Below are 72,089 nucleotides of genomic sequence, written 5' to 3'. Positions count from 1 at the left end.
GAGCTATCAACCCTGAATATATATTCATTCATTCATTCATTCATTCATTCATTCATTCATTCATTCATTCATTCATTCATTCATTTCTATGCCACCTATCTCACCAAAAGCAGCCAAGGTGGCTTACGTCATTAAAACAGTACAGTATTTGATAGCTAAAACAGTAAGTATACAAATATTTTAAAAAGAATTAAACAAGTATTATATTAAAATGGTACCTAAGATCAATATTCAAGCACATTTAAAGCTGCAGAGTAGAACAGTCCATTTAAAATAACCTGTCCTCTGAATGTTTTCAAAGTACCTGCTGAATGTACTTGGGGACACAGTTATGCTGCCAAGTCTACCATTCAGTGTCATTTCTTGGAGAATTTATGGTCTTTTTTTTAAAATGGTTGCAATAATGAAGACATTAATATCTCTGAAAATCAGATCATTCTTTTGTTGAAATGATTAAGTACTCTAAAAATAAAAGCTCCTTCTGTCTCCTTTAGATACACCTCCTGCTTCTTTCTTTTTCTCCATAGCTCAGCTTCACAGCACTGACCAGATCACTACAATCAGGCAGGTCAGTCGCAGCTCAATGATCACTTTCCTCTCAGGAGACAGGGAAGCAACTGTGTCATGTAAGCCACAGAACAGCTTGGAGGAGGAGACTACAGTGGTGCCTCACTTAACGATGATAATCCGTTCCAGGAAAATCGCCATTAAGCGAAAACATCGTAAAGCGAAATTAAAAAAAACCCATTGAAATGCATTGAAACCCGTTCAATGTATTCTAATGGGGTAAAAACTCACCGTCCAGCGAAGATCCCCCATACAGCGGCCATTTTCGCTGCCTGTATAGCGAAGAATCCGTCCCTAAACACAGCGGGGAGCCATTTTAATTACCCAGTGGCCATTTTGAAACTGCCAATCAGCTGTTAGAAAAACATTGTTTTGCGAAGAATCGGTTCCCGAAGCAGGGAACCGATCATCGCAAAGTGAAATTCCCCCATTTAGACCATCGTTTTGCGATCGCAAAAAGATCATCGTAAAGCGGATTCGTCATAATGTGGGGCAATCATTAAGCGAGGCAACACTGTACTTGGTCCTCTATGCTTGTGTTTGTTTAGGGGCAGAAGCAGAAGACTTTGGAAAGCAGGAAGACTAAAGAGTCTTGAAGTGTATTTCTTGGGCAGAGAGGAAGATAAATACCCTGATAAATACCTACCTGGAAGTACATTCCCCTGAAATTAGTGAGAAATTACCACTATCACTATTTAGAACTAAACCTAAGAGACAATTCATCACTTAGATGGTGTTCTTTTCTTTGAGTTGCCATGAAAAGCAATTTCCTGTTATCCAGGGTTTCTCTGTTACCACTTTCAATGTACATTCTCTGCCTCTGTACTTAGCAAGCTTTCGCTTTCACACTAGAGGGGTGTCATTTATAAACAGTGCCCTCTAACTAGAGGGATGTCATTTATAAATGGAACCCTTCTGCTGCTCAGAATCTTTAGCCAACACCAGTAGGTATTCTCACCCAAGACAGGTTGTTTTTCTGCAGCCTGGTTGCATCACATATTAAATGTTTTATGGCTGCATGCAAAATCTTTTAAGTATGTATGTAAAACAGACTTGCAGGTGAAGACACAATAGCCTGTACTTTTCACATATTTATTGCTAATCTACTATAACTTCTTGTGTCAGAATAATAGTACAGATTATTGCATGAATCGATGGGTTTGTTATCAAATTTGTCCTAAAGGAGAGGCAATGTAATTAAAAAGTGTTTTTAATATTCATCTACAATAAATGAATGGTCTTTTCATTTATTTCAGCAATAGGTGACAAACTAGAACATCCTACTACATTTACAGAGAGATACAGAGAGAGAGAGGGACGGAGGGAGAGAAAGAGAGAAGTACATGTTGCTTCCAGACAGCTTTTAGCACTACCAATCTAAGGGTGTTGTACATCTATTCCATCTTTTCCTCTATAACAGATGTTTTTTATGCAAGGAGGTGCAGGAAGAGAAGCAAGGGAAAAACATGGGAGATTTACAAACTTGATCATGTTTGCGCTCCTGTAAAACTGAATGATGAGGATTCTCTTGAAGCTTTATGACCATTTGTACCTTTTTGTGACTTCATCTAAGCAGGCATCTGCTATCTCCTTATACACGCAATCCACTGTTTCACAAGGCACAGCTCTATCCTCTTCCTCCCTGGAGCGACAAGGATCACAGATTGACTGGTGAGTGTGGAAGGATCCAAGCTGACTGTCCAAACATCTCAAGATGTAAATGGTCTTCCAGCCACCATTAAACCCTCCATTGTCTCTCTCCTTTGGAATGTCCATATCAGCACAATGGTGGGGAGCTTTCTACTCAGTCAGTGTAATATAGAATTGTAGCCAGGATTGTAGAACAGAAGCCTCCTATGAAACTATACACACATATGTCATACCATGAATCATGATGGCATAGACTGCACCTAAAGTCAGACAGATGTCCAAAAGCCTCTTAAGAAATTTTAAGAGATCTCTTAGGAAATCTGTTTCGGTTCAATTGCTGGAAAAGTGTCACAAAGCACCCACACACTCATTCAAATGGGTTTATGAGTTCATGGTTGTACTTAAACAAGTAGGACTTGTGACAAAGTTTGGCAAATGTGTAATCCGCTATTTTAAGGATACTGTCAACATTAAAGAAAAAAAGAAAGAAAAATGTGAGAAACCAAAACACAAAATTTTATGGAATATTGAAGATTTACAGATCTGCTTCAGTGTGAGGTTTGGGGGAAGTGGATTTTTGATCCACAAAAGATGACACTGGAACAAATATGTTAGTCTTTGAGGTACCACAACATTTTGTGCTTCAGGTTTGTTTGTTTTTTTCTCAACAGACTAATAGGGCTACCTGAAACAGACTAATATGGCTACCTGTTAAGGATATAATGAATACTCATAAATTATCTTGGTCTTAATGAAAAAGAGTACCTTGATATGTCCCATTAAAAAATGGCATATCACTCTGAGATTTTTGGCTGCTGAATAAGAGTGCCCACACACACACACAAAGCAGGGCTTTTTTTTTTCTCAGCGGCAGCAACACCATGTTTGTGCAAAACTGCATGCATTTTGAGCAAAGTTTTTAAAACATTTGTAAATATATTTTTGTGCAAAATACAAGTGCTTTGCGCAAGAGCTACTTCCATGAAATTTTCCCCAAAAGACTCTAAATACAAAAATACTCAGTGGGTAGAAAACTTCTGAAATATTTATTTCTCAACTACTCTTGTTCATGGATCCAGTTCCATGCCATCTCCCAAAATGTTGCACTCCTCTCCACTCCGCCAGTCTTTGGTTCTTCCCCTCAACAAAGACTCATTGTTTCTTGGTTACTGGAAATTTTCAGTCTTCATTGGGCTGGATTGGGGATGGGAAATTATTACGTTTTTCAAAAGATTTTTTTTAACCTCCCTAAATCTTGGGGTTCCCCTGAGCATGTCGATGCTCTTCCAGTGACTCTATTCCACTCTGTCCTGTCAGCAGTAAGGAAATCCTAATAGTTCTCCTTACAGTGTAGTACTCTGTGGCTGATTCTTTCCTGAACTTCATGCACCCATTTTGCTTCCTTGCATAACTGGAATTCAAACAGACACTCCCTTCCTCTAAACAAGAAATGTAAAAGGAAAGGAAAGGTGGATATCTGAGCACTACAGAGTGAAGGGATATGTCCCTCCCTTCTGCAAGTCAGCCTCTGCCATTCTGCTACATAACAAGAAAGACAAGATGCTACACAAAGGGTGCCATACTTCTTAGCTACAAGTCTCAGCACTTTTCAACTAGCACAGAAAAAAACCCTCTTCCTCTTGGAACATGGTCAATGTTATGCTACATTAATGTATATATCATGTAGATGTCCACAGCCTAGCCATACATTCTGTCTTTATACACAAGCTGGATATGTGGTAAAGCCCCCATCTCATTTCCCTCCATGACTGATACCTGATAGTTACAATGCTCCATTATATCGTAAGAGCAAGTTATTCTGACACTGATGCACAAGGCATTCTCAACAGCAGAAAATGTTAAAATATGTTAATGGCAATTGAGGGAACCCAAAGAACTGAACAATATCATGAGTTTCATGTTTCCAATACCTGAGGTCACTGTCTTCAAGAAGAGTGGTGGCAATCTGAGACAAGAAAAGAAAAAAAACAGACTGTTCCCCAACTAAATTTGTCAGGTTTCAGGGTGCTAGCTAAAGATTCAGGGAATTGCTGTGCTCTCCTAGGTCTCCATGTGGGAAAACAAATCTCAGGGAAAGCAGTTCTGGAGAAGAAAGTTTGAAATTTTTTTGTATGAGATGGATTTGACATCTGGGACCCATCTCTCTTTGTTCTAGGTTGGTGCCAAGACTCCCTGGCACATTGTGAAGATGTCTGCAATGTGTGTTTTATTTGTGCAACCTCAGCACACCATGAAGCCAAGGGTGAGGATGAAAGACTATGTAGAGAGCTATTGAGTGTCTGCACTTGCATGCCTCATGTAAAGAGAGGAACACCAGCACTGGGATACAGTATATGAAGCATGAGCTCTAGTAGTAGTAGTGCAGCCCCAGGGAAGGGAGGGACCAACCATCAGCTAGTGGTGAGCCTTCCACATGCCCCAACTACTACGTAAATAAAGAACTCCCCAAATATCACGTGTGCTCTAGGTGAGGGCATACAGGACGCAAGCCATAGAAGGAAAGGTGGCAATAACTGCAGCAGCTGGATACCATAAATTGTTGCTTTTCTTTTGCTTAACTCTGGCTTTGCTGTATTACCTGTTTATTCAGGTTTTATCTGGCTCTGGGGGCCATTGACCTGGATTCTCTCTGTTTGCCTTCCCACAGTCAATTGTACAAAAGCAGTTCCAAAGCCCACCACCCAATTCTTGCCTTTGTGCCTTTATCGGATTTGTTGGTTGTGCATTGGCCTTTGTGCATCGTGTATAACTATGTGGATAGCAATTCATTAGAGGCATCTACATTCTTTTTTTGACCCTGTGCTTCAGTGCATGCCATAGTCAAGCAATAAGTAGGAACCCACCCTTAGCTGGCATCCTTTGCTGCTGATGGAAGCTCCCATCACCACAGCAGTGAAGTAGGGCTTAGCAGTGGTGGTACCCACATGGAACCGCCAGGGATGGAGGAACTGGAGAGGGGAGCTGAGGGCCCCTCCTTGCTGGCCACAAAGCCGGGTGTGTTTCTTGGCCAGCTGCCCATTGGCCAGCCAGGGAGACCGAGGAGGAACACTGCCAGGCAAGCAGACAGCAGGAGTGCCGTTTCCAATCTGGTCTACTCACCTGGCATAAAGCAGGGGCAGTCCTGGGGCCAGCCTTGGATGCCCAAGTCAGTAAGAAATGCCTGTATACAGGGAGGAATAGGGACAGAGCTATGGTCTGGCCCAGTCAGGGGGGCTTGTAGACCTGGGCACACTCTCAGGTGAAGACAGACAAGTAATAGCACATGTCCAGGTGGTCTTCAGAGTCTTGGTGGTCCTGGTGGAGCCTTCAGCACCTCCCAATGCAATGGAGCCAGATCATCACTGCTAGGTCAGTGATTGCTGCTATAACCAATAAGGTTGTGGTGGTCTTCTCCCTCCAGCAGACTCTGTACTGTGTATACATGGGTTTTAAAGAATTGCCAGTGAGGGGGAGGGCTACTCAGCAATAGGGCAGCAATCCTTTAGCAGTGTGCCACTGTCTCTCCTTTTCTTAATTTAGAAAATAGTATCTACTTTTGGAATCCCATGTTAATTTCCTGAATGTGCAAGCTATACACGCTCTCTGCTATAGCCCTGTTAATGTGTTTTTTTTTCTTTACAAGCCACAGATCGAATGTGCATCCCACTTCACACATAAACAATTTGAGAACAGCATGTTACGCCACTATCTTTTTACTAATAGAGCTATTACCATGCAGCTGCAAGAGCAAACTCTATAGGAAAATAAAGGCTGGGCTTGAGGTGTTGAAGATTTATGGAAGTCATGGTCAGATGCAACATGCAAATAAATTTCCTCTCTATTGCATATATGTCATCAAGGCTGATAAAGGAGAATAATTTAAAAGACAACACTTCCTCAGTTTTATGGCCTTGTTATACCACACTCAAGGCAAAAATATTAGGTTTTTTAAATCTTCTTCTACATGGTCTAGTGTTTGTTGTTGTTTTAATAATATTCCTCCTCCATCTGGAGTCTGTATCCTTCATGACTCTGCAGTGAACTGAAGTGAATAATGAACAGGACGGTATTCTTATTGTGTTGGTATAGTGAGTGCAGCCACCACATTTGGCAGACTTGCAAGCTGTGCCTGGCCAAACGCCAAACCAAAGATGCTGACTGAAGAGTCCGGAAAGACATCACAAAACAGCCTTGTCTGCTGATTACCGTATATCTGGGTAGACAAATTCTGTGGGATGAAGGACCACTTTTCATATTTTTCTAGTACCCCAAGCGCCACACTCCTGTGTGATTCTGTGTCTTGTCATTCAATTTCCACCTGTCGTGATTGTTGTTGCAAGTTGCTTGGTGGAATGGCAGGTGAGAAATATCACAAAGAAGGAAACGAGGAGGAGAGAGAAATTACCATATAACTTATTACAACATTCAAAACTTCTTGTCGTTTCTGTATGGAAAAAAAAACACTACATTGTATGAAATGCAAGAAGTATTGGTAAGGAGATTAAAGTACTACACCTCATCTACAGAAAGAGGAGAGACAAATAGGATCGTCACCCACATAGAAGACCTCAAAAGCACAATGCGTACAACAGTGGTTGCTAATTGGACCAAGAGAGAAATAACATCTCCCACTGTGCAGGCAGGTGGAACTACTTAAAGGAAAAACTGGGTGCCAGCGCCCACGCAGGGTTTAGAGGACAAAGCAGTATATTTCAGATTAAGATCAACAAGTGTAGCTTTCATGTAAATCCCATTCATCCCAACAGGACTTGAGCAGCAGTAATGCATAACCGATGGCATGAGCTGTCGCATTTGGAACAGCTAGAAGTCTCCCATGAGAAGAATTTTCTCTCCCCACCCCACCCCCCGAATCTAAGGCAGGAGTTTGTCTGACTCTCTTAACTGCGTTTTGGATCAGTGAGGATTTCTAGTAAACCTGTTTTGTATGTTGATTTGCAGAAATCATTACAACATGCAGCTTTCTCTCCGGGTTGTACTTGAAGCCACTTAATAGCTTGTTATGTGGGCCCATGAGGGCTGAGAGGAAGGTTTACAAAGGCAAAGTACAAATAACGCCTCCAACTTTTAATAAATAATTGAGCAGCTGCGCTGGAGGTAGCGAGAGTTCATTTTTTAATAATAAAGCTCAGCCCTTCTGATTCTTTCACAGTCTCTACCTATAATTGTGCTTGCTGTGCCAAAGTCCACAATGAGTGGGGGGTTGGGAGAATTCTGCGCAGGCAAGGATGAGAAGCTGTTTAGAAAAAAAAAAAATGAAAAGCACTCCAAGCTATCTTTAAAAATTATCAAAATGAGGGTGAAATGTAAACATGCTCCAAAAATCTGGTGTCTTGTGAGCTTAACAGTATCCCCATGCAGCAATTGCATTTAGGGTGATTAATGTCAAAATTAAAAGACCATAATGGCAACTATGAAGTAAATCTAGCAATTAGCTATCATTTATTTTGACCATCTCACAGTAAGTGTGATATAGTGCACTTCAAGGGCTTCTTAATTCGTTGCCTTCTCACGCTGGCCTTTAAGCAGGCAGGCATACTATGTACATAATAGGCAAAAACAATATAAATACTGTACTGTAATAAGCTGCTAGAGCCAAATGCTCTGAATCAGCACCACCTTGTGGCCATTTCTGGCACCTTCCTCTCAATGGCCTGGAAAAAGTTAGCACACACAGCAGTACAGCTTGGGAAGGTTAGCATTTTGGACTGCAGCGCCGCAAATCCTTTACTGAGTATGGCTGCCATCCATGCTGCCTGGAGGAATCTTGGAATGGTAATCCAAAAAAGTAACTTTGCCAACTTTTGCTCAGTGGGCAAATGTTCAAGTGCAGTAATATCAAAAAAATGAGTTTCACCATAGCTGCTGAAGCTGCAGCCTTTGTATCAGTGCTAGCTGCTTAAGTTTGACAAGCAAGGAAATCTTCCTTGACCTCTTGCTATGGTAACTGGATACAAGATTTTACTGGCTTTATTTAAGATGCCACATACAAGAAGAGCTCATCTCCTGTCAGGTTTCTTTCTTCTTCTTCTCTCAGCTCCAGTGCCTGAGAAAATTGTGTGCACAAAATGTTCAATGTCCACCAGTTCTTGCCCTTAGTACAATGACAGCCTCTGAAACAGCAGAGGAGACGGGCTTCTAAACCTATAGGTCAACGGCAAACCTATCACTAAGCAGTCTGAAGCAGCAGGAAAAGCAGCTCGTTGATCATTTAATTATTTAGTATAGAGTGGTGCCTCCCTAGACGATGATAATCCGTTCCACTGAAATTGCTGTTTAGCAAAATCATTGTCTAGCGAAAAGCATTTCCCTATTGGAATGCATTGAAACCTGTTTAATGTGTTCCGATGGGGAAGAATCGTCATTGTCTAGCGAAGATCGGCCATAGGAAAGCTGCTTTGTGAACCTCCGATCAGCTGTTTAAATTGCTGTCTTGCGAAGCTTAGGTCCCAAAAACACCTTTTTTGTGAGCGTGGAGGGAGCTGTCAAAATTGTCATCTAGCGAAAATCGATTTGTGGAGCAGGGACCAAACATTGTCCAGCGAAATTCCCCCATAGGAATCACTGTTTTGCGAATCACTATAGCGATTGCAAAAAGTCAATGTCTAGCGAAAAAACTGTCATGCAGGGTAACTGTCTAGTGAGGCGCCACTGTATTGTCTAATGTTCACTGCTAAGGATGAGAAGAGGCTTTGGTGGTTTTTCTGTCTCAGGCACCAAGTTAATTGGACTGACTGGTTTTGGATACAGTCCACTTTGACTCGGGTGGGTAGTTGAGTTGGTGCCATTTCCTGGTATGTCTTGGGCAGGAAAAAGCTTTGGTCTGGATTTGCTTTGCACTACTATGATGATCCGATATGATTCTGCTGTTAAACAGACCCAAAGCCAGTGTAGTCAGCCACAGGAGATTCACAAGACTAGGGGGGAAGGTATATAGTGTATAACTGACTGGACAACTTCTTACTTCTAGTAAATAAAAGGGAAGTGGAAAATAGAGGCATGACTAAGGAAGATTAGAGCCAAAGCATTTTTCACATGAAGCCACTGACTCACCATATCAATTAGAAGATTTTGTCCAACAATCGGCACCCTGCTGTGATGAGATTGCTATCACACAGGGATTTCAAGCAGCATCCCTGCAGCTGCTATTTCACGCATACAGGCCACTAGTAAATTCTGACAAGCCATTAAAGCCCTTGAAAGTCTCAAGAAAGCTCTGGCATGCTAAGCAAACAATTTCAGACTACAGCAGAGAAAAGTCTGTCCCTGAGCAGTTCCTCATAGTGCTATTACACATAGGCTTTAGGGTGGAAGTCTGAAGTTTGACAGCCTTTGGTCTCCAAAACAATGTCACTGAAAAAGTAAAAGATGGAGTGGTAGTATAGCTAGGGCAAAACACCCTGCAGTTTTCCACTACATTCAGCACTGTACTGGATGAGGCTCACTTCATTTCTTTCATTCTGGGGAAATGAAGACGGTGGATATATGGAAGAACTCATGGGTGTATTTTATTCCACAATGAAACTAAGCACACCAGTCACCCAAAAAAGGATTTTCAGTTCTAGGTTTTGGAAAAAATATACGGCAGGAAAAAATAAATGAGATTTAAATAGGGAACATAGAAAATGTTTTTTAAAGCATGTAATTGACATTCAAATGTATTACAGTGGGGTCTTGACTTGAGAACTTAATCCGTATTGGAAGGCGGTTCTCAAGTCAAAAAGTTCTCAGGTCAAATCTGCATTTCCCATAGGAATGCATTGAAAACCATTTGATCCGTATCTGCTCTTTTCCGTCCATAGAAACTAATGGGAAGCTGCTATTCTGCCTTCGACCACTAGAGGGGGATATTTTGTTTCTTTTTTTCTTAGGTCAAGAAAGGTTCAGGGAAGGCAGGGAAAAGACAGTCCAGGCAGTACAGTACCAGGCAGTTTTTTTCCAGTTCGTAACTCAAATCTAAGTACGTAAGTCAAGTCAATATTTTCCTGTGAGAGTGGTTCGTAAGTCAAAATGTTCGTAACTCGGGCCGTTCGTAAGTCAAGACCCCACTGCATACTGCCCAAATATGGTGCTAAGGAAGTTACCCCAAAGGTGGGGGTCACGTACAGCTCGGCTGGATTAGCTGGTCAATATCCCAGCATTTGTCCACAGGAAAGCTGAAGTTCTACATTACAGTGTTTTGACTAAACCAAAACATCAAAAGTATATAAACAGAGATTTCTGTCATGTTTACAGACATCTCCCAAGTGATACGGACACATAATTTTTGCAAACAGGGTAGAAATCTCTGCTGGAAATTGGGTGAGAATTATCTTAATGAGATGTAAATTATTTACTATGCTTATCCTATGCTCAAATTGTTTTTAATATTATTATGTATTGCCATGGAGATTTTTAAGTGACTATCTGAGAGTTTTAGCTTATTGATAGCTTTTTGCTAAGAAAAATAACCTTTTACTAAAAGGAAATAGTTTTTCTTGTATCCTTTGAATCACTAAACTTAAGTTTTATGCTCTTCAAACAGAGGCTTATATTTTATTAGAACCAGCATTTTTCTTTTATATAGAAGAAATACTATGTGCATACATGAATGAGAAAGTTTTGTGTTAGAGAACTGTGATTTTTGCAGTATATACTTATGTAGTTTATATATATATTCCAAGCATATTTTACATTTTTTGCTCTTATTTACTTAAATAATTAATTAAATAGTATTTACTTTAAATAAATATTTTAAAGAAGACAAGGATTCATGTTTTGAACTTTCAAGTCAAAATACAAAAGGGTATCCAGGAATGAAGAATTAATTAAATATAAACATGGTACAATATGTATTCTCGAATGCTTTCATGGACAAGATCCGATGGTTGTTGTAGGTTTCTGTGCTCTGGTTCAGTTTTGTGGGGTAGTTATTTATAGCTGTGCGATCAGCTTTTGTCCTTTCCAGGAGATTGGGTGATTATGGTGATCAGCGTGGTTTTTTACACCCACAACAAATAAAAAAAAAACGCTGATCACCATAATCACACAATCTCCTGAAAAGGACAAAAGCTGATTCCACAGCTATAAATACTCAGCTATCCCACAAAACTGCACCAGAGCACAGACAGAGTTCTGACTCCTGTCCTCTGAAGATGCCAGCCACAGAGACTGGCAAAACATTAGGAAGAACAATCTTCAGAACACGACCAAAGAGCCCGAAAAACCTACAACAACCATGGTACCAAAAATAAATTCCTTGTCAGGTGTGTAATCGCCACAAATCTATATGTCTCTTATAAATAATCTGTAGATCAGGGGCCCTATAAGGACATTCAGATATTCCCCCATGGAATCTGACAGGGATAGTGAAGCAGAAGTAGAAATAGGACAAAATTGGGGTGAACATTGTATAGGAGTCCCCCAGGAGATAATTTGCCCAGTTTTATTGAAACAGAACTAATGAAGACAATTTAGAGAGCCAGAATGCCTGACACTTATTCATTTAAAATATTTTACCCTGCCTTTCTCCTTGAAAGGACATAGCTTTGGGATGGCTCAATTCAAAGTCACATTGCCTCACACAGCTGCGATGAGAGTTAAAGAGAAATTAGAAGTTATTTGTAGAGGAAAGACAGGGGGAAATCTGATAAAATACATCATCCAAAAAACAGTAATAATTAGAGATGTGATCAGTACCCAGAGGCACACAAGCTTGGGGGTCATAAAGCTTCACAGAGCTTGTTCGTAAGGCAGTGAAGGCAGCACCTGTTTGGAAGACATTGCCGCTATGCATGAACTTCTGACCTCACCAGGTCCATTTTGGCTTATTTTTACTTCTCTAAATCTGTGGCATACGTATCAGATGAAACCCCCTTGTTTCCCTCTTGTGTTTTCTACCTCCCCACCATCATCCCATCACCACATATACCAAGCAATAAAAGCAATAAAATATCCATTTTCTTACTACTAGATTTGGAAGCAAATGCCTTTCATTTCTTTTCTGCAGAGGAAATTTATTCAAAGAATCTCCTCCTTTACTATGTTACCCTCAGATGTCAAGATGCCTTTTTAGCAGATACACGTGCAGATTGACTCCTACAAAACCACACAAGTCTAGCCTTTGCTCAATCATAATAATAACTGAACTAGCATGTCAGAGGAGTTTTACTGTCTCTTGTGGTAGAGACTGTCTCATGCCGCCCAGAGTAGACCTGTAAATCCAAATAAATAAATAAATAAATAAACAAACAAACAAAAAGGGAGGCTGGAAACAGGAATCAAAGGTGAATAGGAGGAAAGATCAAACCAAAGTCAAAACTAGAAGGTGGTGTCAGAAGGTCTGCACATCTTGAAATCTCCGAGGTAGCTCTTGTGCTTTTTGGAAATTCATTTTCAAAAAGGGAAATCAAGAAGGGTTCGATAACGTTTGAAGTCAGAGCACTTTTCTTTTGCTTGTTATGAAGTTTGATTAATCTTCTTTGATCTACTGCATAATCCACAATCTTATTGAGCTTTGATCGAGGTCATAATGGATTTGTTGTCTTCCTCCAACAGGCAAAAGCAGGCCTCAAAACAGTCTAGTTAGTGTGGCTGTTAATGACCAAACACTGAAGTTTTGTCTCATACAATGGCAAGGTTGTAAGACACAAAATGGAGATAGTCCATTATCACAGTGAGAGTGCGCCTGAAAAGCAGTTGCTTACAACATGCAACAACCTTATGCGCAAGCCCAGAAGCATGCTTTCAGAAGGTGCAAATCTGCCTTTGTGTATGTATTAGTATATCTGTACATTATTAGTATAACAAATACAATCTGTATTTCATCTAGAGCTGTGAGGACTTCTGGTCGGCCATCCTCCTATGATACCCTGTAGTCGAAGATTTAACTGTGGCAGCTAGAAACCACTTTAGGTTGCATAGGTTATAAATTCTCTCTTTAAAATCCCATTTGTGCAAATTTTGATTATGGATAAAGAAACTTCAGTGTAAATCATGCCACATAGCAGCAGACCCAACAGTAGCCATCTCTGGAACTGCAAGATCTCTTTTTTTTTCAGTTACTGCAATCCTGGAAAGAGCTGCTTCAAACTCAATGAAGTACCTGAGGCATCCATACACTCAGTGGCACAAGAGCAGGAAGGGGGAACTGTTGTTGTTGTTGTTGTTTAGTCATTGAGTTGTGTCCGACTCTTTGTGACCCCATGGGCCAGACCACGCCATGACCTCCTATCTTCCACTGCCTCCCGGAGTTGGGTCAAATTCATGTTGGTAGCTTCGATGACACTGTCCAACCATCTCATCTTCCGTTGTCCCCTTCTCCTCTTGCCTTCACACTTTCCTAACACCAGGTTCTTTTCCAGGCAGTCTTCTCTTCTCATGAGATGGCCAAAGTATTGGAGCCTCAGCTTCTGGATCTTTCCTTCCAGTGAGCACTCAGGCTTGATTTCCTTCAGAACGGATAGGTTTGATCTCCTTGCAGTCCAGGGGACTCTCAAGGGGGAACTGTAGCAACTGCCAAAAGCCCTCTAAAGGTGCAACTACACTGGCAAACCAAATTTTATTTGCAGCCTGTAATGCATTGAAATCGCAGCCAGTGCTCACATAGGGGCTGCAGATTGATTCAGGAGGTCACCATTCATACTGAATATGAAGGGATTCACATTCTAGAGCAAAGCCCTCTTCTTTTCTCTGGCCCTGCCTTTGCCAATCCTTTTATGTGGTGCAAATGTAGGAAATAATAAAGAAGATCCAGTAATGTGATTTAGTGTTAACCACATATATGTAAGAATTTTCAAATATATATATTAAAAATTCAGGGGGTAGTTGGGGGAAAGGACAGAATGCAGGAGCATGTTGCCTCTGTCCTGAACTTCATGCCCCAGCCACCTACATCATCAAAACACCACCTAAAGAGATGCCTCTCACTCTCATCTTTACAACAACATCTCACAGCAAACCACATGGGGAAAAGCCTGTTGGAATCATTTTGGCTTGAAAATGCAAAAGCCCCCTGCCCCAGCAGCAGAGCGGGAAAAGCCACTTTGGGAGTAAAAACAGCTGGACCAATTCGAATCAGCCTTTGTGTCATGCGGTCAGTTAAAAATGTTTTGAATTCATCCATTTTATAATCAGAAAAATTCCCCACAGTATTTGACTATGTTGTCTCAGTCTAATTCACAGCAACTGTGAAAAAGGGCTACATAATTAGGATCCATTTCACAATTACGCTAAGCAGCATAGCAGTACATTCTGAAGTTACTCACAGGGATTTAAAGAGTTACAATTAGACCCAGAATCTACCAGCAGCCATGCTGATTCCAGAGAGCTGGAGTCCAAGAAAGTAACTTTTCCAAGCTCAATGTGACAGTTCCCATAGCCATGTCTCCAGGGTGAGGCCAAAAATGCAAGACATGTTGACATTCTGGTCTGGGGTTAACATCAAGCACCCACAAATGCCATCACCTGACCTAGTCTCCTTGTGCACAGCAACAGGCAGCCATATCCCACTGGTGCAGATTTTCAGTAAAGCTCCATTTGATATTATGAGCCAAGCAGCTTATAGCTGCCAAAGGCAAGTCCAGAAAGGTAACTCTTCCAGTGAGGTCCCAACAAAGCAGGATGGTCCATAGAGGAAATATTCCTTCTGGAGCCTCCCAAGCTGGAATTATCCTTGCATCTCCATTGTGTCTAGCTTGGTGCTCTGACACTATGCCAGGGCTATGCTGAGGAAAACTTTGAAGGCTCCAAGGAAAGAAAGCAAGGGTGTGCATCTACTGCAGTTGTAGCTCTGTGCAGTTCCTGCCTTAGCACAGTGCCATATTTAGCACCATTTCTACTAGACATGAATACAGGAATCATTCTTGCTAGTCTGAAACTTAATGAAACAAGTACAATTAAGACTAAAACATTTTAAATCAATAAATAGTTACAGGACTAGTTTGTGTTATGCTTGTCAAGACATTATAATGGTGGAAATTCTAATATTTTTAAGAGGGTTTCTTGAGGAGATGTGGAGTTCGTTTTAACACTGAAGATTAAAACCATACGCTCTGCACTTCCTCTGACATCTGGACACATAATCTATATCTGTCACTAGGACAATGCTTCACTGAATTACATTTAACTCCTGGTCATTAGATATCTCTTCAGTTCAAGCCTAAGGGTTTAAAGTCATAAGAATGTCTGCAAAAACAACTCTGAAGGACATTTCACTAATATGGCATAGTTCTGGGCACTGATTAAAACTTCTCCAAATATAATGGACAGGCTCATGTCAGGCAAAGGGAGCAAAAGTCATGTCAACTAACCATTAAAAGGCAAAGCTGTCACAGATATGGCAGCCTGAGATTGAGAAAGCCATTGTAAACAATGCCGAATAGACATTCCAGTTTCTCAGCTTGAAATCCATACTTTATGACAGCTCTTCCCCTCCCCCCCCCCCAGTATTTAAAACAAGAGAGAGATTTCCTCCTTCCCCACCCCACTACACCCCCCAGAAGTGCAGAAAAAGACAAATGACCTGTGGAAGCACAGACTAGATGTTAAAATCCTATGATAATGTGCAAATGTATATAGACAGGACCGAAAGAAACATTGCTTTATAAAACAAATAGTTAGCAGCTTGGAACCATGGAGTCCTAGTTTTCCATAATTAATCAGATGTCTTGAAACAATTGGCTCCAAAGAATTAACTCGTTCCAGCTGAGTGAGAAAGGAGAGAGAAAAGTTAAAGGGAATTTTTTAACTGAGAATATTTTTAGTGTCATATAGACTGTTTATCTGTCTGCTGCATGGGCTGTGCCCCATGGGATTCATGCCAGTCACATTACAATGTAATGTTGCTGCTATGATGGCTTGTACATTGCAGTTTGCATTTTTATTGCCATCACCCTGGCATCTTGTCGAACATTTCATGGGTTTCAGGAAAGGTGGAGAAGTAAGGGGTTGATGGCAAGAAGGACCAAAGGAAGCCTGGTGATGCCATGCTTAAACTCCCTACATTTATTGTCATTGCACATTTCCTGAAAACTCTGAATAGCTGTAAATTACCAAGTCATCATCCCATTCAATGAACTTAAGTCTTAAAAGCCTAAGGGCCTTCTTCTTTGAGATAGGTGATGCAACATAGGGACTACTGACCTCCTGTGGGCTTTTCAGGAAGCTGTGCCTTGCAGTAAAGCAAAGTGGCAGGACTACATTGATTTGTTGACTTGAAAAAAATACAGTGGCTTATTCCCCACATAGGAAAGCTAAGATTCAGTAGAGTGCTTTTATGGATTTTATGAAATGTTTATGCAAACACCTTCAGTGCTTTGGCTGGAATCCTGTTGCCAAACTCTGTGTGTAAAAGCTGGTGATGTAATCATCTGTACTTTAAGCTTTCTTATCCCCTTCTTGCAGGATCCAAAACTCCCCTTTTAACTTCGGGAAGCCTTTAAGAGACTCAGAATGGGTGTGAACCTTTAACATCAGAAAATCATCACCCTTACTCCTGATTTCAGTGGTGAGAGTAGTGGCAGCAACTTCTAGACTTCCCTGCCTCCTATCCAAGGTTTCCAAAGACTTCCCTAGATCTAAAGAGATCCATGGAAGCCATTGTAATTTGTGGGGTGATATGGAAAACTTTAAATTAAAGATTAAAGTGTAGTTGATGATGTTATGCAACAGGATTCTGGCCATCAAACAATAGGCTGAAAAGCAGCATGGATTGTTGCCCTGTCGTGGTGAAGGGGTTTGAGTAATTCAGAGAAGCTATGGGCTATGCCGTGAAGGGACATCCAAGACGGACAGGTCATAGTGGAGAGTAATGACTAAACACAATCCACCTGGAGCAGGAACTGGCAAGCCACTCCAGTATCTTTGCCAAGAAAACTCCATGGACAAAAACAAAAGGCTAAAAGATATGACAGTGGAAGATGAGCCCCTCAGGTCAGAAGGCATCCAATATGCTACGGAGGAAGAGCGGAGGACAAGTACAAGTAGCTCCAGAGCTAATGAAGTGGTTGGGCCAAAGCCGAAAGGACGCTCAGCTGCAGACATGCCTGGAAGTGAAAGGAAAGTCTGATGCTGCAAAGAAAAATACTGCATAGGAACCTGGAATGTAAGATCTATGAACCTTGATAAGCTGGCTGTGGTCAAACAGGAGATGGCAAGAATGGACATTGAAATATTGGGCATCAGTGAACTAAAATGGAGGGGAATGGGCAAATTCAATTCAAACAATTATCATATCTACTATTGAGGGCAAGAATCCCATAGAAAAAATGGAGTAGCCCTCATAGTCAACAAAAGAGTGGGAAAAGCTGTAATTGGATATAATCTCAAAAATCATAGAATGATTTCAAGATGACTCCTTGGCAGACATTTCAACATCACATTAATCCAGGTTTATGCACCAACCACCAATGCTGAAGAGGCTGAAACTGAACAATTTTATGAAGACTTCCAACACCTTCTAGAACTGACACCAAAGAAAGATGTTATTCTCATTATAGGGGACTGGGATGCTAAAGTAGGGAGTCAAGACATAAAAGGAACAAAGGGTACGTTTGGCCTTGGCGTTCAAAATGAAGCAGGGCAAAGGCTAATATAGTTTTGTCAAGACAACAAGCTGGTCATCACAAACACTCTTTTCCAACAACACAAGAGGTGACTCTACACATGGACATCACCAGATGGGCAATACCAAAATCGGATTGATTATATTCTTTGCAACCAAAAATGGAGAAGCTCTATACAGTCAGCAAAAATAAGACCTGGAGCTGATTGTGGCTCTGATCATCAGCTTCATATAGCAAAATTCAAACTTAAACTGAAGAGAGTAGGAAAAACCATCTCTTCTGAATACACAGTGGAAGTGAAGAACAGATTTAAGAACTAGATTTGGTAGACAGAGTGCCTGGAGAATTTTGGATAGAGGCTTGTAACATTGTACAGGAGGCAGCAACAAAAATCATCCCAAAGAAAAGGAAATGCAAGAAAGCAAAGTGGATGTCCAACGAGGCCTTAGAAATAGCAGAGAGGAAAAAGGAAACAAAATGCAAGGGAGATAGGGAAAGTTACAGAAAATGGAATGCAGACTTCCAAAGAATAGCAAGGAGAGACAAGAGGACCTTCTTAAATGAACAGTGCAAAGAAATAGAGGAAAATAACAGAAAGGGAAAAAACAGAGATCTGTTCAAGAAAATTAGAGATATTAAAGGAACCGTTTGTGCAAAGATGGACATGATAAAGGACAAAAATGGTAGGGACCTAACAGAAGCAGAAGACATCAAGAAGAGGTGGCAAGAATACACAGAGGAATTATACGGGAAAGATCTGGATGTCCCAGACAACCCAGATAGTGTGGTTGCTAACCTTGAGCCAGACATCCTGGAGAGTGAAGTCAAGTGGGCCTTAGAAAGTATGGATAACAACAAGGCCAGTGAAGGTGATGGCATTCCAGCTGAACTATTTAATATCTTTGTCGACAAGGTGATGTCTTTGCTTTTTAAGATGCGGTCTCTAGGTTTGTCACCGCTTTCCTCCCAAGAAGCAGGCATCTTTTAATTTCGTGGCTGTCATGGATGGTTCTGCTTACTCTTTTCCAAATAAAATTATGTCCCTATCTCTTCTTTAGGGCAACTTAAAAATAAAGGGTTTTCAGAACCTCAATCTTTGCTTCCCTTTCAATACCACCCCTTTCATCCTTATACCTCATGCATAGCACAATCTAAAGTCTGTCTACTGCACTTAACAAGGAACTTGTTCCTCTAGAAGCTTTGTTAATGGGTAAGCCGTTTGATGGTTTCTCCTAAACATCGCTGAAAAATATATAAAAGTGGATTAGTAGTCAGTTAAGTGGTACTCACTAGTAAAGCAATTCACCAGCAAATGTGCTGGATAGATAAGCAGATTAGGAACGGATTCTGCCATTCTGCTTTAGGCTTTCTTCTAGCTTTCCCCCTCAGGTTTCCTTTGCGCTCAGCACTTAAAACACATACCCACAAAAGAAATAAAATTCCATCTTTGCTTTGTGAAAACAAACACCCTACTTAACAAGAATATTTAGTTGCGCTAGTGCAGCCCCTGCAGGTTTCAACTGGGTTTGTAGATTGTGGTTTTATCCCTATTATTTCTGAATAATTTCTCCCCCATCAGCCATTTAGGCACTGCCTGAAATCTGACAGTAAAGCCAATAATAAGCAAGCAAAAAATGAATCAAAGCGAACAAGCTGTGTATACGGACATTGGCTGCCTTGCCTGTTTGTGTTCCCCCAGGTCTCTCCTGTCTCAAGTGTTTTAAATGGATTTATAAGTAATTGTGTTTACCTAAGCTTTTAGGGGTGGGGGAAAATTATAGGCTTTGTTTTTTAAGCAGTGGCTGAACCTGTACCAGACTCTCTCTCCTTTTGTTACTAGTAAATTCATCCACCCCTACTAAACCCATAATTATTGAAATCTCAAGTTATACTTCACCTTTTACCAAAAACAGGACAAGGGAAGAATTACATGGAAGGGCCACATCTACAGGTAGAAACCTATCAAAAAGAGATATGGCTGACTCATCCAGGCTGCCATGCTGTTCTTAGAGAAGGACACAATCATCACTGTAGAAAGTAAAAGCACCACTGTGCAGTAGAGTTAAGTGAAGCACGTCCTCTTTTGTTTCTCTTATATGTCACCCTTGGTCTTTCTTTCCTTATCTGCTACTGCAGTAAGCAAAACTACAGTGGTGCCTCGCTTAGCGATCGCTCCATTTAGCGACAAAATCGCCTAGTGATGCTGTTTTTGCGATCGCAAAGGCAATCGCTTTGCGATGTTCTCTATAGGGTATTTTTGCTTTGCGATGATCGCAGGAAAGCGATCATTGCAAAGCCCCCATTTTTGCACAGCTGATCGGCGGTTTCAAAATGGCCGCCGGGGGGAAACATGGCCACCCGCTGTGTTTAGGGACGGATTCCTCGCTTTAGAGGCACCAAAAATGATGGCGCTATGGAGGATCTTCGCTCAACTGTGAGTTTTAAGCCCATAGGAATGCATTGAAGGGGTTTCAATGCGTTTCTATGGGCTTTTTAATATCGCATAGCGATGTTTTTGTTCTGCAGCGATTTTTGCGGAACGAATTAACGTCATATCTGCATCTTTGTCATGCCCAGTTTCTAAAGAAAGCAGAAATGAAGAGGAACAAGGTCATGGACACTGCACTGTTAGAAGAAGGCCAACAAACTAGAGCAGGTTAAGAGGAGGACAACAAGGATGATCAGAGGACTAGAAACCTAGCCTTATGAGGAAAGACTGAAAGTACTGGACATGTTTAGCCTTGAGAAAAGGAGACTGAGGGGAAATATGATAGCACTTTCCAAATACTTGAAAGGTAGTCATACAGAGGAGAGAAAGGATCTCTTCTCCTTCATCCCAGAGTGCAGGACATGTAACAATGAACTGAGGTTAAAAGAACCAGATTTCAGCTGAATATTAAGCTCTTAAGGGCTACAAACGTACCAGAATGGAACCAATTATGCCAGAAGGTAAAAGTGTTATAATTTTAAAAAAGCACAACTCAAAAACCCTTTGCCCAAACATCCCCAAGTTGGGCACAGAGCAGGAGCGGACTATCTGCTACATCCATGCCAGATTTGGTGCTGATCTGAGAGCCAGATATATGTTTTTGTTTGGGGCACGCGCCATCTTTTGATTTTGATTGTAGGATCCTTTTTGCTGTGTTTCCGCAAAGTATATGACATGATTACTGCCATGCCATAATAAAATCTCCCAATGCACTAGATAGGTTCCTAATCCTGGGCCAGGGAACTGCTGCTGTAACCAATAAAATCATGGCCTTTTCTTTCCAAGAAATAGTGGTGTTATGCCTTGGAGGCCTGGGCCTGCTCAGCTTTAAGCCAAAAATAGCCCAGCTGGATTTTACAATCTCTCTTAACTTCTGGTGGTACTATCTATTGCTTTGCCTCAGGCAGAGCCATTACTAAGTATTCTGGCACAGTGGAACGTGGCTCTGTCTCTTGTCCACTCTAACCAGAGGCATGGGTACAAGCCTCCCATGAAAAAGGAAGAGGAGAATGTGGTAAGAAAGAAAAAATTCTGCTGGACTGAGAGAGGTGGTGCTACAGCCGTATGTGGCTCTAATTAATTTTTTATTTAATTCTTGAATTTAAAATTTATGTATTTATTTAAATTTTTTTATATCTCCCATCTGGCCAAGGCCACTCTGGTAAGGTCTCCTTTAGAAAGACCTTACATCATTAAAACACAATATTTAAAAGCTAGAAACAGTAAATATATAAATATTTAAGAAATTAAACAAATACTACATAAAAATCGTGAACAAATTCAATACCAAAAACACATTCAAAATAGCAAAATAACTGAATTTAAGGTGTAAGGGACAACAACAGACTGAGTGTACAACAGAAGAGCTGCTGCACGACGAAGCATTCTACATCATCTCTCAGTTGGCCTTGCTATATGTAATCACATGGATCTGTGCTCTGCAATGTACTCAGCTGCCAATCTGGTGAAGACGATAGGTCTGCAAAATAAAACGTTCAGGCTGACAAGAGAGCACGAGTTTGACTCCTGAAATTGTTTCCAGTAAAGGAAAATAAGATGATGAAAAAATATGAACACAAAGCCCAAAACAAATCAGAAAATTCATGGAAAAACGCCAATTCATTGCTTTGGATCGGTTTGTCATGAGTGCAGCCGAAGATCCGGAACCTGAGGGGTTAACTGTAGCTGAGGAGAATGCTGAGCAATTAGAAACACAAACAGCTGAATCGCCTCCAGATTTTCCTCCCCCAGTAGATAGGCTGAGGGCCAGGCTTCAGGGAAGACTTATGACAAAAAGGTCAGAGGATCGCTTGAAGGCTGCCCGCAGAAACATCCGATCAACTAGCCCTGAGTACTGACACGATGAAAAGGCTTCCAGCAGTTCAAGGGGCTGTTTTACTATATAAACAGCTCTCAGATGGCTGAGAGTCCGTGGAAGCAACACGTCAAAACTCTGACTTGCATCCACGCTTTTGACTATCTTGTACCTTATTCTCTGGACCCTTGGCTTTGGACTCTCACCCTGGACTACGTTGTGTGTTTTGGCTTTGGACTCTGACCCTGGACTATGTTGTGTGAGTTGGCTTTGGTATTTGGATATCGGCTCTGCATTCTCTGAATTTCTGACATAGGACTGGCTTATCAGACTCTGCTGTTGTAACCCCCAGGAATGTGACACGGTTCGGGTTCATCCAAACCAGAGAACCTGAACTTTCCTGAAGCAACGGGCTTCAGCTGATCGGCAGGCCATAGGCAGACAGGACAGGTGAGGGCTGCCTAAAGGGCTGCTGGCTGCTGTTTGTGGAAGTGGTGGTAGTGGAGTTGGCGGCAGCAGCACATGCAGACAAGGGCAAGGTAGGGAGACAATGGGGGTATTGGGAAATGGGCAGGGGGGTGGGAAGAGGACAGGGTGTAGAAAGGGGATGGGGGAGGCTGGGGGGGGACCCAACAAAGCAGGAGGTTTGTAAATTGCCCTAAAACCTGGTTTGTTTTGGTTTGTGGTTCATCAAGGTTGATGACCATGCCCATCTCTAATGATGGAGTTATGGTAGGTGGCCACCATATGGGTTTGGGTTTTTGTTGTTGTTTTGCTTTCTTGTATCCAAAGGATATGGCTTTGTCAGGAGACCATAATGTCCTGGTGATCTTCCTTTCTCCCATGCCAGTATTTAGGAGGATACTTACCTCAAAGCAAGGCTGGAAAGGCTGCTTGTCTGGAATAATACAGCACCAACAACCCTTAAGCCAACAGGGCCATTAGTCAGACTAGCAGGGGACTGGGAAGCTGTGGTCCAAGAAAGTCTCCTTTCCCACCCCCACATTTAGCCTCAGAAATGAACATCTTCTAGAGGACCAAGGGTTGTATTTCAGAGACTGAAGTTCTTGTCATCTGATACACTGAGGTCAAAAGCAAAGCTGCACTGAGTTGGCCCTCACAGACAGCAGTTCCCAGAAACTCCAGACAATTTTTTAAAAAAAAAAGACAACTAGAAAAAGAAGAAAGAAATCATACCTTATTAGAATGGATGATCTGCCCTCTAATTCTGCCTGTGGTGTTGTTTTGTGGGCCTCGATATCAACGATCTTTCAAAAACACCAAATGGTTCATTCTTGACATTAATCCCATTTATAGCAAACTACTAAGAAAAACTATGAGGACTATTAAATAGCCATGGATCACAATTATACATAGATCATGAAGCTGTCAGAAGAAACATTTTTGGTCTTTAATTTGCTGCCATTTGTCTCTTTGCTAGTATTAATATCTTTAAAACAATAGGAAAACTGTGTTTGCCTTCCTATTTCATTCTGTTCGGCTTAAATATATTAGACAGCGCTATTATGGTCTAAGATTAAATGTGGAAGTAGAAAACATTTCAAATCCCAGCTGCTTGTGGCTTTTAGTGGGGCAAGTGGCAGTCCCCATCTTTCAGTGTCAATTCTTTCTTCTAAGGTTTCTTTTTAAATAAAGAGTAATAGTTAACATCTACAGTTGTAATCAAAATTATTCAAACCCCATTGCAAATCAGGCTTATTGTCAAAATGTACACAATTTTAGCTGTTTGCAATTAATAAATTAAACAAAAGCAATTGAAATAGCTCAACACAACAAATGTTTCAAATGGTTTCCCCAAATTCAACTGAAAATGCAACTTTTAATGAATTCTGCAGGCTCAAAATTATTCAACCCCTTCACAGCAAGCATCTTTTGTACTTAGTAGAGTCCCCTTTTGCTGTCATGATCTGCTACAAATGAGATGCATAGCCAGACACCAGCTTCTGGCAGTGTTCCTGAGGAATCTTAGCCTATTCCTCATGACCAATGGCCTTCAGTTCAGTAATATTGTTGGGTTTGCATGCTGCAACTGCCCCTTCACATCCCACCAGAGATTTTCTATGGGGTTTCAAATCAGGTGACTGTGATGGCCACTGCAAAATTCTCCAGAACTACTTCTGCAACCAAACCTAGGTGGAATTTGAGGTATGTTTGGGATCATTGTCCTGTTGGAAGGTCCAATGATGGCCAAGCTTCAGCTTCCTCACAGACAGTTTAGATCTTTCAGGCACACCTGGTGCAACTAATGAAGTCCCTGATTTGTTGCATCAGGTGTGCTTGAGGCAACACTTGCTTTGCATATTTGTGCTGTTGTGAGGGGATTCTATTTGGAGGGTTGAATGATTTTGAGACTGCAGAATTCATTAAAAGTTGTTTCCAATTGAATTTGGGAAAATCACTTGAATGATTATTGTTTGATTTGTTCATTGCAAAAAGCTGAAAGTCTGTAAATTTTGACAATAAGCCTGATTTGCAATGGGGGATATTGATCACAACTGTATAGAGCACTTCTAAGGGAGTAACGTTGTCAGGCTGATCATGCCTGGTCCTACCAGAAAGAATTACTTTAATGGGTGTGATTTCTCTTAAAGTGACTCTTCCATCTACCAGGGAATCAAAGCATCCCCCCAAATTTAGCTGGACTATATGTGAAAATAAAATAGAACAAGTCCAGTCCTTCAAGTACCTAGGAATGCATTTTGATGAGAAAAACTGTTGGAAATCCTGGATATAGAGCACAAAACTATCAGTTCAGAAATCTAGCCATGCCCTGGTCAAATTTTTCCATTCTAAAGGTGGTAAACTAGTAACCCCAGCTTTAAAAGTCTTTTCAGCGAGGGTCATCTCTCAAATGCTTTATGGAATTGAGATCTGGGATATGAATCAGAACAACCTACACCATCTTGAAGTAGGACAGAATAAATTTCTGAAACACATCCTCGCGGCACCCCAGGGGACTCCAGCAGCTTTCCTTAGAACAGAAGCAGGCATGGTGTCCATTAAAGCCTGGGCAACTCTAGCTATATTATCTTACTATAAGAGGGTGAGGGATATGCCCAACCACCGTCTACCTAAATGTTGCATGGTAGAGCAATGGAAGAGTAGCACCTGGGCAACTTTAGTTCAAACCCTACTGAAATCTAAATCCCTCTGCACAGATATTTTATTTTTCTGGGGTTAAAAGAATGTTGAGGGACTGGTTCTACAAAATGGATAATGACCAGGACTTAGCCTTAATTCACTCTTTAAATTTGTCTCACTGGTACTATCTGCTAAAAACAAACCACTCAATGGCGCAATACTTACATACACTTACTTTTGCTTTCTTGAGAACCGCATTCACAGAATTTTGTTTCCAAACCATGCCAACCGCTATCTTAGACGGCAGGTACATGAATGTTCCTAAACATCTAAGGCTATGTATTTGCAGAGCAGGTGAGATAGAAGATGTTGTCCACTATTTACTCTTCTGTCAGCTCTATCAAAACCCCAGAGAAAAGTTCCTGGGTAACATCTTGGCTGCTCTACAGGAGGAAAGCCCTCAGATAAAGGTGGTCTGGTTACTTTTGGACTGTGCCCCTTATGTTACATACAGAACAGCACTGTTTGCAAAAGCGGCCAGAAATATTTGAGCTAATTTCCTGAAAGTCATCACGATCAATTGTGCAGGAGACTCCCAGATATGAAGGGTCTCTTATTATTTTATATGTCTGATTTTATCATGATTTTATTCGATCATATTTGTATTTTAAATAATTGCGATGGCTTTTAGCTAATACAATAGACTTGAACTTTGTATCTACCAGGGAATCACTCCAACTGCATCACCAAAAAGATCCAGCCAGGAAACAGATCAGGCATGCATTTCACTGGACATCATGTTATCAGCAGGAAATAGATTGCATTAGACCATTCCAGAAGTGTCCCAAATTGCAATATATTCCTCCCAGTGGTTATGCCTAGTATATTGCAGCAGTTGCAGGTTATATCATATTATCTTTGTTCTCCTTTGGCCGTTGGAAGACTGAGACTGCAATCTGCAATCTGAAAGCTATGTAGGCTGATCTCCTGCATACACCAAGCAGTGAGTAAGAGCAAAAGGTGAGGTTTACATCTGAGCTGATAAGTATAGGATTGCACTACACAGGAGTGTCGCGAGCGCGCTGAAGCCTCTACTATCTCAGGCCTACAGGAGGTGCTCACTCTTCTACTCAGTTGCTGCCACCAATATTTCAGTTTCAATACTAATTATTCAGTGAGACATGTGTTGCTTTAAAACTTAAACTTGTTTATTTGATCAATAATATATAATAGGTAAATCACAAGATGCTAATCAATTTCTCTCACTCACTGAACACACTGACACACAGAACCCTACTCTCACTGACTTTCTGGCTCACTCTCACACAGACTCATGAATCTCTCTCCATACATTATACACACACCTTTATATCCCAGCCCCTCCCCCTTTAGCACCACCTTCTGTTCCCTCATTGGCTGCTTTTCCACTGCTCAGCTGCGACAGACAGGTGAGGGCAGGGCCGAACGCTACCAGGAGTTTGTGGGAAAGTGAGTGGAGGAAGCTGCCTTACAGCAGATCTAACTTTTTGTCCATCTTGCCCCATCTCCTGTGACTAGCAGTGGTCCCCAGTGTGCTACGCAGATATCATTCTCCTTACCTGCTGGCAGTTTCTATGGAAGGAGCTACCTTTTTTTTCAATTGCAAATGCAGTGCTGCTGCAACCAATAAAGTTGTGATCTTTTCCTTCCAAAGAATGGTTGACTCTCATGGTGTTGGGCACCATTCTGGGTCTATTAGAAGAGAAAAATGGCATACAGATTAAAATTATATATATAATTACTATTTTAAAAAAATATTTGTTTGTTTGTCATTCTTCTCTTCAAAGAGACACAGAATAATATGATACCAATAAGATACACCATATAAATGATAAACTACAATAAAGCCTTAAAACTCTTGGCAGAATGTGAAATGTTGTGGCTTAAAAACCTCTAACTATACAGTGGGAAAAGTTCAGGCAGGGACCTACAGAACAGAATTAGCTTAAAATCTCCCCAGAATAAACCATTCCTGATTGTTTTGTTCTCCTCAGCTGGCGATTACTATCTCAGTAACTCATTCGAAGACACTGGTAAGAGAAAGAATAAAATGCACATTTACTCACAGTTCAGAACAGATAAAAAACAACATATAGATAAATACAGTGGTGCCTTGCATAACGAGCGGCCCATTTAACGACGAATCTGCATAGCGATGCGGATTTTGCGATCGCAAAAGCGATCGCATTGCGATGTTTAAATAGGGAAAACATCGCGTTGTGATGATCAGTAAGTGTTTTGCTTACTGATCTTCGCATTCCAATGTTTTAGAACAGCTGATCGGCCGTTCCAAAATGGCCAGGGGTTGAAGAAAATGGCCACCCGCAGCGTTTTCGCACCGATTCCTCGCTTACCGAGGCAGCAAAAATGGCGGCCCTATGGAGGATTTCCTCTTAGTGGTGAGTTCCCCCCCCATAGGAACACATTAAACAGGGTTTAATGCGTTCCTATGGGTTTTTTTGCCCCGTATAGTGACGTTTCCAGATAGCGACAATTTATCCGGAACTGATTATCGTCGCTATGCGGGGCACCACTGTATTGACTTTTTTACATGAACAGAGCTTAACTGATTCATAGCGCCATGATTAATTACATGACTAACAGAGCACTGATCTAACTGACTACATGACCGGCTCACTGCACAGTTAATCCTAGGTGCCATCCCGTTTTTTATCTTTTTTATTTGTTAGTTTATTCTATATTATTATTTACTTTCATTTTGTTTTTAACGATAATGCTTGCACGGATTAACATGATTTCTTTCTTCAACAACTCTAACTGACCCCTGACTGAAAAAGAGCAGGAAAAGGAGTCCTGAGTAGAGAAAAATGGCTTTCTTCAAAATCTGAGGTAGAAAGGGAGCAGTTAGTTGCTGCTGGATTGATGGATTGTCATCCTAGCCTAGAAAGGTCCAGCCAAAACCTCATAAAGGCACCATACAAAGTTTGCAATAATTCCAACAGCAACAACATAACCATTAGCATATTTTAAAACTTCCTAGCTTCTGAAGGCCTGCCAAAACAACTTACATCTCTATCTGAATCCCTGTAGGGATGTCATACTTTGCAGGAACTCAGGAAGAGGGTTTCTGGGAGTTGCAGTCCAAGAACACCTGGGCTACCCAAGGTTGGGAACCATTGGTGTTCTGGAGTAGCTCTGTTTTCTGTTTTTCAACAATGTTACCAAAAAAAAAAATGGTTGTGGCTAGGCCAATAACTAGACACTTGCCTCAGAGTCCTAACCATTCCAAATTTCCTTCACAGAGTATTTATAACTGCCATTTTCAAGACCTCTGGGAAGACACCATCTGACCATGAAGTGTTCCTTATGGTCAACAGAAAGTCTCTTACTTTTTTCTAAATAGGCCTTAACAAATACAAATACCCCCATCTCTAGCCTTAACCAATCATGATAGACAAGGATCCAGACCAAAGGGAAAGCAAACTGAATCTATCCATAGAACAATGACAAGATGGCGCCTCTAAAGCCTCTACTTCTAGAAATTACTTTTAGATTGGAATCAAAAGCAGTGAGATCAAAAAAAGCAAATGTATCAGCACTTTGCTGATACTCTTCAACAGGCCACACATTACTTGATCTTAAAGTTGTAAGTTCCTCCACAAGTTTAAATAATTCTCTTGAACCATCAGGGGCCCTTGCTATGCTGCCTGTGTGATGTGTTCTTTTAGCAGCTGTAACTGCTTTTGAATAGGCACGCATAAATTTTCTATATTGACCTTTAACTGCAACAGACTGAGTTTTCCTCCACTTTCACTCTAGGTGCCTACCAAACCTTTTCACCTCACCCAGTTCCTCATTAAACCAAGGAATTGACTTCCCTTCTCTCGGTCAGAGACCCGGATTAGGATTAAAGCCTCCCTACCTATGCACTCTTGTGCTTGCTTTAAAGCTCATTTTCAGAGTTTATGGCTGTGATCTGCTTGGAACTAAGAGAATACTTGACTCATTTTCTTAGTCACTATGCTACACTAGTTCACGGATAGTACAGTGGTGCATCGCTTAGCGATCGCTCTGTTGAGTGATGAAATCGCTTTGCAATTGACTTTTGGCCATCACTGGAGTGATCGCTTAGCGATGTCCCCTATGGCTAAAATTCAGTTTGCGATGATCGTGGGGAAGCGATCATGGCAAAGCGAACTTTTTAAAACAGCTGATTGGCGGTTCCAAAATGGCCGCCGCAAAAACAAAATGGCCACTGCTGTTTTGCCTCGCTTTAGAGGCACCCCAAATGGCCACCGCTATGGAGGAATTTCACTTTAAGGTAAGTTTTTAGCCCATAGGAACGTATTAAACACATTTTAATACGTTCCTATGGGCTTTTAAATATTGCTTAGCAATTAAATCACTTAGCGATGTTTTTTCTAGAACGGATTAACATCGCTAAGTGAGGCACCACTGTATAGTTCATTTATATCAGACTATTCTACATTATCTGATTGCTATCTAAACCACTTTAAAAAGGGTAGAGATATGCACTTGAATGTGGAGAATCATTAAGAGCTGAATAGGAAATTATATCTGATCAACCTTTGTATATAAAGAATCATACCTGAGAAAGCTGACAAGGGATGGTTTTGGTAGTCCTCCGTTACCCAGCTGAGTGTTGCAACGGTACTCCCAGCAGGACACAGGAGGAGGGAACATGTTTAGTACAGAATGGGAATCTATTTTACTTTTCTGACCAACCTGAGAGAATAAGTAATAATCTATGTTCGAGGAGACATGGCTGGCAAGCATGAAGGGGATATATTCCTGCTCTATATTGGTCTCTCTGTATCCTGGATGAGACCCTAGGTCCGAAGCATTTATGTCCGAAACATCAATATAGAAGGCCACAACAGTGCACCACACTCTCTAGGCAGCTGTAATGGCAGAGTGATGGCATTTTCCCTGTCTACTGTTTTGCAGACATCAGGCTACATCATCCACCCCAAGGACAGAATCTGGCCTCGTATTCAACGTCTGCTCCAAATTTTTCTGCACCTAATTGGGTGTTGTTTTAGCTTCAGAATATCATCAATTTCCACCTCCGTGGAGTCTTCAGCTCACATCAGTGTTTCCTTGGGGTAGTTTTTTTTAAAAATAACTACTTCTAATGCAAGGTGCATTCCATTTCTGAACGGTGGCAACATTCCAGAAAAATGACACTAGTTTGCATTTATCATTACCAAGGAGACCAGACCTCTTTGCCTAATGACCATGCCATTCTACCAGACACGAACCAAATGAATGCAAACATTCTCAGGAGAGAATGTTATTGTATTGCTCAGCTCTCTAATTAACAGCAAGACCTGGTTTTGATTAATAAAAGACATCCTGAGTCCACACTAGGGAATTCTGGAAACACCTGGACCTCTAAAATGGCTTCCAACAGGAATGTTTTGTAGGGCTTTTCCCCCCGCTGAATGAGAAGCTTTGCCTCAACAGACAGGTAAGATGAATAAACTCCATAACAATGTTGAACCTGCCCTTGTATGGAATCTCTGAAACTGCAACAAACAGCTGAAGCTACTCAGGCAGTGATAGCACCTTGTTTGGGTCAGAACAGCATATGTTGTCACTTCAAGCTCTGTATTTTAAAAAATGCAAATATTGCTTTGTCTTGTTGTTCAGCTCCCTAGCACAGATCTTCCCAGGAGAAAGTAATGGTGGAAAACTTCCCTGGCACTTTTGACTCTTGGGCATATGAAGAAAGAGAGCAACATTTCTCCAGAAATACCGTGAAAACACCAGATGTTTAAATACAAGGTTTTATAAACATGAAGCCCTGTCTGTCTATTTTGAGAGACAATCTGTATGTGGCACATCACAGATGTGTTCTGCATAGCCAACAGAGGGATTGCAATTTGCAAAATTTCTTTTGGGAAAAAAGACATATCCAATGAAACTGTGGTTAGAATTCATAGCCCTACCAACTACCATGGGCCCCTCCCCCACATTTCCCAAGGGTTTCTACTTCATATGTTTGATCTGCTGGTGAGCCTCTTCGCCGGCGCAGACCGATGTTATCTTCCTCCCTGGATTCAGCAAGACTCAGTAGCCTCGTGAGAGCAACCCAGGGAGGGTGGGGAGGAATGGGTTATTTAAGGGAGGCTCCTCCCTACACTTGTCCTCTTAGCTTCTGTCTTCAGAGGATGATGGAGCTCGCAGTTTGGTTTCTTTTTCAAACTTCGTCATTGGCTTGGAGGCTCAATCGGAGAACGGGGGGCTGCATCGGCACAGAGTTTGGACTCTGTTTCACTGACCCCCCCCCCCCTTTGGGATCAGACAGCACTTTTAATTCTTGAATTCATTTAGGAGTGTTGTTTTTTTTTTAAAAAAGGAGAGGGTAGCGTGGGGAAGGTGCAGATGCGGGCCAAGACACCTGCAGCTGGCTCAGATGCCACACAATGGTCCAGAGAGCCTATAATTTAATTTGGGTCTGGCTCATTGATTTTGGGAAGGGTTTGGGGGCCTAGGCCGGGCTCTGAAGGGCATCCGTCCCCCCCACCCCCACCCATCCCCATTCAGTTTGAAAATTTTCTGTTTATTGGTTATATATTAAACCCTCTCATTATTTTGATATTACACCTATAGATAGCTTTATAGGTGGTATAATTTGAGCCAATTTGTTGCGCCTGCAGTATAATTTTTGCAGTTACAGTTATAGAATGTTTGGTTAGGGTATGATGCATTCATTAACCTGATTAATTAATAATTACAAGTGAGTGTCCATTGAATTGGCTTTTTATCTGGGTTTAGAATTTTTTAAGGATTTTTCAAATTATTAATCTTATCTCTATTATATGTTATATGTTTTTGATTAAAGTAATAATATTACATTAACAAAGGGCCCCAGTCTAATTAAAGTCTCTTTATTGGAGTCATGATTACTGGATTATGCAAAGGAGATGGATGCGGAATATTTGTTAGAAGGATTAAAGTACGGGTTTAGAATCCTGGCATTAGGTGAGCGTAAGGCCTTTTTTGCGAGGAATTTAAAACTGATGCAAGGAATGGAGTGCATTGTCAAGGTAAAAATTAGAAGGAAGTTGCAGAAGGTAGAGTATATTACCAGCACCTACCCGTTGGAGAACCTACGGGTATCTCCTGGGATAGTTAAGTATTTGTAGCTGTGGGATCAGCTTTTTGTCCTTTTCAGGAGATTGGTTGATTATGGTGATACTATCCCACACACTACACCAAAACACAGAGTTCTAACTCCTGTCCTCTGAAGATAGTGGCCACAGAAACTTGCGAAACATTAGGAAGAAAAAACTTCAAACACAGCCAAACAACCCAAAAAATCTACAACAACCAACTTAAAGGTTTTGTGGAGTAGCCAAAGTTGCTCCAAGTGCACAGGAAGCAGGCTTTCCACAGTTTTCCACATTGAGCAGCAGCCATGAAATCACAAGCCCCAGCAGCAACCATGCTGCTAAGTCAGTCTATGTAATCAGACCGGCATCACCGAACATGAAAAGAAATATACAGAATTGCTGCTCTTCGTACTTATTTGAGGTGATGAAAAGCAAGTCAGAGAGCAGAACAATTATAGGACACTCTGACTTGCTGACATGGGCTGGATATACATGCCACCTGAGTAATCAATGTAACGGTGATTTCTTTCCTGGTCACATTGCTTTTATTTACAGCCTAGGTGATTAAATCTATAGGCCCCTAGGCACTGATGTTATGTGAGCTGCCTAATTGCTCGCATAAAGGGAGGCAAAGAAGTCTTTGTGTTTCAATGATAGATCACCATATCATTCATGGCAAAAAAAATATATTGGGTGACCTTGAGAGTCCTCCTGCCAAGAGACCCTGCAGAAAGAATTGGCTGTCAAGCCCCTCACCATTTGGCAGCACAGGTGCTGTTTATAACACCGAGTCCTCTGCAGCTTTCTGGAATGCTCTTCTTCTCACACGGCAAGCCTGTGCATGTGCTCCTGTGCTACGTTTGCAATCAGAGCAAGATGTGCTAAATCTGTCAGTGTCTGTCTCTGAATCGGCGGCTACAACTGCTGTCTCCTGGCAAATGCTGATACCCGATGCCTCAATGGAAGCCTCTGTGAAGCAGGCACTTGTCTGCTCCACCCAGCTCAGATTTCAAGCATTGATGAGATCTGAAATGGGTTCTCGCAGGAACGACAAGAATTATTATATTACTAGAGACAGCAGTCTCTGCTGATTGCAGGCTCCAGAGGAAGGATCTATAAAAGAATCAATCGGTGAATTGTTCCATTTTGCCCCATAAACAATGTCCCGCAACCATTTCCAGAAAACATTCTGTAAACCAGGCAGACTTTCATATACCTAGCACCAGAGATTTCCATGAAATGGGGGTGGAAAAAACCTAAGCTAAAGAATTCATCTTCACATACTCTTGTTGTGACTCATATTCTCCTAAAAAAAGAAACAGATTGAAACTGCAAGGCATCTGATGTTTGTTGCTGGATGATTCCCTCTTTCCATAGCTATCAAGCACCGTTTTTATCTCTTTTTGTCATTTTCTTTGCCAAGCAAAGGACGTTAATACAGCCCCTTGGAGGCAAGCAAGGCTTATAAAAAGGCACTTTCTTGTTTTTTTCCTAGAGTTTGTGCTCAATCAGTAAAATGGAAAGGAAATAAAAATGAGAAAGGGAAGGTATAAACCCAGCAGATTAACTTTTGTTTCAAGAATCTTCTTCGTATATGACTGCTTCAGCTTCCCATCTTAGTGTTGCAGAAGCAGCCCGGGGAACTGATTATCTCTGCGAGAAATATACATTAATTAAGATATACTGTATCTTCCTCATATGAAGCATGCTTCTAGTCACCAGTGCCCGTGAGTGCCTTCTTCCAGAAAATAAAAGCCATTCTTGTAAAAGCAGAGGCATTTTTAAAGGAATAGAGAGGAGGTGACTGCAGCAGCTGGCTGCTGTTGACGTGAACTACCTGAGGCTTGCAAACATTTCTGATCCATGTATTTGTTCTTGTTTCAGAACAGGAAATTATCGTGTCAGGTATTGCTGTTGCTTTCTGCATGACCAACAGGTCAAGAGAGCCATTATCTGAAAGGTACAAATACGTGATAAAGACAATTTATTAAACCTATCTCTTTTTAAAAAAATAAACAGTCCTTGAGCAATGCTCTGAAGTTGTCTGAAGACATTAATGTCTAGCTGTGTTCCTCACCATCTTTTCCAAGGGTGGAAGACTCAGTGGAACTGTTCATAATTAGCTGTGTAAATGCACAGAGATGTTTCTATCATGGATTTATTTAGAGAAATAAACGCTAAGAAATTAAAAAAGAAATCTTGAAAGATAATAAAACGGAGCAGAGGTAGTGCTATCATTCCGACTACGATGTGCCAATCTGTCATTTGTGTTGGGAAATAAATCCATATTCTTATTTAATTCTTAATGCGCATAAATCTTCCATTGAGGTATTTCACACTGAACATTTTCTTGGAAGTCTTTTTAAAAAAACAACAGCAATGACAATACTATGATGATCTAGAGCACCACAACAATGCATTACAAAGATGTCCTCAAAGGAATTTAGCAATGTTACTTTTTTATATATATCAGACAAGTCCTCTCAATCTCTTGATTGACCTGCTTGCTTATGTTGGAATCAGAATGAGACTGTAGTTATATAGAAGCTTGCCTTTTATTAAGTCATATCACTGGTCCATTCTTCTTCATTTGAGCTGGAAACAATCTAGTGGTGATTCTGGAGTGGAAGGAGCAGTTGAAAGGGTGCTGTTGTTGTTCAGGGGATGCTTAAATATGCTCACATTCTTCAGGGCAGCTCTTTCCATGACCCCCATTTGCCCACTGAACATACAGTACTGTCTGCTTTTACGAGCAGCAGCTCTCAAGGGTTCCAGCCACTATTTCATGTCTTACCCAGAGAAGCCAAAGATTGACCCTAGAAGCTGCTGCATGAAAATTATAGAAGCATAGAATATTGGGATTGGAAGGGGGCCTATAAATGCCATTAACGCCATCCCTAGCTCAGTGCAGGAATCCAAATTAAAGTATATCAGCCCGATGGCAGTCTAGCTTTCTCTTGAATGCCCAGCAGTTGAGAGCTCATCATACCCTGAAATAATTGGTTCCATTGTTGTATAGTTCCATACAAAACAGCTGAAGTAAAATTTATATGCATAATGGACACACATAAAATGCACTGAATATAAGATTAGATCTCTTAATCCATTACCAAATGTAATATTTCTCATTATATCTACTGCCACTATTATTTTCTTCATAACTACCAAGCCCATTTCTCCTCACAAGGCTCAAAGTTAAAATATTGTAGGGAATGTGTCAATATTCCCTACATTAATATGTGTGATTCCTCTGCTACCTTCTTTCACATTTACCTTTATACATTCTTTAATGTAATCCCCAGTCTTCAAAGAAAAAAAAATCCCACATGACCCCTCTATCTTCTCTCATCTTTGCTCAGGCCTGGAGCCTGTTTTCTGTCTCCTGGAGGATAGTTTACAACAGTACCCTAAAACAAAATTGGTCATAAGTTACTTCATGTAGATGTACCATACCAAGAACCAATGAATGTTTAAAATGTTTTACTTGTTAAACTGACGTTTCATTCAACATTTAATTTTGTTTCCATGTCTGCTGAAGTGGACGTGTCTGCAAAAGTTTACATTAAAATATAATGGTTTTTAAGGTGCCACATGTTTTTGTCTTGTTTTGTTTTGTTTCTTTGGATTTGTCTGAGATGTTTCTACTGATACTTAACAAAATGTGGCTTCCTGTAACTTGAGCCCCTTATTATGAATCCTGCACTTTGGAATGACTAAAAACAGATCCTGCCCCCTTCTCTGTATGACAATCTTTCAAGTATTTGTAGAGTGCTGTCATCTCTCCTCAGCCTTCTTTTCTCAAGGCTAAACATGCCCAGTTATTTCAGTCTTTCTTCACATGGCTTTGTTTCCAGTTCCCTGATTATCCCTGCTGCCCTCATCAGAACCTGTTTCAATTTGTCTGCATCCTACTTCAGATAAATCCTAACCAGTGCCAAATAGGGAAGAACTAGTACTTCATGTCATTTGGAAACTGTACTTCTGTTTATGCAACCTAAAACATAGGTCATATCATACTGTGGACTAAGATTCAGTTTGTCATTTAGAATAATTCCAAGATTCTTCTCACATGTAGTATTACTGTGCCAAGTAGCTCCCATCTTGTAACTATGTCTAGGGCAGAATCCAGAGGTAGAAAACATCCATAGTAGTTGTTGCAGAGCTTTGAATTTTGGTTAAATTCTTATAGCTACACAGCAGAAGAGATTCACAGAACAGAGTCTCAAGTTTCCCAGAGTAATTCACCCCCCTTTCTCATTAACTAGCACATACAGTCTCAATAACTCACTTTGAGATATTAGTAAGAGAATAAAAAGCTTCATTACTTACTTATAAATAGCAAACTGACAAACACGACTACTTTTCAACAACAGGCTTGAGAGGGAAAAAGTTCTCAGCAGGGAGGTGGGACTCTCTTTGAAATGAGAGGCAGGGAAGGAACAATTGGTTAATGCTAAGTAGATTGACAGTCAACTCAGCCCAGAACTGTCCCTCCCAGCTAAATCTACTAAAGGCAGCATGTGAGGTTGCAAAAACAATAGTGGCAACTGGAGCAGGATGTAGGGCCGAGGTGCAGTGAGGATGGGGTAGGATCTAAGGTTAGAACACAGCAAAGTATAGTGAAAGATGGTTCGTTAAGGCAGCCTCATAATTTTTGTGAGTCAATGGGGCTAGGCAAGAAAATGAGAGCATACATGGAAAGTGAAACAGCAGCATTGTGACATAGATGTAGATTGAAGAAAATGCTTGAAAATCAGAGAGCATTTAAGTGAATGTCTGCCTGCCTGCCTGTCTGCCTATGTGTATGAATGGTTTTGTATGCACTGGAAAGTGTGTGTGGGGAGGGAGGGGGGGAGGGAGGGAGGGAGGGAGGGAGAGAATAAATGCCTGAGTTTTTGTATGAAATGAATACCCGGCTTTGCACGTCACCTTGACTCTGTCCAAAGCCCACTATTGGCTGTTATGCCTTTGATCTACCAACCATAATGGACATGAGCTGCCACTGGCTCTCACCCTGAAAGGTCATTGCCCTCCTGGCCTGGTTTACATGAACTATATGTTGGCAGGCTTTAGAAGTGAGCAACGCACATGGCTAAATGTTAGAAGAGGAAACTTATCTTTCAAATCCCCTTTAAGCCTCAAAGAAGTGTTAATCAGAGATGTTGAGATATTATTTTTAAAAGGACTCCATGCCCATGGCAGTCATGTTGATCTTTTCATTCCTCCATTGGCAACAGTAGTTCTTTGTACTGGAGGTTATATAAGCAGGCCAACAATTAAAATATATATATAAAGATCAAAAATAATTAAAAAACCACAAGAAAATAAGTTATTTCCTTCTTCATTTTTTCCAGAGTGTTGCACAATTTAAAATTATATATGGACGTATATGAAATATAGGTAAAATTATAAACAAATGTTAAATTATTTAGACTATTTTATGTGAGGGAGTGGCATAAAATGTGAATAATTCCTGTCAAACAACCTCTGGAGTGTTTGTAATCTCTAAAAGGAACCTCTACAAGTAACTAAAAAGTACACAAAAATAAGTTTTAACTACTTGTTCAATTGCTTTTGACATGTAAATAATCATACCCTTGTTGCCCTCAAAGTAACCAACTATAGTAACATTGTCTGATTAATTATGACTCTTGAGTTCAGAGCTTTCAGTCAAACTAGGAGCAACACATTCTCGGAAGTTTTCAGCTAATGAAAATATCAGAAGACCTACTTGCTTATTCTCTTACCTCAGACTCAAAAACATGGCCAGAGAAATGTGATGGAGTTTCATCAGAAGGAAGCAGATGAACTAAAGGTGAGTATGAAAAAATCAGATTTAAAGACAAGGAGAAAGAAAGTGCAAGAGATAAGTGGGGCTATGAGGGATAAAGTTGGGGCAAAAATACTACTTGGAAGAGGGAATTAGGAGCTGGCACTCGTCCGTCAGCCTACTTCCAGACAGATTTCATAGAAAAAGAAAAAAAACTATTCGTAACAATGGAATAAGACATCTCTTTATCAGCACCCAGTGCATTTCAATGCTGTGTTAGCCAGCTTCTGACAAAATATCCCCATCATTATTGTAAGTTACCTGGTAAGTGAGACTGATGAGCGCCATGTATTTCGCATCTTCGAGTTGGCGCTAATGAAAGAGATAACCTTACAAATGGCAAAGTGTAAATAAACCATGAGGAATGGTTCCACCAGCAGCTTCAGTTAAAGAAGCAGAATTTGAACACTGGTGTGATTTTGCTAGAAGAGGGAAGATCTCAGGCTCAAATCTCAGTTGGAAGTCATTCTCAGTTTATCTTTCAAACTTTTCTACAATATTATTTAAACATGACCAGAAGGTTGGCTTTCTTGGAAATGGGGGCTGGAGAATTCAAAAGTTATTTTAAAAAAAAGTGGATCCAGCACAAGTGCCCTACCATCAAAGATACTCCACCTGTTGGAGGCATGTAATCCAACAAGGGAATCTTTCTGGCAGATGACCCTGAAACTGTATTCCCAAGGGTTAAGGAACTCTCAAGGATGATGTGGAAGACAGCACCAGGGAAGAAGGGCGAATCCAAGCTCACCCAGCAGTAACTGGTGGATGGCTGTAGAAGGGATAACACAGGTGGCTGGAAACAGAATGTCAGGAAGACACAGCAGCGACAGGGGAGATTCACACACAGGGGAGGGGGTGTAATGGCAGACTACGTATCCGAAGGCCTGGGTTCAAATCTCCACTTGACCATGAACACTCACTAAGGGAGTGGAACCTATCACTCCTTGGATATTTCACTGACCTTGCAACTCCTGTCAGGGTCAACTTCAGGACTCTTTATGACCCAGCATGGCTGCTGAGACCACTGATCAAGGTGTCCTTCTTGGCTGCTTGGTTTGGACGAAGAGCTTAGGACATGGCTGATTCCCTCTTTGAAGTGTTCACACTCACCGCAGAAGTCTTGCCGTTTGTGCTGGGTGGGTGTGAATCTCTTGCCATTTCATCATCCACTGCTCCATCATTAGAAGGCAGGACAGACTTCATCACCAAAAGAAGACATGGGGGAACAAAAATCATCAAAATGGAGGATATTCATCACTACAAGGATGACACCAGGCACTCATTTGTATATGCTAATTTAAACTAATATATCAAAATATCATCATAATTAAACATTGTAGCTGTAATTTAATCAGAAATACAACTCACCTAACACAGAATGCAGTGTCCAGAATCGCCACCTTGGGATCCATTCCATCAGAATGACTATCATTTTAAAACGGATTTCTCTTTATTTAAATGAGTCATGACTGCAAAATTTGCACTGCGAAGTTTCTACAATTTGTCAAGATGTCAGATGTAGGCTGAAATTAAATTCCACTTCAGAAAAAAAGGATTTCAGAAGTTATACTTTCAAAATTCTAGATGCTGCAATATTCCACTGTGATGCACTGCACAATTGTAATGAGCCATGGAAGGCAGCCCATCTAGGAGAAGGAAAACTCCGATTTCAAACCTCCACTGCCTTGTGGCTATATCCACTCATGGAAAAGGCTTCAGGAGTTAACCTCGAGGCAAAATCAGGAGCTGGAGTCCCGAAGGCAGCATGTGTCGTTCTGCCAACTCCTGCGACATTGCTGGAACCAGTTGTATTGGCTCTTGCCTTTCCATTGGACCATTTCAGCAATGTGGAGAGGGGGGATCTGCTGCTTGGGTAACAGCCTATCCTCCATATTACCTTACCCGGGCTTCATGCTCTGGAGAGGACACTCCTCCATTCAGAGCATGTTACCATAGTCTCTTGAGACTGAAGGATGCCTATGCTAGCATGTATTCACATTATCACCCTTACTTCTGTGGCACCATGGAGTTTTCTTCTTTAAAAGAAAACATAAAAAACAGCAACCATTGTTCATTCCTCCTCTTCCTTGCTGCATAAGACAGTGCACACTTTGTGTTAGGATTCCCACTGGTAATATATGTTTAGTCACAAATGCCATGCAATTGTTTCTATGAACCTTAGTCCCAAGAAAGCATAAGTAGGATCACATCTTAATGAAATGTGATGTTGGAGGAAAGCTTTGTGGATACCCTGGACTGCTAGAAAGACAAAGAAGTGGATCTTAGAGCAGATCAAGCCTTAATTACCCCTGGGGGCAAAAATGATAAAAATGAGGCTGTCCAACTTTGGGTACATCATGAGAAGACAGGAAAATAATGCTGGGAAAGGTTGAAGGCAGCAGGAAAAGAGGAAGAACAAATGCAAGATGGATTGACTCCCTAACGGAAACCACAGGGTTGAGTTTAGAAGAGTTTAGCTAGGCTGTTGAGGACAGGAGACTTTGGATATTGCTCATTCATAGGGTCGCTGTAAGTCAGAGATGACTTGATGGCATCTAACAATGACAACAATTATAGAGACAAGTTAGCCCAAGAAGGTCTGAACAAAATTCCAGAATTCAAGGAACTGGAATACCTGAAAAGTTAGTGAGTTAAACCACACTGCGAATTGTGCTCAGTTTAGAATTTTAGCTACTACATCCCAGCTTGTCCAAACCCAAATACTTTCCTGTTTTGCACTGTTATTGTCAAGATAGGCAAGTATGTGCTCATGAAAATGAACAAGATTGTGCTTGTAAAAGCCCTTTAAGCCCTCGCAAGTGAGCCATGCAACAAAATGTTACAGCAGTGAGTGAGTACTTCCACATAACTCGGCTGCTGATACCTTGTAGATGAGTGTTCAGTTGGCAACTTTACTATCTGCTCTGGAATATGCATATGAACAAACAAGATGGGGATTGTTTTGTTGACAATTTTAATGAAAATTCACTGCAGCCCACACAGAAGCAGATCAGATCCTCCTTCCTTCCTTCCTTCCTTCCTTCCTTCCTTCCTTCCTTCCTTCCTTCCTTCCTTCCTTCCTTCCTTCCTTCCTTCCTTCCTTCATTCATTCATTCATTCATTCATTCATTCATTCATTCATTCATTCATTCAGTTATTTGGCAATTTAGTCACAATCCTTGGCAGTATGCAGAGGAGCAAACCAAGTCCTTCTTTTTACTTGGTTATTTGGCAATCCTTCTTGTGGTTCATTGCACCATGAAGAGAATCAAACCAGGTCTTTATTTTTTCTAGTTAGTTGTCACCATGCAGAGGAAAAGTGCAGGTTGGGATGTCCTCAAGGTATGTGTGCCTCTGTGTGTGTATGTTTTAACAAATTAACTGCAATCCTTTACTTACAACATGCAAAGGAATAAATGTGTGTGTTCCTCTGGTTACTTGGCAATGCTAGATGACTGTGTTGCTTTCTCGCCCTGCCAGAAGTGTGATAAGATTTCCTCTTCTTTATTTTCTCCAGCAACTCTCCAGCCCGGGATGATTCGTTACCTCCTTCCCCTCTTTCCCATCTAGACTGCCTGCTGGACCAAAAGGGGTGCTGAAGAACTATTTGATCTTGCTTTTGCCTGTGACCTCTGTGTTATGGAGCAGGCAACAAGGAAGCAACATTCTCGGGGGGGGGGGGCTGCATATGCAAGAAAGGGAAGGGACTCTTGTTATTTCTTGTTTTAAAAAACAGAACTACTTGCCACTGCCCTGTTCCGGCTGTGCCAAGTTGAGACCCAAACAAGACAGAGGTCCAAAGGCAGGATTGTCCTCCTTGATACTGGACTGATTACCACTGTACTGCAAGCTGCCAGTGGCTAAAATCGTACTGCATGACATAAGCAATGTCCTTACTGGTAACTAAAGAGCACACTGCCCTATTCTTGGGGATGGGGGAGCATGAGCAAATTGACCTGGTGCGTGCATCCATCCCTCCAAGAATTGTGGTGGCAGATCTTCATTTACCACTGAGGAACAGACCAAATCTTTCGACTTTATGTTGCACGATAGGATTTTGGCCATTAGATTAGATGCATTGTGAGTGAACAAAATGTTGTCCTTCATGTTGTGCATCATCTAAATCCTTTGCATGGGAAACTGATTGGCTAGACTGAGTTCAATGTCACCAATATGCTGATAACACAAAGCTCTATTTCCCCTGTCTATCTCAATCCAGGGAGACCATGGAAATGCTGAATTGGTGCCTGTGACGGATAATAGGCTTGATGGGGGCTGATAAACTGACAGTTAATTTATACATGACAGAAGTGCTTCTTGCCACTATAGCTGCTTGTTCTTCGAGTGATATTTAGCTAGTTTTAGATGGAGTAGTACTTGCTTTGAAAAAAACCTTTGTTGTGCTCCTGGATTTAATGTTTAATGTTGCTAAGAAGTTTTGGCCAGAGTTTGTATTGTTTTGTTTTGTTTTTTGTTTTGTTTTGTTTTTTTAATGGGTTAGGTGTAGGGATGGGGGACAGGGGGCATAAGATAAACAGGAGGTGCAAATCAACATAAACATTTTAAAATACAGTACTCATTCTTATTTGTTACATTTCAAAGATGTATAAGTTCCTGGCATAACTTAATTATAATATACATTCTATTTCTAGATTAATCATAGGCTTTCAATTATCAAATATTAATATGCATTCTATTTTTGAACCAGTCATAAAATTTATGCCAACAATCCTCATAGTTCGTCTTTCTTGTCGAATCTAGCCATTCTAATAATTTATCCATTTCCACGGTAACCAGAATTTTTGCTATTAACTCATCTTGTGATGGATTCTCCAAGTCTTTCCAATGTTTAGAAAAGAGAATTCTTGCACCTGTCAAGATATGGATGGCTAAATATGTTTTCATTGCCAGAGGTATTTCTGACCTGCCTAGTCTGGTTGCATTTTCTAACCATTTCTAGGTACCAATTTAAGTACAGCCACATAAAGATTTATTACTCTGGGGCTGCACCAGCGATTACAGGAGTATTGTTTTTTCAACTACAACTCCCAAAATTCCCTGACCATGCTTATTGGTGGATTCTGAGAGTTGTAGTCTGAAAATAATTTTTTCCAAGCCCAGGCTGTCTGCATCATATTGCAAAATTTTCTGTCTTTTCAAAGTAGTCAGACTCCTCAGTTGGCACAAAGAGTAGATGCTAAAAGTTCAGACCATGGATGGAGTTTTAAAACTGGTGAGTCCTTTTTCATATCAGCTTTCCTCTCTTTCATTCTGTTTCCAGGCTTAAAGAGGCAGTTCTCACCTTTAAAACTCCAAAGCTCCTGGAACAAAAGGCCCATCTCCTCTCACCAGAGCTCGTACTGCAACAAAGGATGCAACTAGTTTTGGATCGATATCATGGTCAAGGCTGTTTTTCATGCAGCCAACTATGGCTGAGGGCAGGGATGTGTGACAGAGCTTTCTCTGGTGCAGAATCCAGGCAAATGAGCTACCTGCCTTGTAGGATCCATCCGTCTGGTGCATGCTTTGATGGCATTCCACCACCAGCTACAAACATATTATAGCAGGCTTTTGACTTGAATGGCCGGTGAAGTCTTTGATCTGCCCGCTTCTCTGGCTTTCTGAGATATGTATTTGATCTTCCCGCATGTGTTTTATTGTTTTACGGCTGATACATATCATCACGGTTAGCCTCTGCCTGGTGCTCCTTGTAATGTCAAAGGTTAAGGTGACAATATTTTAATAATCAATGGATACATTTACTGAGGTTTCTTGTAGGACAACACATGGGTTACAATTACATGTAGGACCACATTTGATTGTGCTGGAAATGGTCATTCTTTAATCTTGCTTAAAGTGACCCATCCACGGACATAGGAATGATTCCAGCAAAACCGTTAAGACCACCACCCCAAAAAGTAGCCCTGTTGCTGGACAAAAAGGTCTAGAGGCACATTTATTTAGGATTAAAGCTTATCAGGGTTTTGTTTGGAGTACATCCATTGACTTCATTGCACTGCCAAGAAATGGGAATAGTGATGATGTGCTTGCTGACGTGCTGCCATGAGAAAGAAGTGGCTAAAGATGCTAACAGACCTGAACAGAAATTATTAATAATTGCATCTTATCTCACACAAAAATCTGCCTTCTTGAGGAAGGCTGCGTGCTGCATATTGGAGATAGAACACATCTGTGGCCCAACAACAGCTTAAGTCATATTTGACAAAATGCTCACACTTTCCTACTGTCAGATTCAAAGACAGGCTTTGTATGTGGGTTTTTGCAGGCAAATCTCTAAACGGTAAAACAAAGCTTTCCACCCAAATTGACAAGGACAAAAAGCACTCTTGGATAATTTGAAGGAATAGATGGACTGCTGCTGTCAGGCAGTACCTTTGCAGAGAAGATCTGCATCAGATGCAGTATATCGCATATTTCAATTGTGTGACCTGAGACATTTTAGTTTTGCATTCGCAAACCTACTTTGACCAAGTGGGTGGGTTTTTTCCCCATTAGGCAATGAATGCTTCCAGTTGCAGAGTGACCTCTGGTGTCTGAAAAGCAGCTTCATTTCTATTGGTGTCAAACAAGACACTAGATAAATTGCTCTTCTTGAAATCTTCTCTGCCCTTGTATTTCAAGACTAAACACTGTTACCACTCTGACAAAGACAAATCAGTCTGGAGGGTTTCTTCTGCATTATCATGTTATGGCTGAAATTATAGACATGAGCCTGAAACATGCTAGGCATATGAACAAAGCTGAATGCTTTGTCTCAAGACTGTGCTTTACTTTCAGAAGAATTATGTGCACTATGCAATGTCCAGATTGGGTGATGCAAGAATAAATACAAATGAATTAAAATGCTTCTCAAAATAGTCTCTCCTAGATTTCAACAGTAAAAACATTTATGCAAATTAATAAAAAGAAACCAACAAAGTTACATTAGTCAAACACACTTGGGAAGCTAACTATGAGCATATCTTTTAGGCCCAATTAGCACATTACCATGCTTGGAGTACATATTGTCCATGCCACATGGAGCATGTCTTCACACAAAACAAGGGAAGGGAGGTCAAGGAGCAATAAAAATTATTTCAGGTCATTTAAAGTGAATAGAACTATTTTACCCTGTCCATTAATTGAAATGAACTGAAAACCGACAATGTTAATACCCATGATGATGTAGAAGTTGTTACACCTTCTTCTTCTGTTTCTGAGATATGTTTGTAAACTTATAACTGATAAAATACAGCAATTGTACAATTATATATCTAATGAACCCCCTGCCCAGTTTTCAACTCATATTATACTCTGTGTATCACTTATATATATACCAATTAAATCTAATGGTTTTCCTCAGTTTAAAGTTTCATGTCATTTTCTTGTGGCAAAGTCACCATCTTTGGGTCTATTGTGATTGCTAAACTCTTCTAATGGAGTTCCTGGTGTATTAATCAAACAAAATACACGCCCTATTGCTTGAAAAATGGAACTGTCACAAACTCAGCAGACTCTTTTTTTTCCTACTTGTTTTGAAGCAGATGCCATTCTTTTCATTTCTTCTTGATGCTAAAGTTATTCAAACTTCACCTGTCCCCATCTCAAAATAGCATGAAATTGCTCTACATTTGCAAAGCAATGCCCATCTGGCAGCAACTGTTCCAAACAACAGCCAGGCTTCTTGGAGGCTCTCAATGCATCATTCATCACTGAACACATGTCCTGTTGTTGCTGGTCAAATTAGCAGGAGCTTGCAGAAATAATAAAGAATTATTTCATGTTCTTGCTATGCAGATTAATTGTTCTTTTCAAGGAGAGTGCCCACATTAACATAGCTGACATCTTCTCCTTTACACTACCCCCCCCCCCCAAAAAAATAACAACCCTGGAAGAAACACATTTGTATAACTCAAAAACTGACACACTTAGTTGGAAACATTCATAAAATTCCATTAAAAAGCATTATTTTACTGGGAGTCAGGGGTGAGATGAAGGAGGCTTCCCCATTGCTATTATGGGTGTTATCAAGCAATGGGCACCAACAGCTACTTTGGTGGTTTGTGTTGGTTTGTTTGTTGACCAAACAAGTGTTTGGCACTTCACAACCTCACCTCTTCTGGTGGGGTCACATTCAGGGGTAATGCCCTGGCTTTCTTGCCCTGCCTCCTCCAGGCACTGATTGGGTGCTCACCAGAGGAGGCGGGGCTGCGAAGCACTAAACACGTGTTCAGCCAATAAACAAATTGCCATGGACTGCTGAACTTTCTACTACTGGCAGTTTGTGCCCATCTCCAGTTATATCTTACCAACTGTGGTAATTTAATTAGTTTATTTCTTTATAAGACAATTATTAAGCAAGGGACACCCAACAGACAAAAATATCAAAGGCTGAGGTACCGTATTTTTCCATGTATAAGACTATACTTTTGTCTAAAATCTTTAGCCTAAAAATTGAGGGTCGTCTTATACACAGAAGTAATCTGTGGAGAGAGAGAAACAAGTGGAGGGGAAAGCAGGGATCAAAGTGATCCTGCAGTCCTTTGATCCCTTTCCCCCTACACTTGCTAAGCCCCACTTAGATTTCTTAATTTTGGGTTAGAAAAGTGGAGGCATCTTATACACAGAAAAATATGGTATATTCTGAATTCCTACAGCATGGTAAATAGATCGTCCAAAAACATCATGAAATCTAGCCTTCAAAGCCTCTAGTCTAGAAGCGCACATTTACAGTGCACCTTTTGTAGAGTTGCAGTTTATACATTGCCCTCACAAAAATCTCATACCAAATACCTCGTACCACCACCAACATTGGTCCATTGGAAACTCTCTCCTCTAAAGGTGGGCAAGGGATACCTAGGCCAGCTGGCACAGGAAAACAGATGACTCCCAAGAAGGAGCTTTACTTTGCACCACCACCCGTGCCGGAAAATTACTACAGCCATCTCTCACCTCGAGAGAGACAAGAGTGCACCAGCAGTAGAAAACATGGGCGAGACTGGTGGTCATCACAGAGGAGTTTTTAATTATAAGGAGATGCTTTCCAGGAGTAATGGCATCTTACTTGTAATAGCAAGGCCCTATTCACAAGAAACTATTCTACCTGGCTAGGGCTTTTGGACCTCAAGTTTATTTGCCTCTGTTGTAGGCAAGAAAAGTGCTGGAAACAAAGTTGCCTGCTTGCTCCCGCTCTTGTTAGACCTTTCCTTGAACCGTCCTCCAACTTTAGCTCCTTCAGACAGCTGTCTCGCTTGACCTTGATGTGTTATTCTCTCTTCAGACTGAACTTGTGCTTGGACTAGCCCATCTCTGGTGGAATCTTTGGAATCTGTTTTCAGACTGCCCTCATCTGGAAGATCTCTTCTTTGAACTGGACACCCTTGACTCTGAACTGGGGACCTGCTGAGGCCAGGCCCTGCCTAGAAAACGACACATACCAATTCTAGAATCTAGCAGATTTTTATAATACCATTTTAGGGGCGGGGGGAAGAGACATAAATACAGTTTATGAGGGAATTATTAAAAACTAGGTGACACATGGGTACAATAATAAAATACTGTACGAACATGCATGATTTTGTGTGGTATAGTGAAAAGAATGCAGGAGCAGAATTGGAGACCTGAGTTCATTTATCTGCTTACTAATAAAACATGGATCAGTCAGCCTGACCTACTTTTCAAGGATATTGTATAGACAGAATGGGAAACCCCACGTGTGCTCCTCTCAGGTCATTCATGGGGTCAATCTATATCTACAAATGGATACAGATGGTACAGACACACATTTCATTTATATACAGAGAGAGAGAGGGAGAGATGTATGATAAGAATTAATTAAGTAAACAAGAAGAACCCAACGAAGCTGGTTAGCTATAGAAGCAAGTTGTACAATGTGCAGCCATGCTATGGATCCTACTGACGTCATGTCTAACCTGTGGCCTTTGTTTTATTTATTTATTTTTGTGGCTCACATTAAGCTTGGAAAATTACATTAAATTAATCGTATTAAAATAAAATTGAGCTAATGGCCAGATGTTGTTGGCAAGATCACTAATCAAACACAGTCTGGGTAATGTGTTCCATGCCTAGCTCGCTGGGAAGTAATTACTATAACATTAGCTTTACACTGTTTAAACAACCATTTCATTATATTTTTTTTCTACACTGATTACATTTTCCTAGAGTTTATAATGCATCATTACATCTCCTTTATGAACAGATAGTGAACAACATAACTACTTATTAAAAATTCCCTGCTCTCTTTCATCACTTTAATAAATCTAATTTGACTGCATTTGCATAAAGTTTTATAAAGAATGATTAGTTCTTTTATTAACACAGTACCTAGGGTGTGAACTAAGCCACTTCTTTCCAAAAAGTCATTGTTTACACTCTGCTTCTTCAAGAATCCTGTGTGTGCTGCAGGTAATTAAGGGCAAATATTTGCCATAAGCCACTGTAAGTGAAATAGCTATACCCACATTCCAATGAGTTCTACAATAAGTTATTGACACAAGTGCTTAAAAAGAACTTGCTCTCTATTGCTAGATTAATCAGCCTAGTTCAGGAGCCTATAAATTGTCAGCAGCATCAGACACATGACAAGAATCTATGAAGTTTCTTTTAAGTAGTGTCCAACACTGGAGGCATTCTGGAGAGAGTTAGACAACCATCTGTCAGATATGCTTAGATTTGGATTCCAGCATTGAGCAAGGGGTTGGACTCGATGCTCTTAGAAGCCCCTTCCAACTCCATTCTTCTATGATTCTATGCCTTGCCTGGATGTTCAGGCAACTGAAGGAGATTTTACCTCAGGCTAAACTCCCACATGGAGAAGAATGAAACAATGGAGCTAGGCCTAGTGGTCTCCTATTCCTGGAGATATAGGGCCCAGGATCTGAGACCAAAGGGATGATGTCACAGAGAATGTGCCTTCATAAGGTCGCTGAAGAAAGGACCTTGTTTGATAACTGAAAATTTTGTGTGTGTATGTGTGTGTTTCTATGTACACATTCACACACATGCACATGTACATTATTGAGGCAATTAATGTAGATTTCCTGCACTACCTCCCAAACAACTGTGTGCAACATACCAACAAATGTCTTCAAGTTAAACCAGTGAGTCCTGGGGCCAGATGGGAGTGAAAAGGACATGAGTACCCAGAGATTAAAGCACCACATGTGATAAAAATCAATATTCTCTCCTCCAACTCCACTTCCCCTGTGGTTTGTCCCTTTTTCTAAGAACCTGAGGAAGCACAGCAATTTCCTAAGACTTCATCTGGCACCAGGAGATCTCACAACCTTATTCTAGATTCCACATGAGCAACATCCTTTTTCTTCTTCTTCTTCTTACATTCTTAAACTTCTGAGGCATGGAGGTGCCAAAATCCCCCTGGGGTTCATGAAGTCCATGGATTGCATGACATCCATCCACGTAATACAGTAAGAAAAGGAATGGCTATAACATAACCCTTGATGTGTTTAATTCTCTCCCTCCAAGAACTCCTCAGGCTATCAGAAATAACAGGCTTGGGATCATAGAACACAGATGTCTATTTGGCTTCTGCTGGAACAGAATTCAGTTCAGCTAGTAATGCGCAACGATTGACCAACTTGGAGCCCCTTTCCTTGGCATTTGCTGTTAGCAATGTAGCAGCTCCATATCTATCAGAATACTACTCCGTACTCATTTGGTCTCATATGTTTTTGAAAACTAAGCGAGGTTGAGCCTAGTTAATACTTAGATGGGAACCCACCAGGGATCTCCAGGTAGGACTACAGTACTAGACTGGATGGGTTAACAATACGAATTAGTGTAAGGCAGCTGGTTATCTCACTATATAATGGTGCCTCAACTTACGAACACCCCAACATATGACCAGTTTGAGTTATGACTTCTACTTGCAACCGGAGCTTCCAGTTACAACCAGAAAAAGGCAGGGGAAAAAGGTGGGGAATTCAAATTGCTAACCATTGATAGCAAAGAGGCTGCTTCTTTGTAGTTCTTTCACCCCAGCAGTTAGAGAGTGTGCAATCGGAGGAGGCTTCGGACTGACTGTTAAAGTGCCACTTTCTACTTTTTAAAAACTGTTCTGGGTGAGTTTTGTAGCGTGGTTTTGGGCTGGGTGGTGGGATTATGTTTCTATGCTGTGATGGGTCTTGCAGAGTTTGTTTTTTGTTTTTGTTTTTTCCCCCCATTTCCAATAGGTCTTGTAGGGTTTGTTTGTTTTTTGGTGTTTTTCCCCCATTTCCGATGGGTCTTGCAGGGTTTGTTTGGTTTTTGGTGTTTTTATCCCCATTTCCGATGGGTTCTTGCAGGGTTTGTTTGGTTTTTGGTGTTTTTATCCCCATTTCCGATGGGTCTTGCAGGGTTTGTTTGGTTTTTGCTTTGTCTTTTTGCATTTCTGAAGGGTCTTGCACAGTTTGTTTGCATTTTGTTTTGCTTTTCTTGCATTTCTGAAGGGTCTTGCATGGTTTGCTTGCTTTTCTTTCTTTTTTTCCCCCCTTCAGCCGGAATGAATTAATCGCGTTTCCAATGGGTCTTGCATGGTTTGCTTTTTGCTTTGCTTTTTTTGCATTTCTAAAGGGTCTTACACGGTTTGTTTGTTTTTTCTTTTCTTTTTCCCTTTGGTCAGAATGGATTAATCACGTTTCTGATGGGTCTTGCAGTGTTGTAGTTTGTTTGGTGATTTTTTTTTCTTCAGCCAGAATGGATTAATTGCATTTCAGTGCTTTCCTATGGGAAATGGTGCTTCGACTTATGACCATTTCAAGTTACGACCAGAGTTCTGGAACCAATTAAGTTCTTAAGTTGACGAACCACTGTATTCCCATTTCCATATTCTATCAGAGAAGATATGAGTTACTATAAAGAATCAGCACATTGCAGTATTGTGCCTGCTTACTTTTCCATATGTCAAACTCACATACCCAGCTCACTAATCTTGTTCTCTACATTACTTCTATATCTACTTGCAACCTTCTGAATGCAACCCTATAAAACAAGCTTGAAAAAGACAAAGTTGCTAACCAAAATCAAAGGCCTTAGTGAAGAGTGGAAGATGCATGGAAGCATTAATGGAAAAATGGAGAGGACCAGAACATAAAGCAGAATTTAATGCATAGGATAAGATGAATAGGCCAGGGCACAGGGAAAGGGACAGTGTGATCCATGGGTAGAAGCATCAATGGGGTATTTTAGAAGACAAGACCTGTGGTATAGAACTCTTGTGGGATTAAGCAGAGGGGAAGAGGTGGGTTAGGACATTTGTCTGGGAGAGAACGGCAAATTCAGGATATCCTTCCATGTGTTTCATATCCTTCTCAATCAAAATAAAGGTTGTAGGGTGAAGATACCCACTTATTTCAAGTCATCTAAACAATTCCAAAGCTATGGAGGTCCACCTCCTGTCAAAAGTAATAGAAAGTCTGTGGTGCAATGCAGAGGGCAAAACCAACAAGTCAGACCTAGGAACTGAAGACATGCAGATGGTTTTGGGCTGGCAGCGGCAATGTCTCCCTTTGCTGATGATTGGCACCTTGCTTCACCTCTTTGCCTTGGATGCCCTTCTATTAGAAAAACAAAAGCCCCACAGCTTTATGGGGAGAGGGTGGAGAAGAAGGGGGTGCTTGCTCAGTAGGGTGGTAGATAAGGTGGAGTTGTAATAGTTGCAGGAGGGTGAAGAAAGAAGGACAGGAAGACAGCAACCACTATGTGACCTGGGGACTATTAGAGGTCGGCAGGTTGGTACACTGCTCAGGCACAGCTTGTGTCCTCCCTCTGTGCCTTTTCCTGTCAATGTTATTGGTTGTCAGAGCCCCCTGATTAAATTTCCACAAAAACTCACAGAGCCACAACAATTTGCAGCATTTCACACGAATAGGTGCACAGCAATGAGTGTTTTTTTCATGCTGCCTTTTCACCACCATAAGGGAATTAATACATGAGAGTGTAACTGATTGAAGACAGCATCATGAAGATTCTTGGAGCTCAGTAATCGGGGCACTTCACACCACAATAAAGGTGCAATCTAGATGCACCCTAAGTGTGTGGCCAACGTTAAGGTCCCTGGCCTTCCTGCTTATAATTCATTATCTGTAAATCAGGCAAGGATTGGACAGCTCTTTAAATGAGGTGATTTTAAAAAAATACTCTCCTTTGTCCACTTTTTAAATAGAGGACTGTCCTCTGTAAAAGGAGATATGTCACTGCTCTAGTCACCCTCAGCTTCTCTCCTGTTGCATGGTCAGGATTCAGGGTCCTGGTACACTTGAGCTTGGTTTGGTTCTCAGTGAGCAGTCATGTCCCCACAATGGGATAAGTCAGGGCAGAATCTTTTCCATCAGCAAGACTGTTAGGGGCCACAGGGACTTGGGACAAACACTTTCCCCATGAAGCCAATTGTATGCAAGTCTATAGTCCCTACAGCTGGTTGAGATAGGGAGACTAAAAATATCAGACAAAAAAAAAACCATGCAAAAATAAGTCAAGAACATTGTGGTAGCTTAAAGATTAATTGCTATATTTTAATGTGATTTTTGTAGATCAAATTCACTTATTTGGACATTATGGCCCCATAACCAGGTAAGACATAGATAAGGGACAAAGTAATAGACAAAGACTATCAAGCTGTAAACAATTTAAATTAGCTTCTACTGTGTATGACTTGGCAAGGAGCAATATTATTACTGACACAAAATGTAAACTGTAGGGTGTCACACTTCGTAGTCTGCTAGGAATCCTTGGTTGATGTTTAATCCCTTTGATTAGGTCTTTAACATCTGTATTTCCCTCATTTCAGTTGTTTCTCTGTCCAGTTTTGTTCTGCAGTAGTTTCTTTCTTATAGCAGTTGCTTTCTGGTCATTCAAAGAGCATCCAGGCAGACTGAAATAGATTTTTGCCTGTTGCCATTTCTGATGTCAGATTTATGTCCATTAATCCTTTTGTGTCGAGATTGCCCTGTTTGTCCTATGTGAGCTGCAGAAAGACATTGGTGGAAAAGGTTGGCACAGATCACTTTATCAGAGGAACCAGTAAACAAGACCCTGATGTTGTGAGTGACATGGCTGGATCCTGTAATTGTGCTGCCAGAGTAGGTGTGGGGACAAAGCTGGCATCTGGGTTTGTAGCTGTGTCTGTTTCCTATCTCTTTGTCTGATGTGTTTCACAACCAATACAGCTACTTCTTTGAAAATGACCATAATTCAAGTAGCTGCCCTGATATTTGCTCATGTCTGTCTCTTGTTAACCTGAGCCTCTCCACTTCTTTCCTTTCCCTTGTTTCCCTAGAACAGATTGTTAAATGTCTTTTCCTGCTTGGCTGAAATGCTGTGTTTTGTAAGAGGTTTTGAAAGCATATCTCTCTCTCTTTCTGTGTGTGTGTGTGTGTGTGTGTGTGTGTGTGTGTGTGTGTGCGCGCGCGCGCGCGCACGTGTGCACCCGTGTGTCTTTCTCTCTCACTCCCTCTGTAATATAAAAGATATATAATTACAAAAAACAAAATCTAGGGCAGCCAAAGCTGTGCTTGCTTGCAGTGAGGAAACTCATTTCTTTCTGAAGGATAACAGTAATCTTTCAAGATCTTCCCCACAAGGGCATAGTGCGTTGTTTCCGTACTTCCTTGTATTTAAGTGAAAAGGATCAGAGGGAGATATGGGGAGACTAAGAGCCAGAAGCAGCTTCTCTATCTCATTTTTGTATGGGAACAAAAAAGCATTTCCAAGCCTAAGAAGCAGAAAAGGTGAGAAAGGTCTACAGGCAAAAGTGAACCTTGAGATTTGGTCTGAAGTATCTGTGGCAATGAGGCTTCATGACATTCCTTCATGAAGCAAACGAGGAAGATAAAGCTACATAATAAGGTGTGTTCACTATAATTCCCTTACGTGGATGTTCCGAAGAGAAGCACAATGAAGAGAAGCAGGCTTGTTATAATATTGTTTTAAGTTAATGCCAGTTTTAAAGTAGTTTGGAAAATTTGGGGTAATCTTAGCACTTCTAGTAAACCGGAAAGCTATCCACAAGGAGAATTATTATCACCATCTGTAAATCACCCTGTCAATTAGTGCTTTTATTCCACCTCTTCAGGCTCTAACTAAGTTGAAATACATCTTCTGGCTCAGCATCAGTTTTGGTACATATACACAATTGCACCTTAAAAGGCTTTAAATACTTCTAAAATACTTGCAGGTTGGGACTGAAGTAAGAAGATACAAAATAATGGATAGGAAATGGGGAAATGGGTGGAACGAAAGTGGTAGCAATTCCGATGACTCAGTGGCTTAAGTCTCTAGCTGCAGAGTTGGAGGTTGGGAGTCCGATTCCCCACTGTGCCTCTCTGACAGGGACTGGACTCTCAATGATCCATAGGTCTCTTCCAGCTCTGCATTCTAAGATGGTGGTCATCATTTTCATATTTACTGAGCAAGTAACTATGTTTTCTATTACCACATAGTTCAGTGAGAGTGTCCCCCTGTACAGTTTAATGAGTGATGAGACTAACCTCCTCCAATGGTGCACAAGGCAATTCCAGCAAGCAGTAGGACTGAAGGGTTGCTCCCTTCTTCTCCCCCAGATGATGGATGCAGAATGAAGCAAAGAATGGCAGTAGAAAAAGATACAGTGGACCCTCGACTTACGGAATTAATCCATATTGGAATGGTGGCTGCAGGTCCATTGACCTACAATGCATTGAAAACCGATTAATCCTGTAACCGGCCATTTTTGTTTCATTTTTGTTCCATTTTGGTTTTTTTCTGGTCTGTAGGTCGATTCTCCGGCTGCAAGTCGAACCTAAATTCTGCTGCCAGAGAAGTCTGCAACTCGAAAAGTCTTTAAGTGGAGCCGTCTGTAAGTCGAGGGTCCGCTGTATCTTTTCCCTTCCTCTTTCTCTCCCCCCAGTCCCAGAAATCTGCCTGAAGAATTCTAGGCAACCTGTGAGACCAGAAGTCCTAGAATTTTGAAAATCCCATCCCTGCTGGATTCATAAATGGAAGAGGCACCATAGGTCATGATGTAATCATATGTTGACTACCAGAGCATACCAAGGAATTTCAGAAGAAAATCAATTTGTATCTTACAGATCACAGGAGAGCCTTTCGCTGTGTAGACAATTTAAACCTATGGTTCATTAAAAGCAATGGGTGTGTGTTGTACGGTTTAATTGTTTTGAAGCATACTCTGGACAAGAGGCTACTTGTTGTGACAGATTATTGAGAAACATAATGTTTTTCTTTTGGCCAAGTGTCAGACAATGGTGTATTTTATACCTCTGTCTGCTCAAATTATAAACGGGGGAAGGGGGAGGGGGTTAGAGAAAGAAATATCGGTAGCTTCAGATGTGCAAATGGCACATTACAAGCAGAAAACAGTTGTGACCTGAGAGAACTCCAGTTGAAGCTGAAAGAAGAAAATGTGAAAACAAGACTGTAGCTGAACAGTAAGAAAACAAAAACCACGACTGCAGAAGAATTACATCACTTTAATCTTGACAATGAAGAAATCAGAATGGTCAAAGATTTTGTATATTTTGGTTCAATCATCCCTCTGAACTGAGTGCAGCCAAGAAATCAGGAGAAGGCCAAGACTTGGAAAGGAAGCTATGAAGGAACTAGCAACAATCCTTAAGAGTAAGAATATATCACTGACCAGCAAGGCAAAGATCATCCATAATATATGCTCCTCCAACTCCACCTGTTCGCTCTTTATAACATGTGACTTGGGGTGGCTTCACCCACAATCTGGAATTCAAGTGGGGACCCCAATGAGTGACAATCTCCTTCTGCAGTGCTGTCATTTCCACTACACTGATTGAAGTTATACAACAGGATTTTGGCAAATAAATCTATAACTAAGTTACATTATTATTATAACTTAGTGAGGGGTCACTTCACTCTTTTTGTACTGTAATTGTGACTATTACTGTTACAGCTAGGAAATGACCACAATAAACGGTGGTGAAGGAATATCACATGCTTCATATGCTACTTTGTGTTGTGCTTTCTGTTACTGCTGCATACTCTTTTGTGGATGCTGAAGTAAAACTGAGGTAAATTCGATGAAAGTGTGTTTTATATCACAGTGTTTTGTGGTGATTAATTTTTTTCTAATGATGAAAATAACTTTCTTGATTACTTCTGCAAACTGTGGAATTGATAAGCCTGGAAGTGGCTACTTATTTAAGATTAATTTCTTTGTTGGTTTATGTTTTCTTTTATTGTAATGAAAATTTAGTTTTTTAGCATTGGAATTAGATCTAAAGAGATTAAATTAGTATAGTATGTCGCACTCGAGTCGACCCATTGAATCAAGTGGGGATGTGGTGAGTCGACTTCTCCATAAGTTCCATTGATTCAAACAGGCCTACTCTAGTGGGACATGGTGGCGCTGTGGGCTAAACCGCAGAAGCCTGTGCTGCAGGGTCAGAAGACCAGCAGTCGTAAGATCGAATCCACACGATGGAGTGAGCTCCCGTCACTTTGTCCCAGCTCCTCGCCAACCTAGCAGTTCGAAAGCATGTAAAGATGCAAGTAGATAAATAGGTACCACCTCAGTGGGAAGGTAAAATTGTGTTCCCTAATCACACTGGCCACGTGAAAATAGAAACTGTCTTTGGACAAGTGCTGGCTCTACAGCTTGAAAAGCGGGATGAGGACCGCCCCCTAGATTCGGACACGACTGGACTAAAAATGTCACAGGGAACCTTTACCTTTACCTAGTGCCACTTAGTATGCTAAGCACCAGGATTTCAGCCATTCGTTTTGAAAAGTGACTTTCTATGTTTTAGATAAACCCACAACAATTCTCATCACTGCTCTGCTCAAAATATCCTGTCACTTGTGGAAACGACAACTAAATTCCTGCTATATGGCCATGTATTTGCATGATCCTGGAGGACACTTCTTGACTGCATGACTATCAGGGGGAAATATTCTGTTAATAGGTCATAAAAAGCAAAAGGTGGGGAATCTCCAGGTCATTATTATTTATCCATTTATTCATGCAATGTTGCTCTAGGGCATTTGCTGTGCGAGGGCACGAGCAGCGGAGTGCCAGACATCTGTGCAAGGCAGCCCTTGGAGACTTATTGAGGTTCTGATATCATTTAGTTGCTCAAATTGATTAAGTGCTAAGTTAAATCAGCCCAATTAATTGGCCACTAGAACTTTAATTAGTTGGCAGTCCTAATTATAAGATAAGCAAAAAAAAATATGAGAAGTGAGGCAGAATCAGAAATGTTAGATAAAGGCTTCTGTCTTTGGGACTTCGTATGGAGGTGTCATCTTACTTCATACAAAGTGCCTACTCCTCCAATGTCATAAGACTGTGGGGAGGGATGGAAAAAACTCCTTGCAAATCCTCCTGTCATCTTATATTATTCATACAGTGTTTTCTAGGGAAGTGATCATGGGCTAGTAAACATCCCTGTATTGCCCCAGAGCTGCCACAAGCTGTACAGCAAGCTACTGCGTTCCATTCTGCTTCTTATTCCAGCTGCTTTGTTTATGAGCTGTAAAATATTTCAGATCTCACATGTCCGCTACTCAAATCTGTGACTTTTGGCAAGGCACTCCTGTGATCCCACAGAGGTTTGTTTTGGACAAGTAGATGCATTGTCTATGAAGTTTACAAGAGGTCATTCTTCTGACAAAGCCTCAGATTATACCAGTGTATATATTTCACTCATACAGCACAGTGTCTTGGGGAATAGCACCAAAAAACCAAGGAAACAAGGAAAAAACATCCTGGTGCAAAGATATGCCTTGCCTTTGGATCGATACATTAATTTTTATTAACACCTTCAAAAAGCCTTTTCCAAGGTAAACTGTGGTCCCCAAGATTATACAAATGTAAGGGTGGGTGATACCTTTTTATTGGGCACTGAAAAATCATACAAGTTACAAACTTTCATGGATAAAGTTCCACTTCTTCATGCTCAGCACAACCCCTTCCTGGATAGTGCAGAAAAACTGTAGACAAAAGTCCAACAATTGATGATACATGTTTGAGAGATGATCCCAGTTCTCTTGAAGCTGTAGTCTCAGGCATCCTTGCAACATGGTTTGGAATCTTTTACTCTCTCTCTCTTTCTTAAGAACAAATTTTATATAGGAATTTACTAAATTTCTAAATTACTTCCTATTCAGGATGGGGGGGGAAGCTTCTTGTAGCAATTTTTTGTGTGGGCATGCTATAAAGTGGCAATTCAAGTAGCTTGAAGTGCACATTTCTCAGTTTAGAGAATATATAACATCAAAAAAAGTGGGCTGGCCCAAATTCCAGCTTACATGATCTATTTAATTTTTTACCAGAATACTGAAGTCTGCCCACCATACAGAGGTGACACCTACAGAAGAGTGACAAAGAGAGAGATATTTCCAAGACATCATGTCTATGCACTGGGAAACGACATATAAGTAAATGTAATGTGCTCAGAAACTAGGCTAACCGATTCACCATAAATGGGGACCCTGTTTTTTCATACTCTCAGGGCTGCAAAATTATAGACTCATTTATTTCTATTTCTATTTTTTGTTAAGCTCCTGAAGGCCATTCACCAAAACGTGTCATGCTTTTAAAACAAGAATAAAGTTTATCTCGTCTTTTTTACATTGTGAGATTCAGTCTCTCCTTTGGAACTCTGCCACTAGTGGATGTACCAATTCCCTGCTTTCTGCATTATAGTATTCAAACCTACTATTAGACATCCCATGTGCTTCTTCTTTGCCGTTATGCTCACCAGTATGTGTAGGCAGTTACAGGTGAGGTCAAACATGCTGAAGCTAAATCCAGATGAGACAGTTACTGAGGATGGAAGAGCGATAGATCTGGGTGAATGAGTATAACTAGTCCTTGATGGAATTCACTTCCTCAAAGGATCTGATGTGCAAGTTGGTGTTCTTCTGAACTCAGCAGTATCAGTAGAAGTGCACATGACATCGGTAGCCATGGGTGCCTTTTATCAGCTTCAACTGATTCACCAACTGCCACCCAGACTGGAGAAAGCTGGCCTTGCTATAATCAAACATACTCTGTTCAGAGTCGTTATCCTGTAATGTACCTGATGCCTCTGAAGGTAATTCAAAAGCTTCAGATGGTGTAGAATACAGTTACCTTCTTGGGGGTGGGAGGAGTGACTGGAGCAGCAAAAAAAAATTCTGTAGAAATAATATGAGTGAATATTGTTTCCCTTGCAGTCCTTAATGGCTTTGAATCAGGTCATCTGAAGAATTGCTTTAGCCTCACTGCCCTTAAGATGAACCACGGAGGCTCTCTTCCTAGGCCAGCAGGTGAGATCCATCGGATTGGTGGCAGGAAAAAAAAAAAAGAAGATTCCAAACGTGGCCTGTCTGCTGTGGAGCCTTCTGGAATCTCTGAGATTTTTTAAAAAATAAAACAATAAAATTGATGGGAGAAGGGAAACTGTAACTGAGCATGGGATATGGCCCTGCCCAGTTTTTGACTGTCATGCAAGGTATCAATCAATGGGAGTAGAATTTGCCTTCTGTGATGACATTCTCTCTGTTTGTGGCTGCTGCACACACTGGCTGAATGTGTGGTCAACCAGAACCCCTCTGTCATCACTGGGGTGTGACCCTTCTTTCTCCATGTCAGTGCATGAGAGGCATTGTATACCTTTTGTGCATTGTTTCCTTATGCTTCAGGTTAAGGCAGGAAGGAAGCAAGTGTGGCCCTGTAGAGGTTACGGCTCCATCAGCCCTAGTCAGAATAGTCAGTGGTGAAGGTTTACAGCAGCTGTAGTCCAAAAAATATTTGGAGGGCCAGAGTTGTTCGTCTCTGACTTGGGGTGTATAAGAAGTCATAAATTGACTGGTGGATTCTTTACCTCTTAAAAAGCTTGTATTGGGTCATTCCGGATCTTTTGTCCTCATTTGATATGCATACAACACACTATACATTTTATTATGGTCAATAATTTTTGTTTTTCCATAACTTGTGCAAAAAATGATAAACGCCGTTAAGCACAATGTAATAAAATCAGACATCTAGAAGGTGTTGATTGTATGGACTTTCTATTGCATGACACAACCCAGAAGCCATTAGTTTCATTGCAGCTTTTTCTTGCCTTGGACTTGTTACAGAAGTGAGAAAGTGGTATTTTGTTAAGTGTCTGGAAGGAAATGTCTTAATGGATACATGCTTTTACTAAAAACCATCTCAGGCATACATTCCTGTAATATTGTGGCATTGCCCAGAATTCTTCTTTACAGCTTTGAAGAACATTATTGAAAATGTATTGAGGAAGAGATTAGCAGTAGCCTAGCCTATTGTTTTTAAAGCAACCTTTAGTTAAACACACAGAGATATTCAGCCAAACATTCCATTTCATGAGGCCATTGTGTGGAAATGATCTTACTATGTGCCTTCTCGCATTGGCTTTTATAGTGTCAGCACAATTCCACATGATTTATAGACATTAAGTTGCCCATAAATAAGTAAACATCTATGCATCCCACCCTCACCACATCCCACCCACATCTCCTCAAGGGGCTCCCAAGCAGCTAGAGGGAAAAGGATAAATTCAGCCATAATTCTCCTCATATGTTACAACGGTGATGATTTTATTGACAGAGAAAGGTTCAGCAGCAAGATCTATCTTCAAACCCTTAAATGGTTTCATGTTAACTTATTTTTTTTCACCCACCTTCAGTGAGCAACAAATTAAGTTGAATTCTGAAGGTCCAAGGGGGAAGAAAACCCACTAAGAGCACACTTCTAAACAAGTGCTCTCTCTTAAACAATGGAAACCCAATTATAGCTTTGCTATTTCATTACACAAACAAGATCTCTTTATATTCCTTGCAGGGCACACAAATGTATTATCAGGCTCCTCTTTTTGTTAAAAAAAAAAAGCAAAATAAACCTAGAGTCATACATCAGCAGGATTGGACAAAGCTAAAACTAGATCTATGATGCTGGTGAATTCTGGCCTGCCTAGATTATTTTCTCAGAATTGCAGTATACACTACAGATACCCCATGGTTAGCAGCCACAATCCATTAAATTTCTGGATATATTATTTTGACATTCCTTTGTGACTGAGCAATCATGGCTGCAAATGAAGCCAGATGAAGGTATATTTTATCACCCTCTCTTTTTAACCTTAAGTAGAGACGTTCTTATGTAGAGACCCCACTGTATGCTTTTTCCAGCTTTTCAACTGATCCACTCTCAGCTGCCTTGTGTTTAAACCCCTTTGTTTGCCAGAGATATACAGTGGGGTCTCTACTTAAGAACGTCTCTACTTAAGAACAATCCAACTTAAGAACAGCTCCATTTGCTAAATTTTGCTTCTACTTGAGAACAGAAATCCAAGATAAGAACAGGAAAAAAAAACTTTCCTGCTCTTTTTTTAACCTTAGGTCATCTTAGGTTAAAAAAAAATTCTCCCCCTAGTGGTAGAGTACATATTAACCAGCTTTGCATTAGTTCCTATGGGAACTAATGCTTCAATGTACGAACGCACCTCTACATAACAAAAAAAAAAAAAAAAAAAAAACAGCCAGAACGGATTAATTGGTTTTCAGTCCATTCCTATGGGAAATTTTGCTCCAACTTAAGAACGTTTCAACTTAAGAACACCATACCAAAACGGATTAAGTTCTTAAGTAGAGGTTCCACTGTAGTTTCTATGGACGGAAAAGAGCAGATACGGATTAAATGGTTTTCGATGCATTCCTATGGGAAATGCAGATTCAACATAAGAACTTTTCAACGTGAGAACCACCTTCCAATATGGATTAAGTTCTTAAGTAGAGACCCCACTGTAGTTCCTTAACTTTGTTCCAAAAAAAGGGGGGGTCGTCTGCTCCAAGATCTGGCTGGCCCAAGACATGTTTCTGGTTGAAGTACAGTAAAGGTCAAGCTGGTGCCCACCTACCCACTTCACATACAGGCTCAAAGTGGACTGGCAGACAAATTTTGTGGGCCTTCAATAGGACAGGACAAGGGACAAAGCTCCCAGCAGTGGGAAATGGGCAGCAGACTCTACACGAATGGTTAGGGGCTCCCAGTATTCTCCCTCCCCACCACACTCAGCCTAATAATAAGATTAGCAACCCTGAAACATCACCTTATGTGTTTGGGAGAGGGGTTAAAAGAAATGACACACTGCACAGATTTATTCTGCTATGGAACGTTTAGCATATGACCCGAGGCTCTTGAAATGCTGTCATGAAAGCAACGCCCATTTTCTCTAAAGCACAGGTACAAACAGAATCAGGCTACCCAGATAAAATGACCATATGATCAATCTTGAACCGAAACGTCAGTCCAGTATAAAGTATTATCTTTGTCTTAACAGGGCAAGAGAGGTGACAAGGATATTCAAGCAAAGATAAGAAGATTAAAACATGCATGGTGATGAATTGTCCAATCTATGTTTCAGAGATAAAGTTTAATCTTTCAAAATGAGTGGAGGGAATAAAAATGGAAATTCTTGTATTTGTAACGCCACAGGAATATTATAGAGGGAAGGCAAAATTGTCTAAAAGGTACTTCTAAAAACCCAAGAGTTGAATGGTAAATTCAGACAAACCTGCATAGATCAGTTGGACGACATACAGTACAAACAGTGCAGTCCTAATTCAAAGATGCACTGTCTGTAGGAGTTTTGGAAGGGATGGAGACCTCCTGTGCCAGCAGACAAACCATTGTGCTATCAGAACTCCTTGTGCTGGATGATCTTCGAGATCTGCCAGGAAAAGCATTATCTGGCAAGAACAACTGAGCTGGCTAAGATCAGCCAGTTGAAAAGTCCAAAAGGGATGGAGGCAGGGGCAGGTTAAGAGAGAAATATAGCTCCTCCCTCTGTCGACATGGAGCCTAATTATTCTTGTGCAGCAGAGCAAATCAACACCAGATCCAAACCTCCTTCAGCCCAGAAACAAAGCCACTAATCTAGGCTAAGATGAGTGATGCCCAATCATTTGAAGCTCAGTGAAGAGTTAGATTCATCAGAGCTTCAACTGGCATATAGCCGATTCAGCTAGTCCTCAGACATGAGGGGTAGATACCATGGCTCCCATATGCATTTAAGAAACCTTTGTCATTGATGAAGGCAGAGAAATGGAACCACTTATTCACCTGTTTCCCACTGGGACCTGTCTTTGAAGATTTCTGTTCAAGGATCAACATGTCTGCACTTTCTTCTTTTCTGCAGTTATTCAACATGGCCTTGAAGAGAATTATTTATTAAACTAGAAAGGACTTTGGAAAGCATTTCTTCTCAACAGATTTCAAGTGCCTCTCAAAGCAGGGCATGAATTTCATTTCAGATCTAACATTGGTTTTTAGTTTTGTAGTTCAATACAACTTTATTTGAACTGTGCAGCTAAAGAAGTGAAAAGCATTATCTAGTAGAAATGGAGGTCCAAAGCATATATACACAAGGATCCTTGACCAGAGAGCTAGGGCAATACAAAGCATGTGAAATAGACAAGACCTTGACTCTCTTTTTGCAGTCTCTGCCCTCCTGCTGCCAGATGCTGTGCTCCTAGAGTTCCTGTTATAAGCAATATGATGGTTAAAAAGGAATGGGTCTCCAGTGCAGAAAAAAACAACTTTGCAAACTGCAGAGGCATTATTAAATGCTCTGGTGTGCTTCTCAATAGTGCTCTGTGGTGCAGAAATGAAATCTGTCATCCTTCTGCAACATTAAGTTAATGCTGAATTTCAGGAGCAATTTTGCAGTAGAGCGAGGGTGTACTGCCCAAATTGGCTGGGAGGTGCTAAGCTGTATGGGAGCTGCTAGACATTTAGAGACTGGATAGTTTTCTGAAAGGTACCCTGTGTGGAAAGTAATGAGCAACGAGACTATCAAATCCCTCATGCCTTTGAGCTCTTGCAGAGCTTAGCTCCTCCCTCTGTCTACATGGAGCCTAATTATTCTTGTGCAGCAGAGCAAATCAACATTGTACAAGGCAATTCTTAAAAGTGGGGGTAATCAAAACAAAATAATTATAACTTAGAAATTGGATTTTGGATCAGCACCAAATTTGGCGCAGATGTAGCCGAAGTCCACTCTTGACAGTCTACCATTCACACTTCTCAAAAAACAGCCCTGACAATTACTTTGTATTTGGGTGAAAAATGGTTAACTGATGAAAAAAAAAAAGGAGTCCACTTCCGGGATTTTTCAATGTTAGGTGTCACTTTGTGAATGGTGGTGAGCACAAGAGGGTATCCTGTAGCATTCAGGAGAGGGAAGGAGAGATCTCTCCCCCCCCCGCCGCATGCACATCTCCGTGGCCCAGCCCTGGGAACCCCTGGTCTGCAGGATACCCTCTTGTGCTCACCACCATTCACGAAGTGACACCTAACATTGGAAAATCCTGTGATTAAAAATACTTGATTTTTTTTAATATTTTTTTTATTTATTTATAACTATAACAAAAAAATCATATACATAAAACATATACACTTACAACACAATAACAGTGTTCCCCACCACCATATACGGGACCTCTTGCCATATTCTTCTTTTTCTTCTTCTTCTCATTCTTCTTCTTCTATTGTCCTCCTCTCCAGAACTGCATAGATTCTTGATTTGGAGCTCTCCCTTTTCCCCTTATTAACACATATTCCAAAAATTTGTCCCATATTACATAAAAATTATTCTTTTTCAACTCTCCTTTCTTCATCTTTAAATTACAAGTTAATTTATCATTTAATGCTATATTCCATATTTCTTTATACCATTCTTCAATTTGTAATTCAGTCTTTAATTTCCACTGTCTAGCAATAATCAATCTAGCTGCTGTTATTAGATTAGTTATCAATTCTTTAATCATTTTGTCATATTCCACGTTCTCATATATTGATAACAAAGCAATCTCAGCCTTACATTCTATATCTTTTCCACAGATACAACTTAATTCTTTAAAAATTTGTTTCCAAAAACTTTGTACCTTTTCACATTCCCACCACATATGAAAGTATGTACCAACTTCTTTCTCACATTTCCAACAGACATTCGGATGACTGGTGTTAATTTTGTTTAATTTTACCGGTGTTAAATACCATCTTAAACTAAGTTTAAAAATTTTTTCCTTTATTCTTACTGACATCAATCTTAAAATCCTCATTTTCCATATCCTCCTCCATTCTTCTTCATTTATTCTTTTCCCAATATCTTGTTCCCACACCAATTTCAATCCTTCTTTCTCACTTTCTTCTTCCTCTAAATTAAGAAGTGAATAAATTTTACTCACTGTACCTTTTACTGAGTCAGTCATCTGAATGTCCTCATATGAGAGTAAAAATTGCTCAAATTTTGTGTGTTCTCTACCTTTATTATATTTATTTGCCCATTCCTTAGTCCATCTTTCCAGTTGTACATAGTTCAACCATGAAATAGTCTTGTTTTGAAATACTTGTTTCATTTGATCTATCGATCTCATTTTATACAGCCAATCTTTCAGTCTAATCACTTTTTCTTCTTTAAATAAATCCATATACACCTTCATATTGGTAGGAAAATCTTCTATTTCTGTCACTAATCTAAATGGAGAGTATGATGAACATAAATTCTTTTTATACTTATACCATATATTTAACAGTGTCTTTAAAAAAGGATTATTAACTTGACTTATTTTGTCTTTCTTACCTTTAGCAAATAAATATTTTTCTATATTTCCTTGTAATTCTGATGATTCCATTTCCCACCAAATTAACCTTTCCAGATTATATATAATTTCACAAATAAACCTCAGTTGGTTAGCTAAATAATAGTTTCTTATATTTGGCAAACCTATACCACCTTTTTTTGTTGTTTTATACCAATACTTTTTATTTATTCTAGATTTCTTCCCTTCATTACAATATTTGTTAACTATTCCTTGCCAATATTTTAACTCATCCTCTGTTAACTGCATTGGTAACATTCTGAATAGAAAATTAATTTTTGGTAAAATTTTCATTTTTACCAATGCAATCTTTCCAAACCAAGATAATTTGAACTTATCATATTCTTGTAGTTTCTTATTAATTACTTCCTTTAGTTTGTTATAATTATAATCCTTTATCTTTTGAATATTTTTCGCTAAATCTATTCCTAAGTATTTAATTGTTTTACATATTTTAAAATCATGTTTTTCAGTAAACTTTTCTTGTTCTATTCTACTATAATTAAACAACATTAAGTCAGATTTTTGCCAGTTTATGTTTAATCCGGTTATTTTTCCAAATAGTGCATCAAAAGAAGATATAGAAACTTATATTAAAGAAAATGTTAAGAGTGAAATATCAGAGGACGATAAAAAAGACTTAGATAAAGAAATAAAAGAGGAAGAGATTATAGAGATAATTAATAAACTAAAATATGGTAAAACCCCAGGTTTTGATGGATTAGGTTCGGAATACTATAAAACCTTTAAATCAATATTGATCCCTAAATTAAAAGTGCTTTATAATGAAATCTTGGAAGGAGAGAGGATACCAGATTCATGGAAACATTCATTGATAACTCTTATCCCAAAACCTAATAAAGATCTAACAGACCCAAGTTCATATAGGCCTATTTCTTTACTAAATCAGGATGCAAAGATATTTACAGCAATACTTGCAAATAGAATTAATAAATTTATTATAAAATATATCAAAGAGGATCAGAATGGTTTTTTGAAAGGTAGGCAAATGGAAAACTTAACTAGGAGGGTTTTGAATATTATACACAATATAGAAAAAAATAAACTGAAGGCAGGCATTTTATCATTAGATATATTTAAAGCATTTGATTGTGTGGAATGGCCAACATTAAAGACTTTGTTAAAGGGTTGGGGTTTTGGAAAAAAGTTTAGGGGGATAATAGATCAATTATATTTAGAGAATACCTCTGTAGCAATAGTTAATGATGGGATGACAGATCAAATAGCTCTTGGCCGAGGTACTAGGCAAGGTTGTCCTCTCTCTCCAGTTCTGTTTTGCCTGGTTATTGAAATGTTGGCAAATGTAATTAGGAACGATGATTTAATTGAAGGTATAGGAGAAAAGAAGACAAAGATTAATTTATTTGCGGATGATTCCTTATTGACAGTGAAAAACCCGTTAGAATGTATAGATAAAATTAAAACACACTTAGAAAAATTTGTGATTAAAAATACTTGAGAGGACTTTGATTTTTTGGCAAAATTCCCAAGAATTCTGGCTGGTGAAATTCTGCAGACTTCTGTGAGCTATAATCTAACAAATACAAGCATACAATGTATACCGGTGTGTGTGTGTGGCAATTTAATACCACCCCACTTCAGAGTCAACTATTCCTGCTTTATAATAGTGACTGAAATCCTGTTGCATGGCTGTATTCATGCAACAGGAATGACATCATGGAAAGTGGCAGGGTACAAACTGCCAGTTTTGGTCACTAGCTCAACCGGTGTTCCATAGTTCTAAGCCCTTCCTCCTCTGTACCCTGTTTCCAAGTGGGCACCCACTGGAGGGGGCTGGGCTCAGAACCACAGAGCACCTGTTGAGCTGATGGTCAAACCAGCACAAACCACCAAACTGGAGGCTCCTGCCCATCTCAACTGCTAATTAAAGGCTTCTTTTGTGAGTTCGGGGTGAGCGCAGGCTGTGCACAATGAGATGAAATTGTGAGCACCCAAGAATTTTAGAAAGAAGCCCCTAACCAGTAGCTATCTGCCTTAGCTGATTGTCTAATTCCTATTGCCCAGGAGGATTGGGGCCATAGAAACAACCATCCCACTTTCTTTTTCTACAGATGGCTGTAGAAAGACAAGAAGAAACGATACCTTGTATTACTGAACTCACCCACTCTCCCCATCCTGCTGAGAGCAATATGATTTTGCTTTTCTCTTAACCTTTTTATAATGTGAAAATTGTACCTGGAAGTTCAGTATGTTAGAGCAGCTTTTCAAAGAGACATATTGTTATCATTTTGAACACAGCTTGAGTGGGAGATTCTCCAGTCTGCTAGCCTAAATACCAATTTTTCATTCTGTTACTTTCTTGTGTTGGGTTTTCACCACCATTACAGGCACCAGGAGTGTTTTGTCATTTCAGATAAGCAATATTAGCCTCAGCCCCTTGACATTATCCATAAATAGTGCTCACCTGCAGCAGTCTGGATAAGTGGGAAAGGGTGGGAGAGAGAGAAAGAAGTGTGTGAGAATTAAAGGGACCAAGGTGTGGTCACATAGTTTAAGGCCTGAATAACACTGGTTATTCTACTGGCTGTTCAGCCCTATTCTTCAGGTACGACTGCTGGGAATTTATGTCCCGCCACCTAGAAAAATTTACAACATCAGAGGACCAGGCAAAGCGGGAGCAAAGTTCTTAGACTGGAGGCAATAACTTTTTTGTCTCAGCTTGACTGCCTCCACAAGCACAGATGCTTCAGAAGCCAAAATCTTTAATGTGAAAATTTATCAAGCTGTTTCTATTACGTAGTTACTCATACGATGCACAGAAAAGATTCCAGACGGCTAGGCTTCAGTGTATTTTTAAGACATCCCCATCCTACTGTTTTGCTGGTTTTGCATAGTGAAGTATGGAAAGAGTAACATCCAGTAATATCATTAAAAGTAATCTGCCCTTGCTCTTTCAGTTCAGTGAGGGCTACTCTAAGTAACTGGATCAGGATTGCCACTTCAATATAGCTTTGTTGGCTCTTAAATGCTAGAGGGATGTTGTGTGTTTGCCTTTTGTTTCACATAGAACAAATACAGTGGTGCCTTGCTTAACGAGCGCCTCGCTGAGCGATGAAATTGCTTAACGAGGTGCTCTGGGCCATCGCTGGAGCATTCGCTGAGCGATGGCCCCTATGGGGATTTTTCGCTTTGCGATATTCGCTAAGTGATTCGCTTAGCGAATATCGCATAACGAAGCGGGGGAGAACAGCTGATTGGCGGTTCCAAAATGGCCGCCGGAAGGTCCGCGCCGCATTTTCGCGCCCTGCCCTCGCTTACCAAGGGCGCGAAAATGGCGGCGCTATGGCAGAACCTCGCTTAACGGTGAGTTTTCAAGCCATAGGAACAAAGTTCAATGCGTTTCTATGGCTTTTTTAATTCCGTTTAGCGATGTTTCGCTATAGCGAAGGTTAATCCGGAACGGATTAACCTCGCTATGCGAGGCACCACTGTACTGCAAAACAGCTCTAAGGCAGGGTTCTCTCCCCCTTCATCTGCATGTTTTAAACGTGAAATGAAAAGTTCTTTACTTCTGTTACTTAATTAAATAATGCACAATGTAAGCTTTATTTCGCTTTCCATTTATGAGTTAGCAGGAAAAAAAAGAATTAGATTGTTAATTAAACATGCTAATGATGCTACGTAACATGTATTAATTGAATTCTAGATGGTAGCAAATAAGGGACCATGAAATCAAAAAAAGAGAGGAAAAAATGATCTCTCTCTCTCTCTCTCTCTCTCTCTCTCTCACACACACACACACACACACACACACACACACACACTTTTCTTTTTAATACAAAGACCACAAAAACAGGAAAAAAATTAAGAAACACAGTGCTACCCATTTGCAAAGAGACACCAAGCAAGGGAAAAATCCCAGAAGCTGACTTGCCCATAGGGACCATTTGGGAGTAACAGCCTATACTATTCATCCTTCTGGAGCACCATCTCCTTTCCAGAATTGTATTGACTCTGGCTCTGCCCCTTTCCCTTCATTAATATAAAATCAATGATTTCCTCACTTCTGTATTATATTTAAACTTACCATTATGTCTCAGACTTCAGTATACAAATCACTTAGCTGGAAATTATAAGTTGTTTCCCAATTCCTAAAGTCAATCTTGCTGCTGTTAACAAATTGGAAATTAATTCTTTAACCTTCCTCCTTTCCAAATATTAATAAAAACACTATTTTAGGATATACTGTTAAGTTTAGCTAGCTTGTTTCATTTATTCCTTCAAAAATCAATTGCCAAAATTTCAATATAGTCTCATATTCCCACCACATATGAAAGTAAGTACCTACTTTCTGGCACCTTCTCTATCACATTTTAGAATAATTACTATCAATTTGATTTAATTTCATGAATTAATTAAATTTTTATTTTAATCGCATGGACACAGATTTTAATATTTCAACGTTCCACATATTTTCTACCCAGTAGTACTTATTTTTTCTCCCGTATTAAATTCCAATAATGATTTGACTCCTCATGATCTTGTGCTTCTAACAAAATATTATAAATTTTACCTACTATACCTTTCACTACATTGCTTTCACCTAAGCCAGTGAAAGAATGTGCAAAAACTAAGATGATGGCACAGAATTTAAAGATGCTTTCTCCAACCTGATGCTCTCAATATGTTCTGCTGTACAGTTGCCTTCACTCTTAGTCAGCATGGTTGGCTCTGCTATCTGAGGGTTATGGAGGTTGCAGTCTGACCCATCTGGAGTGCTGGGGAAGAATGAGGTACAGAAAAAAACCAAGGCCTAAGCCATTGCAAAAGGCAGATATCAATCAAAATCTTATTATTATTTATGACATTAGGCAGCCTGAAGCTTTTATAAAGAACAGATTTATCAATGAATCTACTCTAGTCTATCAACGTTTAAGAAACTTCTTGCAGGTCAGTGTCGTCATTCTGTTCCTCTCTCCTTTGACCAGCATGCCACAGTAGTGCTGAAACAAGACTAAGGAATCTATGTCCATCCAGATGCGGTTAGACTTCAAGCTCAAACATCCCTGTTCATATCCCATGCTGTTCAGTGTTGATTGGAATTGAAATTCAGGTGGTGGGATTCTCCATGGAGGACTAGAAGGGCTAAACTATGGGAAGCAGTTGCAAGCACAAAATCCAACAAAGTTTTCAAAACATATATCTGTGAAGATTCTCAGTCATCCAGGTGAGGTTACCTGGAAGCTGAATCATGGCAACTGGACTTCTTTCTTACGAGGTTGAAATGTTTTGCTACTCAACACACATACGAAAAACGGAAGAGAGAGCCCACCAACATTTACAGGAAAAAAAGCAATAGAATGCTTGAAACACTTTGGAAAGGACCATGCCATTGAAAGGGTGACCTACCACCGGTTGTATCCTGGAGGGCACCCCCCCCCCGCCTTTATGGACTTCCCAAGAGGCACAAGGAAAGAGCCCCTCCTTAGACCCATCGTCAGCAGCATAAACCCGGTAGGGTATACATCATTGCCAAATACCTGGCCACCATTTTAGCACTATTGGTTGGACACTCAGACCACCACATTCACAACTCAGAGGAGTTAGAATCCAAGGTTCTAGCTAAATACCGATGAAACAATTGTATCCTTTAATGCCACACCCCTCTTCACCAGCATTTCCACCCCTGATGCCCTAACAACTGTAAAAAGGGGATTGGAAGAGGAGAACACCCGCTTTACCAGAAGCAGCCTCAACTGGGACCAGATATGCCTGCTCCTGGACCTGTGTCTGAGCACTACTTACTTCACCTACAGAGGTGACTTTTACAGACAGAAACATGACTGTGCCATGGGTTCCCAGGTGTCACCCATTATTGCCAACTTATACATGGAAGAAGTGGAAAAGAAGGCACTAAATACCTTCCAGCGGATTACTCTGACCTATGGGTTCAGGCATGTGGACGACACCTGGGTGAAGATCAGGATTCAGGGAGCACAGGCCTTCACACACCACATAAACACAGTGAACCCAAATATCAAGTTCACTAGGAAAGACTCCAAAGACAATCAGCTGGCTTTCCTGGACTGTGCAGTCATCATAGGACTGAAGGGCAGCTTAGGAATAGACATCTACAGAAAACCTACACACACTGATCAATACCTGCGGTTTGACTCTCATCACCCATTGTAACATAAACTAGGGCTTATCAGGATGCTAAACCACAGAGCATGAAACATCCCCACCTCCACAGAAGCCAAGAAGAAGGAAGACAGATATCTGAAAACAGCCCTTAGGGCCTGTGGAT

At 40.5% G+C, this 72,089-nt stretch overlaps 1 long non-coding RNA gene across 1 annotated transcript; it reads right to left on the bottom strand.

Moving 5' to 3' along the window:
* Window positions 1-27,888: 27,888 nt before the first annotated feature.
* Window positions 27,889-68,236, bottom strand: LOC140704211 (uncharacterized). Its single transcript, XR_012083340.2, has 2 exons — window positions 68,018-68,236; window positions 27,889-45,905 (listed from the first exon to the last, which is right to left on the bottom strand). It is a non-coding gene; the product is annotated as an uncharacterized LOC140704211 (long non-coding RNA).
* Between the last annotated feature and the right edge of the window lie 3,853 nt (window positions 68,237-72,089).

The sequence above is a fragment of the Pogona vitticeps genome, chromosome 2 (genome assembly GCF_051106095.1).
Source record: "Pogona vitticeps strain Pit_001003342236 chromosome 2, PviZW2.1, whole genome shotgun sequence".
Taxonomy (NCBI): domain Eukaryota; kingdom Metazoa; phylum Chordata; class Lepidosauria; order Squamata; family Agamidae; genus Pogona; species Pogona vitticeps.
This window is presented reverse-complemented; position numbering and strand designations above follow the sequence as displayed.